A 72,089-nucleotide genomic window follows, 5' to 3' on the forward strand; every position below is an offset into this window, starting at 1 on the left:
TAATGACCAAAAATGCCGCCGACTTTCAACATCGTTAAGGTGAACATTGTGCACGATTGTATTAATTTAATCAGTATTTTTTTCAGCTACGGATAACTAAATGACTTGTAGTTCACAGGTTTGATTGATTAAACCCTATATCAATTACCTACATAAACTGCCTATTTTTTCATAAGCAGAAAAATTACATTCGAACTATTAGTTCGAAGTTCCATCTTTCATGAAATTTGTATTCTATATTTTGCCGAATATCGAAATCGAATATTGAACGATTGAAATATTTGACATTTCTAGTTTGTTGAACAATAAGGCCTATAGCAAAGTATCATGTACTTCTCATTACTCTGCTGTAGAGAAACAATAATAAAAAAAGAAGTTTCTCAACCTGGGGGGCGAGACTCAGGGTGGTCGCTGCGAAGGTAGGTGAAAAAGATAACTGTAGTTAAAATCAAGTAGCGGAAAAGTGTATTTTTTAAAAATTGTTTCGAATGTCTTATTTTGGTAGGAATGATCCTAGTGAAGAAGTTCATATTAAAACGAAAGACAAATGCAAACAAAGCTACTGCACATTCAAATACAATTAAGCGTTAAGCTGCAATAGTCGAAAAGCTTGTTACAAACTTCAAACTACGTATCTGAGTTGCTGACAAAAAGATGTAATAAGAGGGTGGTCGTGATATAAAATAGGTTGAGGAACCCTACAATTATCTATTTTGTTCTATTTCTTGTATTAGCTTAAGTATAGGCTTCATCCTTTTTTGTTTTCTAAGTGTTCAAATTTCAGGGAATTGAGAAATAGTTTTATAGTTATATATATATATATATATATATATATATATATATATATATATATATATATATATATATATATATATATATATATATATATATATATATATATATATATACTAATGCAAATTATTTTCATTTCTTAAGCATTAGTTGTTCCCTCTTCTGTCGAGGTGGAGCCGGTGTCAACAGATGATGAATCCTTTTTCTCTGCAGTTTCAACTGTTGGGACAACCACTTTCACTGAAGCTGGACCCAACAACCCACTGCCTGCTTTGGAAATTCTCTCACCAATGATATTTATTGGATTGGCCATCAAGTTAGCAACAGCCTTCAATGTCTGGATAGGAATCTGTAACAATAGAAACAATTATATTTTAAATTGTAAATGTTTACCTCGTTTTGTTGGAAAGGTAAATTGAATTGTAAATTTAATTATAATTCATTATAATTACAATTATCGCTCGCGGTTAGCCATCTCTGATATAACGTCTTTGCACGATATTAAATAAAAATTATACCGGTAATTGAGGAGTTAAGCCTAATTTTGGACTATATCTCATTTAACCAAACAGTGTCATATGTCATAATATAGTATTAGTTTCGTCTTAATTCAGGGTGTCCCATACAAATTGTACTCACACTTTAACTGGCTATTACACACATATTTAACTTTGATTAAGGTATTCACTGACATGTTTGCAGGACTAGTAGAATAAGCTAACAAAAGCTAATGGCAATATGGAGTAGATTAGTCTTTTCTGCAAATCTTTTACACATTTTGTGACAAAACAAAATGCATCTGAATGTTAGGTCAATAAAAGTCCCGAGTTCGATTTCCGGTGGGGAAGCACTCGGTCGAAAAGGTGTAACAGCTTTTTCAGACCAGCCATCCTGAGAGAGGTTTCTCCTAGGTTTTCCCCATTTACACCAGGCAAATGCCGGGATGGTACCCAACATAATAGTTCCAGACCGCTTCCATCCTTTCCCATTCCTTTTTTCCTCCCCGATTTCCCGGACAGTGTGCTCGCCGAGAGACGTTATCCCTCATATGTGTGTCAGGCCAACATGGCCATAGATACCGAAAGCCCAGAAATCTAATTTCTAAATCCTAATCCTAATGATAGCACAATAAAGACTGGGCACATTTCTATGGGACATCCTGTAAGTGATGTGTGATTAATGTGCAGCATCAATTGTTACTGTAGGTTTACTAAATTTCGTTTTCTTCTGTATTCTCGAAAACCGCGCATGAGGATTTACAATCACCATATTATTTAGTGCAGTTTAATAAGATCTGCCGATTCCCATACATTTCATCCTCGTATTTTTTTTACGCCATACTCTAATAAGATTTTGAATTTAAATGTTAAGATTATATTTTGTTTCGTTTAGGTTAAGTACCAGAGTTTTGTGACTATTTTATACTTAAGTGTATTTTGTTATTTAATTTCAGTGTATACATATCTAAATGGGTTCTGAAGTCACACTGATTATTGACTAGAATGTTATATAGCTGATTATGGACAGCTGGCCAAGAACTCAGTCATATACAGTATATGTTACTGAAATAATAATGTTTTTAAAGTAATTAAAACGGCATATTGCATTTCCATGTAGCCACAAGGAGAAATAATTAGTATTACTTTTCCTGTTAGCTGTTGCAATTAAGTTATTAAAAGAAACAAAGAAAAAAACACGGATGCAAGAAAATTATTATTATGTAGGTCAGACAAATAATTAAAAGCTGTTGCATGGTTTATTATTCATTAAAATTATCATAATTTGTTTCACACGTCTTTCATAATTTCGTCGTTTGGTGGATATTATTTTTAAAAAAAAAAAAAATTAAGCCTGCAACTCCTATTGTTACGTATCTTATTGAGAGATGTCCTCAAAAAGGTGGTATAATTACTCAAAATGTGTCTTGAAATGTTAAGTGGGGTCAATGAGGAAGTAGTTAGTAAGTACTGTATAAACAATTGTCCAAGAAATGCGGAATTTATACAAGTATATACGAGGCATGTCACGGAAGTAAGTACCGTTTTGAAAAAAAAATGCTAAAACAGGTTTGTTCAAGCCAAACTGATTTTTACATGAAAGAACACAACCTTAAGAGTCTTCATCCCGGCGAAATTAAAATACCGCTAACTTTACAGTAATTATGTGATATCTTCAAATAGATAAAATATAATCGAAATGTGGAACAAGTGCGCCCTAGACAATATTATTTTACATGAGAAACCGTTATCATGACTCAGTTATCTGCTTTCGATTTCGAGCCATTTTGAAAATCGGCATTGATTTTCGCGTTCCTAAACAGCTGAAAACGGACTAGGTGACTTGTGCTAACGGTACCTCACGCAAAATAATATTGTCTAGGGCGCTCTTGTTCCATATTTCAATTATCTTTTATCTATTTGAAGATATCACATAATTACTGTAAAATTAGCGGTATTTTAATTTCGCCGGGATGAAGACTCTTAAACTATTTTTCGACATAGTTTCCACCAATGTTCAAACACTTGTCATAGCGGGAGACCAACTTCTTCAAACCTTCCTCAAAGAAACATTCCGCCAGGGAAGACAACCATAACTCCACAGCGTTTTTTCCCACTCTACACAAGATAACCACAACTCAACCATACTGGCATCAGTGGAGAGGCAATAAACCAGTGAAATATGCGCGGAGCGCCGACACTAGCGCGGCGGTGGCATTCAAACGAAACGGCGCGTACTTGCCGGACACTGGCGGGGATGTTACTTTGAGGGAGGTTTCGAACAAGTTGGTCACTTTTTATGACAAGTGTTTGAACATTGATGGAAACTATGTCCAAAAATAGTTTAAGGTATGCTCTGTCATGTAAAAATAAATTTGGCTTCAACAAATCTGTTTTAGTATATTTATTTTCAAAACGGTACTTACTTTTCAAACACGCTCCTACAAAAGCAAAGCCGATGACGTGGTCCTGTGGTACCGCTGTCTTCGAAGCAATAATGTGTAGCAGAGAACAGCTTATACTAAAAGTTTTGTTTTTGTTTGATTATTTACGTACCCGCTAACTGCCTAGATTGAAGCAAGGTCGTGATTTGGAGCCCATGTTAATAGAATGTCTTGTCTTTGATGACCTTGGTGTTGGTTTAACTACGTTAAAACACAAAAATAAATTCAAAATCAAAATGAACAATACTTGTAATAAGGATGCAACGTTAGGATTCATTATTGTCTGTTCGGTCTTACCGCGATAAATAACGGCGCGTGAAAGTTGACCTACCGACTCGCATTCCTCCGCAAAATGCTGTACTTCACCACTTTCAACGAACTTAAGAAGGTCGTTACTGAATTCTTTATGTCTGTGTGTATGTGTCTGTTATTTGCGAATTTTTCAAATTTTGAGCCCTCCATTAGATAGAGCATCAAAAACTATGTGAAAGAAGTGTTTGAATTTTCTGCGTCACTCTTACTGTTCCCGAGATATTGGCCAAAAAAACTTTCGATTTCGAGAGATTTAAGGAACCATATCTCGGGTACCGTAAGCCATAGAGAGATAGTACTGATGTTGATCAATACCTAAGAGGATGGTGAATATTTTCGTACCAAATACCGGTAGTAACCGGTGATTACTGGGCAACTGGCCACCGTTCCCCAGATATTGGCCAAAAAAAGTTCTGATTTCGAGAGATTTAATGAGCCATATCTCGAGAACCGTAAGTAATAGAGAGATATTTTACGAATATTTCTATTTTGAGCCCTTCATTTTGGAACACGTGTATTCGTAAAACAACATATCGTAGAACGTTTTAACAGAACTGTTAAACAAAACATATAGAAAAAATTTAGTACTCAAAGAAATTATAAATGGGTAATATTAAAAGAATTGTTAAATGAGCATAAAAATTAATTCCTTTTAAGTTCGTTCTGGCAATTCTCTAGGAGCATTCACAACTGGTTATTTATTACTGTTATTGAGGAGCGAGAATATAGAACTGCATCATTATTATAAGAGTTAAAAATGTAACACAGATTATCTAATAAGATTGCAATCGAGTATATTACATTTATTATTACAGTGATTACAGTGATTATGGCACCAGTTCAGTAGTATGTTTGTGTCCTGCTTTCACGTCTGATAGATGGCTGGAATTAATCCTGGTTATGCTAGTGTTGTGGTAAAACACAAGTGAAACTTTTACGTAGTGGTGAAAAGCAGCTCATTCTCAATGTTTAATAAGTTTTTTGTTATTAACGAAATTCAATGGATAGGCCTCTTTCTCTTGTCTCTCTCGCTTTCTCCATTCGAATTTTTTTCTGCTGAAAGTTCTCCGTACGACACAAATTGTCAAAATGCACGTGTATAAATTGTCCTCCTCGAGCAACTGTGGAAAATGCAACACTTGCCAATTATAGATTTGAAAAGCACACGAATGCTAGTAATTTTGTTCATCTCAGTTTAGAGGTAAACCGGAACAGGCAATGGATATCTGAACCTACTGTTTCTGTGAGAACACGTGACACTAGAATTTATGGGAATGTAAATAAACACCTCTGCCTCATCTGTGTTAATCCAATTCCCACAAATAGTACACGAGGACAATACAAGCTTGCTAGGCAACGTTATGAGATCACTGCTGGAAAACGAAGATATATATCATCTTAGCCTCGTGTAGGTCTGAAAATTAATGTATGAAGCTTGGGTAAAAAAAAAATAACAGGACTGGCAACTCGTCAGTAGTATACGTGGAGCAATGGGGAGCGCATGCACTCAGAGCAACCTTGAACCTTTGAGAAGAGAATGATATACATGAGTTGACGCATTCAGTCGGTTTAGTCTGTGAGCAGCAATTGAAGAGAAGTGTGCAATTGTGTTGTCGGAAGAATACGGTAGCAAATGTGAAAATTGAGCAGTGCATTAACTGGAAATTCCTTGTGAAATTAAAGAAATAACCGAGTTAGTGTGTGGAACTCTTGCAGGAAGTGTATGGTTATAATAAAATGTCACGTACGCGAGTGTTTGATTAGCACAAATGCTTCAGCGAGTGATGTGAGAACGTTGATGATGATGTTGAAAGACCGTGATGATGTGAAAGACCGTGTCGTCACAGCAACAGCAGAGACCAATGTGACAAAAGTGACTGACATTGTACGTAAAGCTTGCAGGGTCAGCATTCGAATGATACCACACATGGTGAACATCGATAAAGAGTCTGTTTGCGAAACTCTGCACGACCATCTGAACATGCGCTTCGGAGGAGAAATTTGTTTCGAATGTAAAATAATTTATGTAAGTAATAGTTAGTGCTGAAATTGTGAGACTAAATGTACATATCGGAGGAGGCCTCTCACGCAATTACAGTAGTACTTTTTAGAGTATGAATTGGCAACACTACTTGCAATTGGATTGGAAAGAAAAACTGTTGGACAGGTTCACAAAAGATCTTCTCAGCTGAAAGAAAACTTCAGTGTTGCAACATCAACCTTATTCGCCAGGCTTGCACCGTGTGATTTTTTTCTTTCTCCCAAAGTGAAATCCGCCGTCGAGGGAACTTAATTTCAGACTGTGGAAAAGATGAAGCAGAAAATGGCAGCGGTACTCCAGACGGTAACACCCGAAGATTTCCACAACTGCTTCCAGTAATGGAAACTTCGTATGCAAATGTGTACAGAGAGGGGAGGGAATATCTTGAAGAAAATCAACTTTAATTTGTAAGTTTGTGATTTGGCACGTCCGTCATTTTTAGACATACCTCGTATATAAGCCGAGGTATACTTACCAACCAAACATTATGATCATCTGCTACTTTTGAATGAAATCCTTGAGCTGGCCTACGAGACAGGGAGCATAACAGAACCGTTCGCCAGACGGTGACAGAGATCTCAATCGATCAGCCAGTGCGATGCTTGTATATTGGAGAAAGCCGACGATATATCAGAGTTTGGTTGGGTCCAGATTGTGATGGCCATATGGCTTTGAACCAGCATCTCGGTAATAGCGCTACTTGTCGGATGTTCGCTTGTTGCCGTAGTTAGTGTCTTCCAAAGGTAGGGAAAAGAAGGTGAAATCAGCAACAAACCACAAGGCATGACGTGGCCACACTTCATTAAAGATGTCGGACGCCGTTGACTATCGACATTAGTACAAGATAGGGTGCAAACTGTGACACAATTAACAGAAGACTTTAACAGTGGACAAAGCATGAGTGTGGCCGACCACACTGTTCACTGTACATTGTTAGATATGGACTTCCGTAGCCGACATCCTGCACGGTATCATCAATTACGATTAAAAGGGGCACGTGCAATCGGCACTGAACCGCCGAGCAATGGTATTACTTAGTATTGCATGGTCCAATGGATCATGATACTGCCCTCATCACATCGATGGTCGGACCAGGATCCGTCGTCTTCCAGGGAACAACCGCTCGAGATGTGACAGTAGACAGACGTCATGCTGGTTGTGGCTCGGATTTGAGAAACCTTCACATGGTCATCCATGAGCTCGATAGTGCATGTGGAGGGCTTAATGACTGCTCCTATCAGTAGGTCATTCCTAATCATGTACACACATTCAAATGAGCTATCTCCCAAGCTCTGAATTACATATTTCAGCAGGATTAACACTCCTTGTCACAAGGCCAATGTTGTGATGTAGCGACTCAGGGAACAGTTGTGAATTTTGATTGTTGTAATAGCCCCCAAATTCACCCAATCTTAACCTAATTGAACACCTTTGGGACATCGTTGAACATCAGATTTAAGCTCATCACTCCCCTCCGTTGGACTCGAACCGAAAGCTCATGTGGTGCATGACAACAACAGAGCTGAAAAAGGGGTTTAAACTTAAATCAAGTAGAGAAAAATATAAACAAACCGGGAGATTAAATGCTAGTTAGTACATCATAATTGAGGTCTGGACAATGTATATGTTCATCATCATCGTAGGTATTCTGCCATTATTAGCAGGTTACTTGCCGCAACTGAGAAGCTTCTATATAAGGTAAGAGCTAAAACTGAAGAAGTTAAGCTTATGAAATTTTAATAATCTATCGACCTACTTAACCCATAAATGAATGCAAAACTACAAAGCCCTCTGATCAAATATGAACTCAATTCTAACATCAATGGTATCATACAATCGAACACGGGTATGATTATGATTTTTCAGTGATTATTTCTTTCATTGCCACGTACAAACTCACGCTCTAAACTTCATCTCCACATCATGCTCACTCGAATATTCACAAAATAATCTTCTTTTCACGGTTACAACGTCCTTTCAACATTGCACTTACTTGACCTCATACTCACAACACAATTTTTTACGTTATGCTGAGAGTGAGCTTGAGGTCAAGTGAATGTGATTTTCGAACTCACGAGTTCGGACTCCTTCGGTTTCGAATGATAACATATGAGCCACTGTAATACGAATTTAGGGTCAAGAGATATCCTCATGCTGTGAGATGCATGAGACGAGCCTTGCTTGTATCGGCCTTCAAAGGATAGCATGGTCTCTCTACACGCAGTTGCGGTTAAGACATCACATTGATCTTATTTAAGAACTCGTATCTGAATGGCGGAAACGAATGCTAAATTTCAAATCAAGAAAAATAAAGACTTTTTTTTACCTGAAAAATATCGTCGAACAGTCTGGAAAGAGCTTCCTGATTGCCCACCCCGTCCCTGGCTTGTCGTAACCTAGAGGCTATTCTCTCCCGCGCCATATCAGCAACTGTCTCCAAACCCTGCAAGAAAAAGAAATTAACTGGACACAAATATATTGACTACCTCTTCGGAAAACTGAATTAGAGTAATTAAAACTAGATAATCTAATTTTCTTTCCGGGTTTTAGTGGAGCTATGGAGTTTTCTATTATGAAGAAAATCACAATCACAACTTAAATTTAAGTTTAGATTCAATAAAATCTTGAGAACAGGTTCCTTTACAGACAAATTTCATGGTACTAGTTGTTCCTATACATACTTTTATTTTAAAATTCTCAGACTTCTGGTACTTAAAAAGTATGAGATAAAACCTCGAACGTAGATTCTCAACTTATGCTGGGTCCTGAAGGTGCGTGTGTATATGTTTTGGCTCTTGAAGCTCTCATATTAGACTAAGCTTCTTACATTTAGCAAACATATTATCACTATTGCAGAATCTTATAGCATATAAGTGTACCCTGCTAATACAAAAGAAATAAAGAAAAAAAAAGAAAAGAAAAAGCGGAAAGGTATAAAGAAAACAGAAGAAAATGTCTAGAATTCTGGACCATGCAAACTTTAATATCCTTTCTGGACTGGTCCCAAACTGAAAAGACTGAGAAAAAACCAGAAGTACTGTACCAACTCCGGCCTCCTAGGGAGACCACAACGGTATAGGGAAGACAAGATTCTTTTGCGGGAGGGGAGGCTAAGTTGAGTAGGCTATATCTTACATTCTTAACTGTTTAATTTTTGAGCATTTATATATGTGTATACAATTGAAAGTTTCAGGAAGGCTGAAGGTGATCGTATTGGAGCTGAGCCCCTCCTGACAACTCCCTAGGCACAGATATGACAAACTTCAACTATATGTTAGTTAGTACTACCCTGCGGCGTCAATTTCTGTATAATTTTAAGGGAGACCGTTCGTTTATTGTAGGTTTCGTTGTCAGATATCAAGCAAAAATCCAAATAAAGATATCCAGATCTTGGGAGGTCCAACTTAAGTTTGGGGGGAAGCGAATCTTTTCTGGTTCCACTAGATTTGGTGCCCATCAGGGCCGGATTTAGGGGGTGGTGGAAAGATGCACGTGCACCCGTAAATATACACTACCTAAAGTGAGAAGCTAGCAGTGAGTTTTGCCAAATCAGTAGTTTAAGTCAATTTTCTGAAGGTTGAAGGAACACTTAGCATTTCCAAAGGAATTCTCATTCACATCATAGATGCCTAAAAGCATTTAAGAAAACTCAAATTTAATTCAAATGTACTGGTAAGTTATTGGTGCACCCCCTCAGAGAATACTGGATCCGGCCCTGGTGCTCATAGTACTATCTATTAGTAGCTAGTTAGACTTGGTTATGCAGGCATTTCTTATAACGCCGTTTTCCTAAAGCTGTAGTCTATTAAACATTGAGAAACATACAAAAATTTAATGTAACTTTTTGTTCAAGTCAATTGGTTATTTTAAATTGTTATGCCTCTAGAGATATGAGTAAATCTATGAAAAGTTGTTGACCTTTCGCATCCACTTCATAGGACTACTGTTATAACCTTAACCTAATCTCGCATTGAAATCACTCATGTACGTATAGCTACTACATCAATAATAAAACGTGTTATTTGGTTTTGTTGTGTTATTCATGCTTCCATGTGCGTAAGCAAAGACTAAAGGAGGGAATCAAATGCTCCCTCAAAAGTGGAATTATTTTTTTTAAAAATGGAATTACATAATTATAATGGATTTGTCCCCCTCCTCGCACTCTTCAATAATCTATATTTACAATCTTATTCAATTTTCCACACTAGGTAATTCGTAAACCTAAAACTTTTTTTACTTTGTTTCGAAATTATAATAACAGATGGTAGAAAGGTAATGTGCAATTTGTGATATGTAATATTATTATTTCTTTCAGCAATAAGGTTAGTGGCTTTTTCAAAATACATACAAATAGCACATTGTAGGAGAATAATAACGTAGTTGATCTCATTTTGTGATACTTTTGACTAGAGTAGGATTTGATTGCTAACACTAGCTGACTGAAAATAAATATTTTATTTTATTACTTGACTGCTCTTTTTTGTATAACAAAATTGTAATGAGCCTTCAAAAACAAGTCTGTCCATCAGTATCTACGGCCAGGTATTTCGGGGTTGTTTTTCCCTCTATAAACTAAATCGGGCACTGTTGCCACACTTGGTACAATTGTACCAAATTCAGCCCTTTTTCTCAATCATCGGCCCGTTGTACCACGCTGGCATTTTCAGCCCCGTTTTTGAAAAAGTTGGTACAATTCTGCCCAATTCAGCACTACTTAACGAATACAAATTCACATTTTCAGAAGTGTCAGTAAGACTTTTCCTATATCTCACGTTACTCATACTGTGTGTTGGACTCTTTAAAAAATGATGAACATTTATTCTGTGACGTTGCATCGCATAACGCCGTGAACTCTGTGTGGAAAATTCTTAATTCAAACTATACCGGGAAACAAATGACGCTAAATTGCGCATCCTGATAATTTATATTTTAATATTTTATTATAACGTACTGTTTACACGCGAACTCGGAGATGATTGATTTGTTCCTCGTTTTATGTGTTTTCATGTATAGCCATAATACCGTTAAGGTTTATTGGTCACTTTGAAATAGAGGCGCGTTTGGTTTCCTTACAATATATACCGAAGATGATAACTGTTTTCCCTTTTAATTTGCGGACTCTGTTTTACTTCCTATGTATGAGAAAAGCTTCATATACTTCCATGGTTGTTTGGGATCCTCCTATTTGGATATTTTTTTAAAAGTAATTTTTAAAAAGAGCACTTCCTTTACTTAGATTCCTGGAAGAGGGGAGGAGTATTCTAGAACTTTACTCTTTTAGAGCCATGCATTACAACTAGTATAATGTAATGAATTCAGCCCTTTTTGTTTCAATTTGGTACTATTTTTCAGCCCACTCCAGGGCTAGGATTGTGGCAACACTGAAATTGGGAAACCTACGTAGCGAAAATATCACAGAAGGCTCAATTGGAGTTTAAACGCTTCATTGCAACTGAATACATATAAAATGCTCCTTAACCCTATCTTAACTTTGGAGATATCGCTTGGTGCAAGTCTTTCCACGAAATTCTATGACCGTTTAATGATAATCGAACATCATGACAGTCCCGTTAAGGTTGCCATTTCCGAACTTTCTGATATATGAATATGTTGGTTTTCCTCATCTTAACATCTCCCCGATACCCGCTTAAAATATTGTATATGCTCTCTCATCTGGTAGTCTCAGGTCCATTATACTCTTCTCGATACTCTACAAGCTGATGCTAAGACTAACGTTCTTTAAGTACTTGTATACACTGTTAAATGTTCTCCTCGCGCTACATCTCGAAACTGATGAGCATCCTACTGATGTCGAACGCAATATCTTTCATACATATCACATGCCTGACCATCTTCCTCATTTGATTCCATTTTAGCGCTATGTCTGACTTCAGCACTAACACTGGATTTTCACTATGTAACCATCAGTTTCGAGTCGCCCCAAAACAGAACTAACCTGCATTTTATTTATTTATTTTAATTTCATGACTGAATATGGCGTACACGCACTGTATTTCATCTTTCATCTTCATCATGTTTATCTCATTCCACCAAAAACATAAATGTGAAAAATAGTGTCAAGTTCTTGTACATTTATCACTTTGTTAAATTGAAATCCGAAACAATGCCAAGTTCTGGACATTCGTAAATGGGAAGGAATCTGAAATCTGCTACTTGCCAGACAAAAGCCTCTCGAGGTGATACTGTGTAGAACTTATATTTTGCACTAAAGTTACAAATTTAATTTTTCAATTTTCGGACTTCAATAAAACTTGGTACAGTCTCAGATATCTATTCTTTTTCTGGTGCAACAAAGTGATAAATATGCGAGAACTTGACTCTCTTTTTCACATTTATGTTTTTTTTAGTGGGATATCGCTACTATTTGAAAAGCATTTACAATGATTTACCCTGTATTTAAAGCGACAGGTAGACCATTAGTTAGTGTACTAAATAGTGATAGTGATGAATATTCAATTCTTATTTTATCCCTGTCAAGTACAGAATTTTTTCGTTTATGGGAAGTACCTTATAGGCCTAAGTCTTTTGTTGGTTTTCAACTACAGCAACTCAACGACCCAATATGCAATTTTAATGTATCTTAATGTATCCTATTATTCTCCATGAACAAGTAAAGCTGACTTTTATACGTTTTTATCTTTAATTATACCAAATACTTACATTTGTGTAGAATTTCAAACTCTTTGTTTACTGGAAATATCCTACTGTGTTTGAATTAGTATTTCTGAGTGACTCACAAGGAGAAGGCAGACTTTGGTAAGTGAACTTCGGGGCCATTTTTTTTGCGAGGAGGTAGTGGACATTTAAAGAGTTAATATTACAAACTGGGAGAGCACAATGGGCAAAAATTAGGGAGAAAAACCGTCTTCAAAAGTCTTCTACTCGCCACATATACTGTTCGACGCGCAAATTTATCAAATGATGGCGTAGCAGAATGAGTAAAGTGTGCAACTCATATGCAAAGGGTCCAAGGTTCGATTTCCGTTCTAATCAATCCTTGTTTTCTTTTTTGCTTCAACTAATAAAGTAACCATTTGTAACTATAAATAAAATATTAATTTACCATATGTTTATAATGAATAAAACAATAGAAATTTTAAAATCACTTGTAAAATCTTTCAATGTTCCATACTAACTAGCAAGAAAATTTAATCTATTCCATAAATATACTGATATCATGAGTTGTATTATGGTTACCACAGTCAACGGCGCAGATTTCTCTGTAAATTTGGGAGGCCCATTCATAAAAAATACATACGTACAACAATATATGTAACAATAAAAAATACATATGAAAATACATATTCATAAAAATACATGGGGCCCGCATGAGCTTGGAGGGGATAGACCCTCCGGCCCCCCATGATCGGCGCCCTTGACGACAGTCGCTGTGTAATAAATGTTCTTGACGCTTTGTGTCTACATCTGTTGACAGCGTGCGATTTACAAAGGAGGTGAGGGGGGAAATCCCCTTTGCTAATACTGAATGTTGGTACTTGAGTCGCTGATTCTTCTCACTCTGCCACACCATAACTTGATAAGTTTGCGCGTCGTACGATATATGCGTTGAGTAGAAAACTTTAAGACGGTTTTGCTCCGTCACTTTAGTCCATTGCGCTCTTCCAGTTTGTAATATTAACTCTTTAAATGTGCACTACCACCTCGCAAGAAATGGCCCCGAAGTTCATTTACCAAAGTGTGTCTTCTCCTTGTCAGACATGAAAGTTTTCATATTTACAGGAAGGATGCTGAAAGTTTATAATCGTCTTCAGAACTTAATGAATATATAATTTTAATAGTAATAAGTTAATATGTAATTTTACCTTTTTCCCTTAATCCCTTGCCTCGGGGGTGGGGGATTCGGTGTTTTTGGATATTTGTACTTCACTTACAGTTAAATTTCATTCATTTGTGCTAAATTTCAAGCGTCTATGTTTGCAAGAAGTATCCTATAGGTTTTGAATCGTTTTCAAAGGTGAATTAATCACATTTCTGACGAAATTGAGATAGAATGACTTTGAATCGCTGATTAGAGAAATGTCATAAGTCAGTCATATGCCAAAAATGAGTTTACATGCAGCTTTGATTCTTGAAGGGTACCTACACCGTTGGGTTGTGATATGTCAGAAGTCACGCTAGTAGTTCGTGCAATATCGAGCTGCAACAAGTGTCCCTGAGTCGAGAAACGTCACAAATCATTGACTTATGGCGTTATTGACATTATTGACTTACGACGTTTTTCAAATCAGCGATTCATTTGTGATGTGAACTGAAATATTTATCGTGCCAGAATGAACCAAGCCTGTAGTTTCTTCAGTTTATGAACTGTTGGAGTAAGTTGTTGTGTGGGTGCATTCTGGTATGATAAAAAAAATTCAGTTTTACCCAACACAAACACCACTCTATCTCAATTTTGTTAAAATGTAATTAGTCCCTTTTGGCACGGGATTTCCCATTCATGGGCAAATTTAGAGCAGTGATTCCGGAGCAGGTTCTCTCTTTCATTACCGCAGACCTTACTGACAAGGGACATCATCGAATTGTCCGACTCCGATTTCAATGATTTTTTTTCCTGATAGAGGACATATATACATTATTTGTGATATCCGAAAATTTTTCCATGGTGCATGTTTTCTATTTTTTATAATTTTTAAGAGTTGGGATGTAGGTATTAAAGATTACTTCAGAAGTCCCTTACTTCCTTTTGTAAACGGAGTGTTAATGAAAGAACAACAATGTAGATACATATAAGGCCTAGGGAAAAGATGTATGGTAGGTATGATCTTGACGGCAGCCATCTTGAAATCCGCCATTTTGAATTAAGGTCAAGTTTTTAAAATGGGAATAGGGTAATATGATACATAATTTCGAGCTAGAATTTAATCGGGAAGACAGTAGTGCAGTTAGTTTTAAGATACGCCCATTTGAAGAAAAGTTACAGGCATATTAATTGCTTATACTTACTATGTGCGTAAGTCTCTTACCTCCACTTCTAACCCGCGTATTAATGATAATAAGTGGATAAAAGCTTCGGTAATATAGTCTTCAAAATTCAGAAAGATTGCTGGATGCTTATTCCAACACTATTCATGAACTGACAAATCGCAACTCTTAAAAAATGTAATAAATTTAGAAAACATGAGCCATGGCAACAATTGCAAAGTGCCAGTTGGAATTTTAAAACATGCGGTGAAAATTGGGAGTTTTTCCAATTTGAAAGATCGAATAATGGACGTTTGATGCACATTAGAAGCAGTCTTAAATTCATACTGGTTAACTATAGAACAAAAATAAGCATACCATTGACTTTTTTGGGAAAATTTGCTATTAAAATGAGGTATTACATGCTATGCTTTTCATTTTTCAAAACTTCACTTTAATTCAAAATAGCGGATTTCAAGACGGCTGAAGTCAAGGTTACCCTTACCGTACCACTTGCCTCTAGGTATAATAGGTATTACCGAAGCTTTTATGCACTTATTATCATTAATACGCGGGTTAGAAGTGGAGGTAAGAGACTTACGCACATAGTAAGTATAAGCAATTAATATGCCTGTAACTTTTCTTCAAATGGGCGTATCTTAAAGCTAACTCCACCATTGTCTTCCCGATTAAATTCTAGCCCGAAATTATGTATCATATTACCCTATTCACATTTTAAAAACTTGACCTTAATTCAAAATGGCGGATTTCAAGATGGCTGCCGTCAAGATCATAGCTACCATACGACTTCCCCTTAGACTTTACATGTATCTACATTGTTGTTCTTTCATTAACACTCCGTTTACAACGGGTAGTAATGAACTTCTGCAGTAATTTCTAATAACTACATCACAACTCTTAGAAATTATATATATATAATAGAAAACTTGCGCCATGGCAAAAATTTGTGTCATCACAAATAATGTATACATTGTCCTCTATCAGGAAAAAAAATCATTGAAATCGGAGCCGGACACCTGGGTGATGTCCCTTGTGAGTGGTACACTGCATGAAAAAAGATCTACTCTTCCTCATATAATGATTCTTCAGTTATATTCCGCAGTTTTGTGACAAATACAAGCTGTATTACACAGCAAAAACGATTATATTAACACAACTCAATTTTAACACTAACGTTTGAAAATTGACCTGTATTACACAGCAAAACACGATGGTATTAACACAATTCAATTTTAATACCATCGTTTTAAAAATTGATCTGGATTAAATTGGTAGCAGTGGTCCCAGCATGACTACCAATAACAGTATGTTATTTTGACATCAAGGGTCCGGTTTTGCGATTAGCATATGTTTCGTATAACCGGTTTGTCATAGAGTCGAGGATGAGCAGTGACATAATAGCATCGCGGCAGTGTTAACATATTCAGCGTCGTGTGTATCTAAATTGATACACCCAGGGCTTCCTTCTGGGGCCGCGTGTATCATTTTACATACACAGTCGGGACTCCATTGAGGGCCAAAGCAAAATCATCATGTTTACCCTTTAGGGCCAACTTGACCTTGAGAAAGGTAGTCTATTGTTGTGTCTGTTGACAATTTCCTTTTGTCTCAAACTTTACAGAGACCAGGAAGGAAAACCAATGTGTATCAATTCCGATACACACGGCCTGAACGTGTTACCGTTTGAAAGTACATATTGGCCCGGAAGGGGAAACCAGCAGAATTTTCCTTGGCGCTCAAACTAAGTGGATGAACGAAGGAATGTTGAAGTCGGAACGCATTCCCTGTATTGTTGGTATTATCTCAACTCGCATGGTAAACCTAAGCCACTAAGGTATTAGTATTGGTAACTGTATTAGGAGGCACGGTGGCTCAGTGGTAGAGTGATTATTTCTGGTGTGTGGACTCCCTAGTTCAATTCCCGGCCAAATAAGTTTGTAATGGACAACGTTGTGTCCGTGGGTTTTCTCGGTGTACTCTCGTTTCCTCCCACATTCGCATCCCATCAATTCTTCCATCAACATTCACTTGCCTTAATTGTCACCTCCTTTAGCCTAAAGGGCATAATCGCGGGACGTATACTTAATGATTTCATTTTAATGATAATTATATTATTCGTAGACAATTATTCAAACTTTAAATTGCAAAGAACAATGATTTAGCAAAAGTGTCAAAGCGACCACAAAATCTGCGCATCTGATTAGCCATAGTAATACTGTAATTTCTAGTTTACATTTTTTGTTTTATGCTCAAAGCTAGCCGAAAGATAGCAGCATTGGAGGTTACGCCGTCCGGTGGGAACAGAGTTTCATTTTTTTTAGCGTGCACGTTTCCTTGGGTAACATTCCAATGCTCTAAATATCTAACAAAATGACATTGAAAATTTTTTATTTTTTAAATTATTTGTAGCAGTAATTTAAAGCTTTAAGTGGTATATTTGGCACTTATACTAACCTTTCAGATAGATGATTTGTGAACCTGTGATATATATATATATATATATATATATATATATATATATAATTTACATGAGTAGAAGTGATGTCACCTGTTTACAATGTTCTTACACTACATTTGTTCTCGGTATATTTCAAACTAAAAAGAACATGTCAGGTGATTGATTTAACCGTTACCAGTTTAACAATTTACATCACTCCAAGTGTCAAACTTTAGCACAGGTAGGATAATGTAGTCATTGTGTTAAATTAACATATCCACTTTCTTCAATCCTATAACCTAAAGCTGGCCCAAAGCGGGTTAATCTCATAATGGTATTTATTTATTACCATTATTTTGATATATATATATATATGTGTGTGCATTTTATTAGCAAATTCCTGATTATTTTTATTATTAATAAGAGTATGTATAGTTGGGTATACCAAGGAGAAAGAATTGATAATACTACCTGAAGATTGCTATTACGCATGAATGAATTGAAATAAATTGAGAATCACTGCAAATTGCACTCCCATCTATTGCAGTTTCTGCAATAATTTTTACACTAAGTAAACTAAATATTTACAAACTCCTACAATTTACGATTCCTCAGCTAGTTTGGGTATTTTTCATGATCACCTTTGTAGAATTTTTCTGCTTTCTAAAAAAAAAAAAAATCGAAGAAGCGGTATATTTGCAAAACTTTAATTTCAGAGGCAAAAATTAAATTAAAAATTTGAAAAATGTACAATGTTAAAACGAATATAATGATTTTCACTTTCTTTTTTCTTTTGTTTGATTTTCGTTCTTAAATAAAATTAGAACGGTTTGTCCATTTATGGTTCAATATATTATACATTATAACTTGAATTATCAGTATTCCAGTCATCCGTATCACCAATAAAAAGTTACATTTAAAAAAGTAACTTATTGAATTGTGAACTGGTCGTATTATTTCTTAAAATATAATTTTCCTTCAAATTTCTATTTAAACCACAATTAAAATTGCTTTTAATTGGAATTCTCGAAGTTTATATTGACGTAATTCTAAGTTGGTATTTCACGAATTTCAGAGACTGTATGTATGACTTTATTCTCATGTTATAAGGAAATCCGAAAAGTTCACTTGTAGTTCAGAAATTGCGAGAAGCACTGAAATTTTTGGTGAGAAGCAGTTATCGATGAATATTAGGCAAATACCTTTTTTTATTAAACAAAAGCATACTTAGAGAAATGTTTATTTCACGACACATTAGGCCGTATTCATAAAGTTGAAGGATATCCTTCCAAATATAAGGTTGAAGTAAAAGGCTGTGCTTAAGAGTATAAGGTAGAGGTATAGGCATATCTTTTTTTCCGTATTCATAATGACTGCCTTATGCTTGCAAAGATATCCTTCATTGTTTAAAGTAAATGGTATTAAAACAATTGAGCATCTACATACACAAATAGCTCGCTTATTTAAAAAAATACTACGAAAAAAAACTGAAAATGATACAGCATAAGAAATTTTCCTCATAAACTATATAGTAACTGATGAAAATAATTTGCTTGTGAAGTTAAAGTGTATAAACTACTTGTTAATAGATTTACTGCTTGAAAAGTTAAACTTCATGTGCACGTGTGATTAGTTATACCATAGTAATCATTACATGTTGTTTACAATAACACTTAAGTTCCTTCTTATTTCTTGTCTTTGACAACGAAGAGCAAGTTCATCACGATCATCGAGTTGATGATGATCATCATCATCTTCCGGTACTTCCTCATCTGGCTCGAAATCAGGATCGCCTAAAGTTTTTGCAATATTATGGAGCACGAAACACGCAATAATTATTTGTGGAACATTTTCCAACTTTGCACGGCAAACGTACTGTAAGATCGGAAATCGACGTTACACTTGGCCAAAACATCGTTCGATTATTACTCTCTCTTTTTCCAAAGTTTGTTATATTTCAGTTCAGCACTAGAAATAGGATTTGTGGAGGCGTGGTTCCATCCCATATTCATTATCACCATATGTAGTAACATTCGCTTTGTTTCTTAATAGTAACCTAACCTGTGAATTTTTCCATATCCTTGAATCATGCACAGATCCAGGGCCAGCTAACATCAACATTCGTGAACCTTTCTCTAGCGTCACAAGTTGCTTGTACATTCAGACTAGGTTTACCTTTCCGGATTATGTACTCATCTCCATGGAATTTTGGTTTCAGTATTCCTACGTGGGTACTGTCAACTACACCAATTGCTGTGTGAAGCCTAATTTTGGTTTGCCGTAACTGTTTAGCCTCCATTATTTCACTGTTGGTAGAAGGGAACTTCATCCATTCATGTGCTTGCGCAATGATGTCAACTACTGCGTTTACAGTCCGAGATACAGTAGCCTGACTAACATAAAGCTCCTCTCCGATTCCTTTTTGATAGCCGAGATCAGCGAGATAGCGTAAACATATTTTCATTTTTTGTACGGAGTATAGCGCACCCGCCCGAGTTTCTGGATTTTCACCAATAAATATATATGTAAGCCTCAGTAAGTTGTCTTCTTCAAAACGGTACAGTTGTTTAAAATCACGAACAAGTGTAGGTAACCGGAGTTTGTAATGTTTAACATCCGCCATCACACCCCAAAACATTTAACTGCAACGATGAGTTTGCTACTAACCAGACTCATAATTTTTCAAGGATATGCTTTTCAATTAAAGTAAAAGGTAAAGGTTATGAATACCCTTTTACTTCGATGGGAGATACAAGGATCAATCTAATAGGATATGCTTATTCTCTAAAAGTAAAAGGTTGTACTTGAATCTTTATGAATACAGATTGAAGGATTTCCTTCATAGTTTACACCAAGGGCGCCGATTTCTCTGTAAATTTTGTTGGGCCCATCCAGATGCAGAAGGGATATATGAGGATTTTAAGACAAATTGCATTAAAATTATACCAAATATTGTATATTCATAAATACAATGTGAGGGGTCTACATGAGCTTTGGGGGGCCCTCATCCCCCCAGAATCGGCTCCTTTGATTTACTCGTATAAGCTTATCCTTCTTTTTATGAATACGAACTACTACTACAGTTATTCGGATTTCTTTATGTCCAGATTACGTTCAGAACTCATTAGTTCGGATAAATGGATATACTGTATTACGAATGTAGATCAAGTTCTGTGATTTTTTTGTTTTATTTGAACAGGATAAAATTATAGTGGTGAAAGACACATTTTATTTATTTCCCAGAAATTAAAGCAAACTATTTGTATTGTAAGAAATTCAGGAACAAAACACAGCTGTTTCGTTTATCGCTCGAACTTCCACTCCCATCTGCTGACAGTTCAATGAAGTTCTGACTTACATTTTCTGTTAACAGTTTGTCTTATGTACACTCATATCCAAAATGATTGTCGCATATCTATAACTGTCTTCTTGTAAGAATATAATTTGATAATAATTTTGCAGGGTATTTTAAATACTTATACTATGTGTATAATCGGGAAATGTATATTTGTGGTAAATTTCATAGGAAAAGAATTATAAATACGAAAATTAGAATGAGTAAAACAAAATGTTCCTAATTGGACAAGAAAGTTTTATTTTCGTTTTATTGTTCTTATTTACTGCTCTTTTGACATGAAATTTGCCACATACATGTCTTTGCCGATTATACACATACTAACCTTATAAGAAATACCGGACAAATTCATTATAAAATTATATTCCTACAACAACATATTTATAGACATGCGACAATAATTTTGGACATGAGTGTATATCTGGTTTCTGTGCCTATCTTTTTTTGTTTTCGGAAAGTGACTTACACTACTATAGCTTTAATCCGTCCATTTAATTCCAAAAAGAAAAAAGAAAGAAAAAGAAAAAGAAAGAAAAAGAAAAGGGAAAAAGAAAGAAAAAGAAAAAAGAAAAAAGAAAAAAGAAAAAAGAAAAAAAAAGAAGATATGAAATATTTCATTTTAATGTCTCACGATTATGCCGTTTAAGCTAAGGGAGACGGATGATTAAGGCAAGTGAATTATAGTGGATGAATTGGTGGAGTGAAAATGTGGAAGGAACCGAAAATACTTCGAGAAATCCCACAGACACGATGCTGTCCACCACAAACTTACTTGGCCGGGGATCGAAGCAAGGTCCTCACACATCACAGGTAAGCACTCTAACACCGAATTAATTACAATATGTGTTTGTTATGACTAGGTAATGCAATAATTGTTCTGCTATTTCAACTGTGTGTTAATTAAATATGACTATAAATGGAAAGAGCACGTTCTCTCATAATTTCAAAATAATGACAGACATGTCTGGCCAACATGGTTATTCAACTAACAGGCTTCGGGGGAAGGAGAACACTCGACAAGTTTCTATTTTATATTGCTATTTCTAAGAATGAATCCATTTATTTTAGAAAAAAAAAAGAGAGAAATACCTTATGGCTAAATTCTTAACATTCCAATTTCTTGTATAATGTATTGAGCTCGGATTCCACTTAATGTTATGGGTTTTATGCCTTATGCACTTTTGGGGCTAAAGGGAGATATTCAAGTCCAAAGAATGTTAATAATTAAGCACGTGAGTGAGAATCATGCTAAAAAAGAAAAAATATCTGAATACTGTGGTTTACCGTCACAAAGCATACATTTAGTGAGATCAGACTTGTGACGTCAGCCATACAAACAAAAAAAAAAAAGAAAAAAGAAAAAGAAAACATTACCTAGTCTTTTAATTTTAATTTGTATTGCTAACCTTAGCATCATAGTTATTAGATCAGCCATGGCAAGTCACGAACGAGAAATAATTATCTGTAAAATTTATCGCCAGGTCTCGATTATTCATTTTCTGTCCGCAGGAAATAAATTCCAGTAGTAAACATATTAGACATAATAATAAACAAAGAACTACGTAACTCACAACTTGTTTTTTAAAACTTCGCTCTTAAGAACCTGACATACTGAAAACAATACAAAATTTACCTTTCTTCTTTTGGTTGTTTTTCATAAGTGAAAGGAGATAATGAAATGCAACTTACCACAATCATAGATAATGTTATTCTACAACATAAAATATGAACCTGAAGAATTTTCAGTGTTCCATCCATAAAAATCACAGTGTTGCCAGAATAATATTTTCCCCAAAATCTAAGTTAAGGCAGTGACTAGAGGAACGAACTCAACTGCATTTGATTACATATTATGTTGTTTTCGTCTGCTGTGAACTACTTTTTAAATAACATTAATATTTAATTTTAATAACTGTATGTTAAAATTATTTTGTTTATTACAAACTAAATACAACTATTATTTAAAATGTAATTCACAGGATTGCAAGATAACATTATACGTAATCAATTGCAGTTGAGTTCGTTCCTCTAGTCGCTACCTTGACTTAGATTTTGGGAGAAATGTTATTCTGGCAACACTGTAATTTCTATGGATGGCAACACTGAAAACTCTTCAGGTTCATATTTGATGTTGTAGAATAGCATTATCTATGATTGTCGTAAGTTGCATTCAATTATCTCCTTTCATTTATCAATAAAAGAGCAAAAGAAAAATGGTATATTTTGTATTATTTTTAGTATGTCAGGCTCTTAAGAGAGAAACCAAGTTTTGATTCTCTGCCAGTGCAACTACTACCAATTTTACAGTTCTTTTCATTACAATACAAGCTGTAAGCGAGCATCGTAGCTAGGTCTTAATTCATGATTTGCGTTAAAAAAAAAAAAAAAAAAAAAAAAAAAAAAAAAAAAAAAGAGAGAGAGAAGAATGCCCTTAAAAGAATGTTCTCAAAATCATTTCATTCTCCCGGTATTTATCCTCTCCTTTTATGTAATCCCGCGTCAATATAGAAAAACAAGAAAGAACATCATCTTTATTCTGTCCAGTTATGTAGGCCCGCATATCAAGGTTTGTCGTGTTGGTTGCATACATACAAGGCTTTCTGTAACAGTTTAACTCCACACATTTTCCATGCTTGACTTATGACTACCTTAATCCCTACTCAGAGCCCAAAATCGTAAATGCTGCTTCATATGAATTAGATCTACTAATGACGTATCTGTATACAAAATTTGATGGCTCTAAAATAACTTTTTTGTTCGAAAAGCTGATGAAACATACATATACAGACACGCACACTGTTATTATTATTATTAGTATTAGTATTATTATTATTATTATTATTATTATTAGTAGTAGTAGTAGTAGTAGTAGTAGTAGTAGTAGTAGTAGTAGTAGTAGTAGTAGTAGTAGTAGTAGTATATACACGTTTAAAATAATACAGGCATGTACAATGACGGGTAAAGGAGGGAAATTGCTCCCTAAATTTCTGCTACTTACACAACAATTATTAAAACTCACAATTTTAAACGTATTTTATTGATTTTTTTTATTGTAATAACTCATCTGCAAGATTTAACCCACCTAACCAGTCGATTACACATACGCTTTAGATTGGTAATATACTCGTATGAAAATAAATAAATTTGAAAATATTAAATTTTCACCACTTTTTTATTTCTACGCGCTACTTGACTATTTTTTTTTCATTTCTTCATACGAAATTGTCTAAAACATTCTTTTTAAACTAAGTGATGTGTTATAGGTCTACATTCTACATATTAATAAGAATAAAACAATATAGATATTATTATATATGTATAGCTTACCGAGCGCTCTTTTTTATCGTCATCATCAGGTATCGGTAGCCGACATCACTGTGCTCATAAGAAGCATGGAGATCAAAATTGCGGCACGAGACATGATGATTGACCTGCAAGAAATCCACAGAAAGTAAGTGATAAGTATTAATAAGTACGTGTGCCAAGCTTAAATCAGAATTGTATCAAGGTATACATTTATTTTTACTTGGAGGAAAATAAATATATTATTAAAATAGCTTTGTTTAAATCAATACAATGTAGGCATGTATCAGTTTTGTTATAGGCTACAAATGAATTTGGTATCCTAAATTCCTTTAACAGAAACATATCGATGTAAACAAACACCATGCAATGTCCGCGTCACACGATTACTCGTTTTAAAAATTGCAAAACTAATTTCTTTATTATTCGAATCTTTAGCTATCAAACTTTAATAATTGACGTAAAAAATGCAAAAATTTAAAACGACACTTTTTTCCTATCTTAGCCTTTAAACGGGTCAAGATGAGGTTTAGAATTACAATAATATAATGTTTAATTCAAAACTAATAAAAAACACACTTTGCTAAAACTACATATACCATTTGTGTCGTCATATTTGCCAGAGTTTTGGGTAAGTCCCGTTCAGTACCTAGGTTATATGGACCCACAGGTTAAGGTAAAAATCCGTACTACATGACCTCTAACTGAGAATCGAAACCGGACATACTGCACTCAAGCTCCGTACAATTTTTATTCCGGAATTCACAGATATGTAATGCGCCATCATCCTAATCTTCAAAAAATAAATGAAATCTTTCGTTTTACGTTCCACGATTATGTCCAGCAAGCTAAAGTAGGTGGACTATAAACGAAAGTGAAATATTTTAAAACAAACTGATGGTTAAGAATGTGGGAGGAAACTGACAAATCACAAGAAAACCCACAGAAAGATAAGATCTTGTTCACAGTAAACTCATAGTGTTTGCAGTTGATTCAGGGATTCATCACATCTACGATTCATTTTGCCCAGCTGTCAACAGAGCATTGAATGTCAGTATCAATAATAATAATAATAATAATAATAATAATAATAATAATAATAATAATAATAATAATAATAATAATAATAATAATAATAATAATAATAATAATAATAATAATGTGCTATATATCTGTTTACATCCTAGTGGTTTTGGGTTTGAGAACCGATAGAAGCGAAGAGATTTTGTTATTGATGTTGCATCGTTAAGTAGTAACTGAAGAATAGTTTATTATTGAAATGTCTTAACAGTAAAATCTGACTGGCTGCAAATAGTAGCCTACTTCCCTGCTGTAAAATCAAGATCTCTGTGTTTATATCCAGTGGGTATTCAACTGGTTCACATCGGTTCGCTAGAACCGATTTTCAAAATATTTCGGGTCTGCAAAACCGTTTGTTATACCCAAAGATAACAGTAAATTTTACCCAGCTATATCCAGAAACAGTAAATTTTAGTTTAACTATCTTTGTTTTTAGAAGTTCATACATTTACAGAATATATATATATAGAACCGGTTGTTAAAAAATAGAATAATATCAGTGTGTATATTTATTAATCATGCCGTATCTTTCACCTTATTCTGCTGGGAAAGGAGAGGTTTGTCCTACTTCAAATCGGTCTGGTAGTGCATGTGATACCCCAGTCATAATCTACGGTAGGAGGACTGATATTGCATCCAGAAGATATCACTAAGAATAGGTTGGTCTTCATTGAGCAGTGGTCATACCGTGGAATGTGGCATCTGGTGGCATTAGGATGCCTCCTGGTACCATTGCAGAAAGTGAGTTTGCCTTAGGTGCTCTGGCGATGACAACGGAAATGTTGGTATATTCATATTTTCTAAGGAAGTTCCCTCCACCAGTAGATATACTGTATTTGCGAGATAGACTTTGGTCTATCGTGTAATGGACATGTTTCATTCATTGCCATTGCTCATGGTGGGGTATCAGCAACCGCCGTAGAAACGGGGTGAGTTTCTGGTAGGACCTCACTGTTCATCGTTCCAACTAATGATTGGTTGGGAGAAATTATGGGATCCTTCGCATATCAGGCGTACCCATATTCTTCACTCTATCACTGGACTACCCAATGCGTTGAGTTTCCATGTGAAAAATTCAAATAAGCACGGTAATGAAGGATAAGCAGCTTGCTCATCATCTCAAACCACACCATACATATATGCACGATTTCTCCATGGTCAGTGGCTAATGTGCGTTCCTTCGGTGCACGAGATACCGAGTTTGATTCCTGGTTGAAGAACTTCGAACAATATAAAGTGATTCAGGTCATACTTTTGTCTTACGTGGCCTCCCTGCTGATAATGGAAGTTTAAACAACTCATTCAGTTTATTGAAACTACAAGGCAAGGGTAAGTGAACTAAAATGGCTGCAAGATTAGCGTGCGCATCTTTGACGCGGTAGCCCCGGGTTTGATTCCTGCTGAGAGTTTGTGTGGTTCGAATCCCATATTAAGTTGTATGTCCATGTATCATATCGCCTTGGTGCTGAACTTAGTATTAAATTCCAAATTAATCAAGAAACCAACTGTGTATGGGCAGCGGCGCAAATTTGTCTTCAACATTGGGGGGGGGACGGGTATGACCGTTCATATATATATATATATATATATATATATATATATATATATATATATATATATATATATATATATATATATATATATATATATATATATATATATATACAGGGTGTTAATGAACTATACCAACAACCTGTAAGAGCTGATTCCTTACATCAAAATGAGAGAAAAAGTCCATATGGACCTATGGCGAAAAGTGCGTAGTTTCAGAGCTAGAGCTGTCCAAAATCGCGAAAAAGCCAAATTTCAATAGGCCCTATTTTGGATTACAGAAACTGTGGATGGTGATCCATATCAGCGTAAAGGAAGCCACACATACACAATCCAATCCAAAAGTGTATATTTCGTCAATTTTCAATAGGTGTACAGGGCATTTACTACAGGGTGAAATTCTCAGATATGCTGTTAATGGAGTTTTCAGATATACCCTGATTTCAAGGAGGGTCCAAAGTAGGCAAGAAGTAAGCTTTGACAACAATGGACATCCAATGCTTCGGAGGGAAGTTGGAAGTGTTAGGAACCGGAACCTCCATGATTTTTGTGTTCGGAATAATGTGTGATGTGATGTATTTCGTCACGGTATATTTCACGTTTTTTCATTTATAAGCGTGAAAGAAAACATCGCAACATGCGTTTTGCCGAGCACGAGAGACCGTGTTGCTGACGATCATTAACACTTCCGACATCGTGCCAAAAGATTCCATGTTCACTGTTATCAAGGCTTATCTTTTGCCTACTTTGGACCAATCATTAAGTCAGAGCATATCTCAAAATTAGGTTGATAGCATGTTTGGGAATTTCACCCTGCATGGAATACTCTGTACACCCATTGAACATTAATGAAATATGGATTTTTGGATTGCGTATGCGTGTCTTCGTTTACTCTGATAATGACCACCATCCATAGTTTCTGGAATTCGAAATAGGGCCTCTTGAAATTTGGCTTTTTCGCGAATTTGGACAGCTATAGCTCTGAAACTATCCACTTTTCCCCATAGGTTCATATGAACTTTTTCTCTTATTTTGATGTGAGGAGTCATCTTCTACAGTTTGTCGGTAAAGTTCATTAACACCCTGTATATATATATATATATATATATATATATATATATATATATATATATATATATATATATATATATATATATATATATATATATATATAGCTAGATAGATACATAGAATAAGCAATGTTCAAAATATTTATGAAGTTGAAAATCAAATGCTGTGGAGGATCAAGGGAGCAGAGTTGTCTTCAACATTGGGAGGCGGGCTGATTGGGGGCTTATTCTGGGAAGGGAGGAGATGAGACTCATGTTACGGTAGATGAATCTGATTTCTGAGGTGAACCTGTTGTATATATCAGGCGATGTACGCATAGGAATGACTAATATTAGATTTTTGAAAAGAAATCTTGAAATTTGGATGGGCTTCAGTCTGAAAGCCCCAAACCCAGTAAATCTTCCACTGGTTACGGTTGGGATGATGTTCTTGGACATAAAGAGCAACCAAGGCAAATCAGTTCACGGGGATTTTTTTTCTCTGTTCCTGAGTCGGCATATTTATGGGACATGTGATAAACTATCAGAATGTAGTTCCTGTGCCGGTAGCAGAAAATACACAGACCTAATTTTCTTTACAAATATCGGTAATTCATACTAAGTACCGATGCAAGTACCATCATTCTAATATCAATATTTGTAGACTGCGTGCAGTTTTGTGAAGGAAGTGAAATGTACAAACACTGGAAGGAAGGAAGGAAGAAGGAAGAATTTAAATTTCTGGGCTCTCGGCATCAAAGACCATTTAGCCCGTCACGTTTTTGAGGGATGACGTCCCTTAGCGAGCACCCAATCCGGGGAAAGGTAAGGAAGAAAGGATTGGGGAAGGAAGGAAGCGGCCTGGAACCTATAAGTTAGGTACCACCCGGCATTTGCTTGGTATGAATGAGGAAAACCCAGGAAAACCTCATTCAGGGCGGCTGGCCTGGAAAAGCGTTTTACACTTTTCCGACCAAGTGCCCCCACCGGGAATAGAACCCGGGACCGAAACACTGGAGGGAAAACATTGCACAGAAACATTATGGTCTTACGTTGAACATACATGCGGTACAAAGTATCCTCACCTATGGGGTTTTTTGCACCAAAATTTATATTTCAATAACCATGGTCATACTGAATGTTTACTAACGCACTTGCGTGATTGTTTTCCTTAACTATTATATGTTTAAAATGCAGTGTCCTAAATCATTACGTTTGTAAGTTACATGCGATTTTCTTTAAAATTTCTTACATCTGGTGCAAAGTACGGTATGCTTCTATTTAGGCATCCACAATGTTCCACATTAGGCCTAGCACAATTGTTTTATAATAATCTAAATGCTGACTTCCCCAAAACTATGAAGAAAGAAAATCAATGTATGACGCAAAAATACTCTTATTTGTGCAAAATGATGAGGCTCAATAGCATTATAGGAATTAAATAGTTGAAAATAGACTAACAATAATTAATGACAGATTTAATGTAATGAAGTTTCAAACCTTTACATCATTAAGGTGAAATGGACAAGCCAAGAGAAACCAATTTCATCTCACTTTTGTGGCAATCGGACGCAAATCATCACACTTATCCCCAGAAAGCACTTTTCAAATCGGATTATTGGGGGGACAGTCCCCCCCCCCCAGTTCCAAGATTGGTGGGGACATGTCCCCTTCATCCCCCCCACCCGGGATTTGCACCAATGTGTATGCGATTATTAATGTTCCTTCTTTAATTCAGGAAAACGCATAGATTTTATTAAACGTTACACTTAGGATTTTAGTTCCTGCTGACTGTAAGTAAAGTGATGACAATATGGTAATATAGCATTTCCCAGGAAAACTATTTAATATTACGTATTCTTATGCAAGATCATATTATATTCACAACACTCATCTACAAACTTTTGTTTGAGGTTGTATGAGACCACATTGAGGTCATGCTTCCGGTTAACTTTCTCAACTAATCCTTCTGTCCATTGCTTTGGGACGAATGAAGAAAAAAAAATAGAAAGGAAGACAGGAGAGAAGATATGTGAGTAACCGGTATGTTCGTGTGTAGAATAGCAGTTAGATACAATTAATTCTGTAAGTGAAAGAAAAAGTACATACTGTGTGTGTGAATTAGTTTTTGAATAAACTGTATAAACCTAAGTTAAATCTTTGTCATTTCCGGAAATTTTCTTTTATTATGAGTTTTTTTTTATTTTTCTGATGTGTAAATTGCAAATTAACAACAGAGTCGTATCTTTAATGTTTTTCGTAGCATCCAGGTGTTTCTTACAGTGATTCATAAAGTAGGAAAGAAGAATATCTTTTAATAAGCTATGTGCATAAATTCACAGTAAAGAAAATTTCTTTACATTTCCCAGTATTGTTGCACCATATCCTACCTACGTGGAACGGACTCTTTTAATTATTACGATGTTTTTTTTAGTGTGCTACATCTTTGTTTGTTTGTTTGTTAATGTCAAATTTTCAAACTTAAATTTGAAGCACTTCCATTAGGGATGGTACCGAGACCGAGACCGAGATGGACTTTTATATACCGAGACGAGACCGAGACCGAGACGGACTTCTAAATACCGAGACGAGACCGAGACCGAGACAGACCTCTATAAATCGAGACGAGACCGAGACGATACTTAGGTCAGTCTCGAAAGTCTCGGTCTCGTCTCGAATATTGATATTGATATATACTAAAATGCCTTCACTCAAAATTTGTTTCGTTGCTGTGTTAGATAATATGAGAACGGTTGACTGATGTACAGTGACGTATTTAGGGGGTGGTTATCAGGCTCAAACCCCTCCCGAAATAAATTTCTGATAATTTTTTTGCATTGCACGTACAACGCAAATGTTTCTTACTCGTTCCTCAAGCCTCTCTCGAAACAAAATCCATTGCTGATGCAAATAGAATTCTCTCTCTCTCTCTCTCTCTCTCTCTCTCTCTCTCTCTCTCTCTCTCTCTCTCTCTCTCTCTCTCTATACAATTGAATGTATGGTCGCGGTGCCATCCAGGGCCGCCCTGCATGGGTTCCCGGGGCCCAACTTTAATTTTCAATGGAAGCAAGGGGTGAGTGGTACCTCGTTCGATACATCTTTAAAAACTAAAAAGCGTTCTGGCAAAAGATCTCTCATATCGGGCACTGTATTTAAAATGGCCGCCAAGACATGTTGCCTCTACCAGATACAGTAAAACATGCAGTACCACTAATACGAAAACGATTGAACATAAATGAACCGAACAACAACTCAAATAGAAAATGTCATGTGGCACATCGATTGATATTGTCGCGGAGGCTCCCAGGGCCACCCTTCATGGGGGCCAAGGGCTCAACTTCAAAATTGTAAATGGAAACATGGGGTGAATGATACCTCGTCCGACATATCTTTAAAAACTAAAGAGTGCTGTTACAAAGGATTGTTCATATGGGTCACCGTTTTCAAAATGACCAAGACATGGTACCTGCATCAGATAAAACGTCCAGTATCACTAATATGAAAACACCAGAACAAATATTCGAATAGGAAATCACATAGGGTATTTATCATTCTATATCTCGGGAATGTTGCAACAATCAAAAAAATGATTAGAGTGAAAGTACCATAATGGAAAGGAAGAAATCTAACTCCTAGAAAATTATTGCTCCAACCTCACTCTGTAAGTGAGTGAAGCGGGAAGGATCCGTAGAATTGCAGATGAGAGCCTTAGTTTTTGCAAATTGTATCTACGAAACAAAGTTATTTGAAATATGCTTTTATAAGAAATAAATATGTCTGTAATGCGATAAAGTATGTAAAATTCTTGTTAAATGGTACCTTCCATTTTGATTGCAGGCAAAGGTTTGATGCAAAAATGAATCAACTGAAATGCGAAAAAAATTTGTCGAACAATACAATTTTAGAACAATATTTACAAACGTTGGTTTTGTTCAACAGTCGTCTGCATGATATGGTTCGCTTCTTTTCCTTCTATGTCTTCTTGCATGTGATAGAATATGAGTTTCATTGAGATGTTGTCCACAGTTACATTCCGAATAACTTGGTAATTTCAGTTGTGATCCTTAGTAACGACAAAAATCTTGCACGCATTGCGTTAAATTATCAGGGGCGGGCAAAATGTTGTTAAACTTGAATTTCACCTTATTTTTATTCACCTTATTTCACTTTATTTTTATTCATTATAGTACCAGTCATTTGTAGTCACTTTATTTTCATTCATTATAGTACCAGTCATTTGTATACACAAGTGTTTCAGACAAACCATATCTATTGCAAATAAAAGTGAGGTTCTCATTTGAGATTTTACCATTCATTCCCGCTTCACCTACTTACGGACAGAGATCGGAAAGATAATTTTCTATCATTTCCTCTTTTGCATCATGTCAATTATACTTTAATAATCTTTTTCTCCGTTGCATTTAACTTGAGCTGTGGAATGATAAATACACTTTGTGCTTTCCTATACGAATTTTATTCTGTTCATTTATCTCCAACTATTTTCATATTAGGGGTCTAGTGGTACTGGACAGAGATGGAGTGTGTCAATGGGTCAAGTGGGTCAAGTTTTCTGAGTGGGTCAGTGGGTCGTGGGTCAACAGCATGTGACCCACTGTGACCCACCACCCACCGTGACCCACTGCGACCCACCACCCACCATGACCAACTGCGACCCACCGACTCATTGTGATCTACAAACCCACTCTGCTCACTGCATTGTAGACAGTATCTTCTGAAGACTGGTAAATTTGTCTTCGTTTTACTTTCAAGACCTTCATTTCCTTTTCTTTTCCACTTGTTTCTGTCTACATACCTGAGGTGAGTATATCTAACCAAGTGAAAAAAAGAACTTCAGGCACTTTTGGATATTGATATTTGTAATTATAATAATAGCATAGGACTTATACTACTACTTGGCTTTCGAGACCTGTGAGTTTTTAGAGGAGCTAACTACTGGAAAAAATACATTTTTGAATCACTATAATATATAAATTATTATATAAAAATTGAATGTAACTATGTGAATGTATCAGCACGGTCAAATTGCAAAGTCAAATGAAATTACTTTTGGTATATAGTTAGGCCTTAATCCAAACTGGGATGTTATATTGCTTTCATTATAATACATAATATCCTAAGGATGTAGTGAGGATCCGAATTATTGCGAAAAAAAAATAGTATCTCGCACGCCGTTAAACTTACGGAGCTGAAATTCAGTGTATTAACTCTTTATTGAAAATAAACAGAATGTGTCCTAGCATTTTTAAAATTCTCCTTTAAGGGGGGCTGGGGGGCACTTTCTATATATGGAAAATTGGTAGTAAGTTGGTTTGTAGAAATGATCGAAAACGATCGATGTTATTTAAGAAAAAAATCAGAAACAAAAAATACAGTGCTTGGCTTCATATATCCATTGCTTTCTACTATAATAATTGCTGAAGCTTATGTTTATTATATGGAGCGCTTACAGCACAGAACAATCTACCCATAAAGTTGTGAGAAAAATAGGCATAAAATTTGTACTGTAAGTTTAATTACACGGAAATTTTAAGTTTGGATTGTAGGCATAATTATATGGAAAATTTTATACTTTTTTCCCTTTATGTTGGACTACTTACCTTGATTTGGAACTTTCAAATTTCGTCCTTTTTCCACCGAAAAGTATCGATAATGGAACAAGGAAATAATTATACTATGATATTTAGTTGAAATTCATCGTAATTTGGCACATGGCAAACATCAGTGTGGTAATTGAAGGGGAAGAAGGAGGGAAATTCCCATTCACCTCTGAACACTTTCCAGGAACCTCGTTCCCTTTCGCTTTCTAGACGGGGAGGGAACTTGGTAATGGCATCAAACCTTCATGTGTAATTATAAAAATTAAATTTATAAACAAATAAGAAATCATCAGTTTATCAGGCTTTAATTGATTATTTATTCACAAGATTCCCTATCGAGGGCGTGGTAGATGAAGTTTCTGTTCTCCATGAGTTGACATTGCCAACTGATATGGTCAATATGGAAAAGATGTTGTATGGTGATAGAGAGATTATACTTCTTGCTGAGTATTTCAAAACTGACCAAGAAAACTCGTTGTCAGACTTAAGTCTAACAAGCAGATTGTCGATGAGGAGTTGCAGAAATCGGGTAGAAGTATTATCAATTTCCACGACAGAGTGCGAACGGGGATTTCCCCTTATGAATTTACAGATGACTGCAATTAGAAATACACTAAGTGCTCAAACATTGTCTAACTTGTTGTTCATCAATGTTAATGGCTTGCCGCTAGACAAGCTCAAAGTAGACGAGCTAGTTATTTCTTGGCTGAAGGATGGACATCATTTTGCTACAGATGATTTACCACGAAAAAGTTACCAACAGGAAATAAACCCGATTTCAGATTGGTTTTAAGGAGGATAATTACGAGTTATGGAATATGTATACTTGTATTACTAATGGCTTATTTGTGTTATTCACCTTTGTACCTAATTTTTAGTAAGTCTCTTCTTTGCTTTAGGTAAACTACTTTGAATAAATATTCATAATAATTGGAATTATGCATATTTGTTAAATTTAACGTGGTGTTTTAATGATTACACAAATTACAATTATGAGTATACTTTATGGAGATGCTCTCACAGAGGGTACCCGAACACCTTTATACACTATGAAAAACTGATTTTTCAAGTCTTTTGTGAGAAAAATACTGTGAACTGAAAAACCATAACCTTTTCCATATTGTACACTGGTATTTTCCTGCGAATAGAAGTTTCTTTTGGAACGTGTTCAGAAATTAACAATTGCAAGAATACTCTCTTAGTACAAGTATATTTTAGGCACACACTAATTTCCCTTCATCTCGAAGTGCTTCAATTTCCTCACTGACAAACAATTTACCATTTGATATTGTAAAGATTAGATCCACCGTTATTGTAGCAAAGTGGTGCTTGAGTGATTGACTAGAAATTCAAAGTCTGATTAGTGATAATTTCACATTCTTGTTTTATTACAAGTGTAAACTCTTTAGTCAGTACAGAAGAGGCCGTGGGTCGTGTTCAGAGTTGATGACGATGGATTTTGGTGAGTCAGAGTAGGTCACAGTGGATGATAGTGGTTCATAGTGGGTGGTGTGTCACGGTGAGTCAGAGTGTGTCACGGTGGGTGGTGGGTCAGAGTGTGTCACGGTTGGTGGTGGGTCACAGTGGATCATGGTGGATGGTGGGTCAGAGCGGGTGGTGGGTCATGGTGGGTCGTGGGTCAGAGTAGGCCACGGTGGGTGGTGGGTCAGTGGGTCGTGGGTCAAGTTTTCGCTGACCCACGCCAACTCTGGTACTGGACTTTTATCTGATACAGGCACCATGTCTTGGCGCCCATTTTGAAAACGATGACCCATATGAAAAATCTTTTGCAACAACACTGTTTAGTGTTTCAAGATTTATTAAAGACGTATGATTTAACCCATATTTCGGTTTCAAATTTCTAAGTCTGGCCCCCTTGAAAGTCATCCCTGGGAGCACTGCGAGAACATTACTAGACGCGCCCCATGCCTTTCCTGTTTCACTTTTTGATTGTTCGTTTATCTCCAACTGCTTTCATATTAGTGGTACTGGACGTTTTATCAGATACGGGCACCACGTCTCGGCGGCCATCTTGAATACGGTGACCGATATGAAAAATCTTTTGCCACAACGCTTTTTACTTTTTAAAGATCTATGGAACGAGGTACTACTCGCCCCATGTTTCCATTTAAAATTTTAAAGTTTGGTCCTGGGACCCCATGAAGGGCGGCCCCGAGAGGCACCGCGACAACACCGTTCGGTGTGCCCCATGGCATTTTCTATTTGAGTTTTTGTTCGGTTCATTAGTGTTCAATCGTTTTCGAGATATGTTCGTGGAAAGATTAAAATGGGCCATCCTCTCTCTCTATATATATACAGCCACGGATCCAGTATATGATCAAGGGAGGAGCTAAACCATGGTTTACCACTTTATTCAGTGTAAAGAAAGTAGTAGGATTGAAGCCCATTTTATCCAGTGTATACCTAAGCGTTAAGGGGGACTATAGTCCCTATAACCCTCCCCTAGGATCTGCGATATATATATATATATATATATATATATATATATATATACAGTGACGGATCCAAGGGGGGCAATAGGGGCTATAGCCCCCCTTTGACGCTCAGATATACACGGGATAAAATGGGCTTCAATCCTGCTTTACACTGGATAAAACGGCAAAATATGGTTCAGCCCCTCCCTTGATCATATCCTGGATCCGCCCCTGTATATCTATCTATCTATCTATCTATCTATACTATATATATAACTTTTACTAGGTAAAGTAGGGTAAAAATGGATCCAAAATTTAATGGAAGTCGTATAGGCAGTATTGAGGCTATCTGAGACAAAGTATATTGCTGAAAGTGAAATATGGGTTACTATTAGGGTTTTAGGGTGATATACCCATTGATCATTGAACCTGGAATACACGCATGGAAAACATTAGCACTAGAAAATTAGCTACGAAGAGGTACACCATACCATAATTCTAAGTCAAAAATGAAAGGAAAAATAAGCGGAAACGACAGACTGTACGAGAATAATACTTTCACTATTTTAATTTCACACCATTTATTTCGAGACTTTCGAGACTTTCGAGACGAGACCGAGACCGAGATCGAGACAAGCATCTGTTGACCGAGACGAGACCGAGACCGACACGGTGATTTTTTACTCGAGACGAGACCGAGATCGAGACCGCTATTTATCAACCGAGACGAGACCGAGACTGTACAGAGTCTCGTCTCGTCTCGTCTCGATACCATCCCTAACTTCCATGTTAATAGAAGTTCTGAAAATTTTGTACAGATAAGTAAACTCGATAACAATATAATCTTTTCACATCAGTTTGTTGTCAGTTTGTCTGTAAAACTAATTGGGTTATTACAAATGTACGTATTTAGTTTATGAATATGAGTAGACAACACACATTTAACTAAACTTTACTTCAAATACACGGCTCACAATGGTTCAGTGCTGGTTCGAGACCTTTATGTGGCGCCCTCGATGGAAAAGTTAGGAACTATTTGCGAGAAATTTTTGAATGAAATGTTGTCTTCCAAATTGTGCTTTTATAAGATCAACTATTATGTAACTTAAGTCCACACATTGAAATCTTGTAGTATTTTGAAGTTTAAAAGAGTTAAAAGTAAAGAATTGGTTGCAGGATATTAATTGAATATTAAAAAAGTACTTGCTGCAACCAGTGGTGTCCCCCCCCTTATGTCCATGACGCACACCCCAGTTGTCTATCAATAAGTGTTCTTCCATGAAAAACATCTTTTTGATTAATTTTACACCACCTCAAGCATATTTATATAGATTTTTAACCCCCCAAATATTTCAATGACGCAGTTTGCGTCATAGTCCCCCCTTTGTGGGCTCCCCTGCTGCAACTGAGAAGCCTCCATGCTACAAGGTCTTCCTCTAACCTCTTAGTCTTCACGTACGATTTTTCTTTTTTAATATTGTCCATTAATTGTAGTCTTCTTTGCCCCCTCCATCTATTACCTGCCACAATACCCTCTAGCACATCCCTCATGATACAGTTCCTTCTTATCCAATGTCCCGACCAGTTTCTCTTCCTATTCTTAACAATATGTAAAATTCTTCTTTCCACCCCCCACACACCATTTCTCTCTCTTTTGTTTTTCGCCCAACCAAGCTAATTCTCTCCATTCTTCTCCACACCTACATTTCGAAAGCTTCCAGTCGCTTTCCACCATTTTTGTGTAATGTCCATATTTCTAACCCATACATACAATACTCCACACGAAGCATTTTATGAGTCTTTTTAGTATCTCTTTCTTCAAGGTCCCACAAAATAATATTTTCTTCCTCCTAAAGGCTTATTTCGCTATTCCTATTCTTGCTTTTATATGAGGTTCACATTTCATATCATTACTAATGATACTACCCAGGTATCGGAAACTAATCACCTGTTCTGTTTTCTCTCCTACTTCTATAGTTAACATGTCGTAAATAATAATCGTAAAAAAACAACCTAAGAAAACAATACTTTTACAAAATGCATTGAATAGCAGAAAATCGTTCTTTTAGTGGAATAAAAATGTAGAAATGGATTGCATTAGACCCAATTTGAATATTTAGGTTACGTTTCTGTTATCGATCATCATAAGTATCTAATTGTGAACATTGTAATAAGTACACTCCATTAAGTATGGGAGCTAATGATTATAATGCCTTATACAGAGCAAACCATTTCCCTAATATCCATAAAAAGGGAAAGAAAAAACTTTAGTTCTCAACGTTAAGAAGACTGTCCTATGCTTTTAGTCCTCTTTCTACAATTTACCCCACTAAAATATTTATTTTCTGTTTTTCAGTGAATTTTATAAAAGCTTTGTTTTAAACGTTTTTAAACACTTATTTCTTTTAGTATAAACTAGTAGAATGCATTTCTTCGCACGGGAAGAATATTTATTTATTTATTTATTTATTGTCAACACAACTGGCTATAGCCCACTTACAGTGTTGACAATTACATAATTACATATTCATAACGGCATTTCTAAGTTTCTTAGGCGACATATTACATATATAAAATTCATTTTTATTTGTACACATTCTATTATCCAAAGCTGTTGTTCTCCAAATTGGTGATTTCATCAATATATTGCTGTTTGATTTTTTACAGTAATAGAGGCAGGGGCGGATCAAGAGCCAGTCAGAGGGGCGCCAAAACGAGCCTCAAAAAGTAAATTTTATAATGTGTTTTCTACTGACTTTTTTGGTTTATATTCTTGTAAAGTAGCAGCAATTACATAATCTTTTTCCATTTCACGATCGAAGATGAGAGTTTCATAGTACTAAGGGGGCTGTATCGACAAATGGAGAGATGGCATGTAGAATAAAGAGTAAGTATTGTTTGTTTGTTTGCTTGACTTTAGCGTTCCACGATTATGCCTTAATGGCCAAAGGAGATGTGGATACTGATTATAGTGGAATCCCAAACCACTTTTATCGTTCAACAGTAACCCACCGGAAATTGAACCCGGGACCACAGAAGGCAGGCGTGCTAACCACTAGACCAAGCGGGGGGAGGGCGGAGTTGGTATTGTTTATATCGGGCCACATTCTTTGTGAAGTTTTCCTAGGTAATGAATGTCTTTTTGAAAAATGGGTTTAACATATTAAAAACACTATGATAAACTGTAAAATTCAGGCTAGTACTAGAGGGAGGGCGCCAAAAAGTCACTTTGCCCGGGTGAAAATTTGGCCTGGTCCACCCCTGAATAGAGGATGGTATTTTTACGTGTTTTTAATGAAGGAACATGAATGTTCAATGAAGAAACTAAGTCGGTACAGTCCAAAATATTTTGAGATTCTTTCTGAATAAATAATAAATCAATCATATGACGTCTTTGTTGTAGTGTTGGACGACGAAAGGTCTCAAGGATGGTTTTATAGCTGTTGTAAGTGGGATAAATGTGAATTTCTTTGTAAGTTAGAAATTTCAAAAATTTTCCTTGTATTCTTTTTAATTGCTTACGATTTTTTAATTGAGATGGATTCCAAATAGTAGAAGCATACACTAACTTTGAACGTACATATGCATTGTACAACTTCTGTAATGTTGAAGAGTTCTTAAAATTCTTTTCCTGTTCTCGTATTTGCAATGTGACTGTCAAACGTTAACTTAGCATCAAACTTTAACACCAAAATCCTTAACTGAATCATGTCTATTTACTACATATTCATTAATTACATAATAAAAGTGACAAGGTGATGATTTGCTCCTAGTGAACGATAACACTTTGCACTTGCTTGCATTGACTCCAAGGTGATTAGAATAGCACCAGTTACTAATATGATCTAGACCTTCCTACAGTTTTATGTTATCATTTAGAGAATTGATTTTAGCATATATTTTTAGATCATCCACATACGTTTTATTTTGGACATAAAAGGGTGAATTTGGATTTAAATAACATCGAAAGTATCACTGTTCATCTCAGCGACCCTGAAAACTATAGATTCGACACAAAGTTTTGGTCATTTTCAATATTTTTTAAAATCTCCCCCTCCCCTAAATTGCACCGTCCAAGTGAAATGATAAAAAAAAACATTCCAGGTCCGAACCTCATCTAAGTTGAAAATTTGATCGAGATCGATCGGGTGGTTCAATAGGTATAAATTTTCAAACATGGTCATTTTCATTTTTATATATAATTGATAAAGAACTTTAATGATAACTTAAGCTACAATCCATCAAGATTTTCTAATCAAAATACCGTACATCAAACAGGGTCTTAGTTGATAATACAGTATTTTGTGAACACTGTAGGTTTCAATTGTTGTTATATCTAACCCCTGGATTAGATTGCGTTAACTTTTAACTTAGTTGCTTCTAATGGATATGCCTTTCTGTAATCCAGCTTCTTGGAGGCGAGATATTGTGGTGGGAAATTACCTATACTGTCCGGTATGCTCCGACATCATGGTTGTGCATCGGATTCATATCCCGGTCGTGTTTAGGACCTGGCCCCGTTCTTCATAACCTTGCTGTTAAAAAGAGCGCAAAATACAAAAACTCTAATTTAACTATCTCTCAGATGAATATATTCGTCTTTCTCAGATGAATATATTATTCAATAAATTAACACACCAGCACTTGTTTTCCTTCCACATATCTTAAGAAAACTTGATGCAGTATGGTGGATCGTTTCCCCTTCACACATCTTAAGAAAACTTATTATGGTATGGTGGATCCTTTTTTCTTCACACATCTTAAGAACATTTAATATGGTATGGTGGATCGTTTTCCCTACACACATCTTAAGAACACTTCATACGGTATGGTGGATCAATGCTAGAGTAATTAACCACAAAGTAGGACCGTCTTACTGCATAAGTCCAATGGGCAATTGCCCCAAGATCCCACTAGCATAGAAGCCTATGCTAATCTGTGTATCCCAAGTGACTTGTCATAAATAAATACTACGACACAGTAATTCTAGGCTACTAAAATATAGCTCTTTAGTGTTACAAACAGATATTTTGGTTTGTTTCTGATCTAGTCTCAATACTGCCACCTCATATATATATATATATATATATATATATATATATATATATATATATATATATATATATATATATATATATATATATATGTCATATTTTCTATAAGTAGAAGCTTTGCTTTGTATATAGTTAAACAGAAACAAACTATTTGCTGAGCAAAACAATATATTCACATAGTGTCTGATAGTGTCTGATGAACCCAAAGTGTTAGTTGGCGAAACTGTAACACGTATGTAGTTTTTAAATAAGAATATATTGTTTTGCTCAGCAAATAGTTTGTTTGTGTTCAATTTATATTTTATTCCTGTGAGTAGTCGTGCGGCCAAGCACACTGACTTACTCAGGGGCCCATAGTGCGGACACCGGAATGCCACAAAGCGAAGATTCGTAAGATCAAGCCCAAGTTACGTGTGTTTTTGGTAGACAGAAAATTGTGTCCGTATATTTTTTCGGAGTTTTCTTGCTTTCATTCATTGTAGCATCTCTCCAGTATACGATGTATTATTATTATTATTTACTAGTATGTATCTCCTGTCACTTTTAGCCTACAGTGCGTCAGATGCGGTTCCAGGGGGGTGATCGGGGCAATTGCCCCCCCCCCCTTCGAGAAGAGGAAGTTTTCTTATTTTATAGTTTTTTGAGCTCTTAAAAGTAACAGTATTACAATCCACCGCCCCCCCCCCCCAGAAATCCGTGCTGGATCCGCCCCTGCAGTGCGTTAGTATGGTTCTCAAGCCGAAAATTTCAATCCTTAAGAATATATTAGTTACAGGTTTTGTAATCATGACACAAAACCTAACTTAAAGACAAGTAAGGTGTATAGTCTTCAGCGTTTGAAGGTCTAATATTTAGATAATTTTCGAATTAAATTGATCATCTGCTGAGACTAAACCGCGAAAGAAAGGCTGGGTCACGATAAGGGTCATTTTCTGCCTATCAATAGATTGTTATGAAAGTTGGTACCTGTAATCTACACCATATTCCGCGTGAAAGGTTGTTCAAATTATGTTGAGATCATTTCCGGTTGTCCCTGTAGAGCGTCCGGAAGTTACTTCTGACTTCAACCTTCGAAAAGTAGAGGTGGGTGCGTGATAAACGGATTTCCGTGGAAAGCGGCAACATGATGGGAAAATCCGTAATAATGTTTTGTTCTACTGATAAAAATACATAAAATAACCAAATTGCAAGACCACAGGTTTATTTCTTACATTATGAAAGCAATTTGTTTAGGAAAACTCGTGTTCGTTGAACCTCTATTTTGCCATCAATATTCGTTTTCGGAGTTGTATTAACAATAGAGCGGACACTCAGAACAACACCAAAACTATGCCAAACTGTAGTTTGATATATCTGCTTGAACATACTATAAACGCAGGTTGTTCTGGAAATCTGCTATATATTTTTGTTAAAAAAAAAAAAAAACTTTACACTTTAAGTCGCAGGTATGATATTAATCCATAGTGAAGCAAAAGTAGTCAATTGTACAAAAACTAAACTATCAAAGGAAAATATGTGAAGACATCGAGGGTAAATATCGTCCTGAAGAATGCTTAATCGTCAGTCCCATCATCATTCACCTTAGTCTGGGCATCTTCGACTTAATCCTCATACGATGCAGGGTCATGGAATGTGGTTGGGTCGTGCCTGCGAAACGCAAGGTACCACAAAACCGAAGCTACATGAGCACAGCAACCTGGCACCGGGCTTGCACTGAATACTATTCCAGGATATCAGCACCATCGTACTTTATCCACCGAGTGTAGGTGCGGGAATCCGTGTGGCGATACTGGATTTTAACACGAATGACATCATAGTCTTGCTGATTAAGAAAGGATTCATAGGCGCCTCCAGTGTTCACACCTCTCTAGTAGAGCTCTTCACTTGTTTGAGCTGGTATTCGCCGCGAGTTAGTTCACGCAGCATCTCTTCGGACAATACAGAAAAGTTCGGGAGATCTGCCGCATCAATCGGTCCCGACCTTTATTGTTTACCGTTGTTTGGAGCTCGTTTTCTTTGTGAAGAAGAGCCCGCATCTTTCATGCAATATACTCGTCGTGTGAGGTGTCAAGTATGAGTGGAGGCCGAACTGTATTGCAAAGGGCACAAACAATTCGAACACAGTCCCCAATAAATGAAATCTGGGTATTAGGCATAATGTGTTCCAGGGTCTTCCGTCTCTTCATTCTGGAATTGGCGGATTCGATAACTCATTTTATTTTTGTTAACCTACAAGACTGGTTGGCTTCCATTGTTGTATGGTGCTTCTGCGTCTTTGAAAAGAACCACGGCACTTGACTATGAAATTCGAGGTCCTCCAGTACTTGAAGTGAGTCGCTGAAACCCCGGTCTACGACGAATACATCGTCTTCTTTTAACCAGGCACACATCTCTTCAACATCAACACAGGGCATTTTGTCCGTAATCACTGCAACGGAATCAACACAGTACATACTCGTCACTGCCGACGACCATCATACGTCGCTTTTGCCTGAGCGGGAAGTACAATCAAATGTGAACTGTTTAGGCAGACAATGCATTTGTTGTGAGCAGAAGAGGCTATCTTCAGGGGAAATGTTATCGTTTTTCGGCTTTTTACATACTTCTGATTTGCTCCTGGAACAAATTCTGGATGCTGATCCGTGCCATTTATGAAACGTCGTTTGGTAAACAGTTTATTGTAACCTTCCGCTAGTTTGCCTGATCGCTGTTGAGGGTGGATCTGATGGTTGGTCATGGGTTGACGTTGAGGGCTGGCATAACGGTTTGTCTTTGGGGTTGCGGTACAGACTGATGGCCGAGGCTACAAGCTAGTCGGACGTTGTATTCTGTGCAGCAGTTTTAGTCGTTTTGGGTTTCTTTGGTATCTCCTTGTAACAGCGAAGGCACACGAATTCTTCCGTTCCACATCCCGCTGTATATGTTCTTGTAATATGTCCCCTTATTGTCGCGTTCTTCAAATGCTTACACTGCACTGTACACATTTCACTGTCTTCGATGGCTTCTTTTGAGGGCATTGTACCTAACAGTATTATACCCACACACTTTGTATGACAACGTTAATGCTAGTTCCAGTATCCACACTTTTACACTCAACACAAATTGTCTTCGAAGGGGGCCTTTTGTTGACTACTAGTCTATACAAAACAGAAATGAACAATTTAATTGCTATTTACACTATCCACACTATATAATTAACTCTAGCACACACTAGGCTATATTCTTATACAGCACACTGACATTATTCCTATCGTCCTTCTGACTCCTGGTTTGGACTAAGACTAACCGACCACAACAGCACCTAACTCTGTTCAACACTCTCTGTTATCTACCTCACGGGCACAAGTGAAGTAACATTTTTCACATCACAATATTCTTAACAACAGAAACTGCCCATTTGTCGAATGTGCCCTATTTGCGATATTTATACTACTACTTTGTGTGCTTATCAGAAAGAACGTCTCCCTCCTCCCAAACAGCACGAGCAGAAGAAAATATCAAAGCGGCGTTATGGGTGGATGGCGTCACGTAGAAGATGCCCAGAATAAGATGAATGATGGCTAGAATGACGATGCAGAAGACGACTAAGAATTCTTCCGGATGATATTTAACTCCGATGTCTTAACATATTTTCCTTTGATAGTTTGTTGTTTGCACAAACGATTTTTTATTGATTCACTGTGGATTAGTATCATACATGCGATTTAAAGTGCAAAGTTTTTTTTATATACATAGCGGAAACAATGAGTTTGTAGTATGTTCAAGTATATATATCAAACTACAGTTTGACATAGTTTTGATGTTGTTCTGACTGTCCGCTCTATTGTTAATACAACTCCGAAAACGAATATTGATGGCAAAATACAAGTTCAACGAACACGCTTTTTCCTAAACAAATTGCTCTCATAATGCAACAAATAAACCTGTGGTCTTGCAATTTGGTTATTTTATATATTTTTATCAGTGGTACAAAACATTATTATGGATTTTCCCGTCATGTTGCCGCATTCCACGCAAATTCGTTTATCTTCCACCCACCTCGACTTTTCGAAGGTTGGAGTCAGAGGTAACTTCCGGACGCTCTACAGGGACAACCGGAAATGATCTCAACATAATTTAAACGACTTTTCACGCGCAATATGGTGTAGATTACAGGAATCAACTTTCATAACAATCTATTGATAGGCAGAAAATGGCCCTTATCATGTCCCATCCTTTCTTGCGTACCCTGGCAACACGCTTGCCATGTGGTAAAGCAGGGCAGACTTTGTCTATCAGTACTTTTTCAATGATGTGATATTTATTCTTACATCACTATCTAGCTCAGTAGATCACTTGATAGCAGATGTGCACCCAGAAGCTTTTGTAGAGAGGGATCCAATCTTTAGAACGGTTGAACGGGTATTATTCTGCATCCGAAAATACGGTAGGTAATAATAAAATACTTTCACCTATATTTATAGAAAAAATGATAGAGCTAGATTGTTTTTTAGAAGAGATGAAGTACAGATGAAGTGTAAAATCAAATTTTCATGTTAGAAATACATCAATTATTACCTTATTTTTTAAAAAATATATAGTTTTATGGAGAAATTGTTCAAATGTATGTTGAGTTAGGAAGTTTTGGGGGGAAAACCGGACCCGGGGGACCCCTGTGGATACGCCTCTGCTTGGCAAACCGTACATAGAGATGCCCCCAGGCGGTTTTTAGGGCTCAGGTTGCGTAGGTGAGATTTTTGGAAGGAGAACATAATTTTCCACTGAAAATAGTACAATCAAACTGAAGAATGATAAATTTTGAGCATGAAAAAATAAATTTGGGAAGAGGATAGTACATTTTGCGATGAGAATAGTAAATATTTGGAAGAATTGTAAATTTTTGGGTGAAAATAATAAATTTGGGGGAAACTGTAAAGTATGGAGCAAGTATAGTAAATTTGTAGGAAAACTGTAAAGTTTGGAGTGATTATAGTAAATCTGGAGGAGAATTGTAAATTTTAGGGCAAGAATAGTAAATTTGGAGAAAGAAATGGTAAATTTTTAGGAGTAGGAAAATGGTTAATTTGAGTATTTTCTCCCAAGCCCTGGGGAGGATTTGGCATTCCTGGTTTTATCGTCCTTGGCACTGGGGTTAATGATTGGCATCGTTAGGAGTTGGAAATTTAAAAAAATTAAGTTGAAAAATACGTTGACCTAACGTCGTTTAAAGTATATGTTGGACCTCATACTTCCACATCACAATTATACTTCTTTCGTAGGAAATTACGTTGGCATTTGAATAAGTAGGCAAATCTTTGGTAAAGCGTGCGATTACAACGTAAGGCCAACGTCAATACTTATCTGGCCTACCATTCCCCACTGTTGGGCTTACCCTCTGTGTTCTTAGCGTAAGACTTCGTTGATATTGAACATTAAACATCCCAATTCAGCACCAAGACTATAGACCTACTAAAGTAATAGTGACAAGTCGTGAAACTTGACCTAGATTTACCAATTTCACCACCTAATAGAACACGAGGGTATTCCGCGGTCGTCAACTCCACACACACAATTTTGCCAGTGTCGTCTCTCCGGCTATATGGAGAACATTTCCAGAGGGCACAGTGATGTCGGATTGCCGCTAAGTTTCGTTTTGTTTATTTTTGTTGTTGTTCTTGTTTTATATTTTTATTATTATTATTGTTACTGTTTAATTCAAATATGGTATTTTTCGTGTTATAATTCTTTAAGTGCTGTTTTTCTGTCACTTTTTCGCCATGTCTTCTAAGTTTGGTAACGTTATTGGTGCACTTCTTTCACTTTTTCTCAAATGTGCGTTCGGATAGCAGCTCCACGAATCGTCCCGAATTCTTCCTATGCATCACACGTGAAGCAAATAAGTTCTATGATTCGTGTAGAGGCCAGGCTTCACGAGTCATCGCGGTTGCTATAGTTAAACTTGGATCCGAACCACTACTCAAGTTTGTATCCGAAGCGTCGAGAATCGAACCCAGGATCATGCTCATAGAAACTACACGTGCTAACTGTTCGATCATAAAGACCCATTAAGTATGCTTCGTAAGTACTTGTTGCATTTCATTGGTGTTGAAAGTTGTTATGCATTCAGTAGCTGAATTTCTATTCTATATTATTTCTCAAGGGAGCCTGGTGTAGGGAGTGACATCCAAGAAGTCTTAACAGAAATAAAGAGTTTTGTACGTATTTGTTAAATGAATGTTATGTAAGTTACACTTGAGCGAAACAGCTTCCAAGAGAAAGTGTTTCATAGGAGGAAAGATAAAGAGAAATAAAAGAGAATAATGATCGAAAGTGGTGGTTGTTGTGGTAAATAATTATATATCTTAGAATATTTAAGGCCTAAATTTGAGGATAAGTAGCGGTCGTTTGGCTGTGAGTGAGGAAATTGACGTTTAGGCAAATTGAGCTTGTAACCGTTTAGATGAAAGTTTATTTATTAGACTAGAGGTTCTCAATAGTCTTGTCGCGACGCACTGATGTGTCGCGCAGTCTCATAAAGTGTAGTAGTAATTGCATGATTTGGTCTAACTTTTAGCACCCCCTAGTGGCGCCGACGCCCCACCAAAATTTAGGTGTTGGGCCAAGATACCCCTGCCAAAATCTAGAGGGGGTAGTCCTAAGTACCCCTAGGTCATTGACCCCGGGCCAAAGGCATTGACCTTTGACCTATGACGTCACAAAATTTTTTGCTGACTCAGCGAGCCATACGTCCGGGCCTACTACTAGTGTGTCGTGAAATTTGGGAATTTAATAAGTCAATTAGTCAGAATCAAGACAAACTGTAACAGTCAGCGCCTCCAACAGCAGTAACAATGCTCATTACTATAAAGACTCGTTACTTTTTAGAAACTTATAGTTTCCCACTATTATCAGTGGCGTACACCACAAGAAGAGTTTCGGGATTTTAACCCTTTTGAGCAAGATATTATGGAATTTATATAATTTTAATATATCAAACAAGTGTGTCGCGATGTCCTAAGTGTACAGTAAAGTGTATGGCCTGTGAGAAAATGTTGAGAACCACTGTATTAGACTATCAATATTCAACATGGCAACAGGAGTCAGATACTTAGAAAAGTAGTCAGCTGTAGCCAAAATGGATACGATACAAAGAAAAGGAAGACATATTCTTATTGCTTTTGTTATTAAGGAACTGTCTGTACCAAAGAAATTTCGCCCATATTATTGTGTTATTATTATTACTTAATTGACTTGAAGTTTAGCGTTCCTCTCAGCACCGAGGCTATACGAGACATAAAACTAAATTTCAGCGTGGACTCCCAACTACATAAGCCCCACCGAGAATCGAACACGGAGTATTATTATTGCATTGTATGTTCTAGTAATAGTATTATCAGGACCAAATTAACCCATCTGAAGGCCCGGGGCTATAAAAAAATATGTGGCCCCTGCTGACTTCGCCTAATACTTTTCTGTTTAAGTACAATAGGAAAGTTAAGGGAATATGTGTAATATTTTTGGTTATATTTTATTTTATGATGATAATTCTATCTTTATGATTCTTTCTAAAATGAAAATGAAATGAAATCTTTGAGTTTTACGTCCCACGGTTATGCCGGTTAGGCTAAAGGAGACGGTGATGATGAGTAATGAATGAAATGGTGGAATGAAGAAAGTGGGAGGAAACGGGAGAACCCCGAGAAAACCCACGCACACGGTGTTTGTCCACCACAAAGTTGACTTGGCGGGGGCTGGGATCGAACACGGGACTCCAAGCACCAGAGGTGAACGCTCTACCACTGAGCCACCGCGGCCCCTATGATTCTTTCTAGATAGCCAGTTGAGATTTTGATCAGAGTAGAGATCCCTGTCCACCTGGAGGCCCGGAGCAACAGTGTCCATGGGCGCCCATCAGGGGGGCAGGGTGGGGCGCTAGCCTCCCCCTAAAGGAGATTGTACTTCAGAATATCGAAAACCCAATAGAATTTTTACAGCAAAATTTGAAACTATATTTAAAACGTCGCTTATACTTGCTCCCCCTTGGAAACCACAACATGGGCGCCCTTGACAGTCTCCCTAAACTGTCCCTTTAATCCGGCCCTGAGTATTATACAGCCTATTGCTATTGTTAAATTTGTTAAGAGTTGAGACTTTAAACAGACCTGTTGTGTTAGAGACATTTTCAGAACCTAAAAACAGGTACAATTGTAGTTTATTAACTCTTAACGCACCAAGCCTAAATCGTCAACGTTGTTTACCAAGCTGGAGTCTCCCAGGGTCCCCAAGTATTATTTTAATTTCTCAACTTATTTTTTTCACTTTTTTAACGAACGAATCATTGATCTAATTATGTAGCAGATATACAAAAAGGATCCAGGGCATATATAAAAATCGATAATTAATTGGTTCTTATAGTTGCAGCAGTATTACCAAATATCATCTTCTGGGATCCCTAGAGGACCCCGCTTGGTGTGTTAAGGGTTTTAAAGTTGAGTAGTAAGACCCGAGTACTGTTTAGTGTCACATATATTGTGAATTTAAAGGTAAAAGCGTTCGAGAAAAATATTATTTCGTTAACTGTCCGTTCATCGTCCTGTCTTGTCCAACTCTCAGTTTCTTCCATCTTAACTTTTGAGATATGTTGTATCATAATCAGACTGTTACATATTTCTAGTTATATATATATATATATATATAAAATTATCTATTTTACATTGTACAACTTCTCGACAGGAGACACGAAATAAAGCAGTATTTTCTCGAAACGGGACGAGATAGCTTTTTAAAATTCATCTCGTGCGCATTCCTAGCCCACTGAACATCAAAGTGTTGTCTCAAATCAGGAGCGCACTTACGGGGGTCTACAGGGTCTGGACTTCTCCCAAAAAACTTCCTAACTCAACATACACTCAATACACTCTCACAATGAAACTATACTTGTTTAACTGGGAAATGATTGATGTAGCATGAAAATTTAATCTTACATTTAGTCTGTACTCTTTCTCTTATAAAAACAGTCTAGTTCTATAATTTAAAAAAAAAATATATAGGTGGAAGTATTTTACAATTACTTATCATCTTTTCAAGTATAGGGTAATACCCGTTCAATACTTCACAGACGTAGTGGTTTGTAGTTTTGATTCCTCCAGATCATGGACTCCTCCCAACAAAAAGTTCTGGGTGCGTGCCTGTCTGAAATTGATTTTCTCGCAACGTCTGCATTAATTAGATGCTACGGCACCTTTAGTTTGCAGTGGAACCTGAATTACTGTAAATAAGTTCGATGCTCTCTTACCGGGAATACAACCCGGGTCCACGTGCACCAAAGTCACTCGAGCTAGCCACTAAAACAGCAAGGACAATAGATGCAACATTGTGCAAAGACGTCAATTTGAATTTTTTTTAAAAAAAATCTTAATGATATCGAAACAGTAATGTAATTTCTGTACTCTGAATATACTGATGAATGTTATTAACCTTTGCGGTGTTTTCATATTCAATGAGACTTAAGTGGCTGACACTGATTTCAAGTTGCTGACCTTCTGGAACTTGAATATTGCCCTTCGGAATTTTATAAGACTCCCTCATGTTCTTCAATGTCATTCCTTGACCTTAACATCCATATATACAATAGGTACGTAACAAATGGCGAAAGATAGTACAGCATAGTGCCTATAAAAGGTAATGATGTCTATGCAAAGAATTTATGTTTGGAGTCCGTGATAAATAAATCATTTTTCAAGAAGACAACTATGGAAACTTGCAATTTCGTAAAGTGTTTGGATTGTAACAAATAATTCCTATTGTTGATGGAATTTCAAGGTCTATGTAACATTTCAATTTTTGTAATGTAATCATATTACAAACTTGCATTTGCGAATGTTAAAACTAAATAGTAACTATAATCTGCTATATCATGACAGAAAGCAAAATCTAAGTTTTAGGAAATTCTTGACAGTTGTCCTTCTTCGGCCCAGGACCATTGCATCGATTTTTGGAACCAGTAATATAGGTGTAAATTCCAGCATAAATAAATGTCCAGCAATATCTAGCGTAAATAAATATTTAGTATCTACCTAGGTAGCATGACCCACCACCACCACCACCACCCACAGACGCGGGTTGGATCCGTCTCTGAGTAAAGTGTTGTTTTGATTCAGCCCTCAACCTCAGCACGTAATGTGTGCAATTGATCAAAGTATTTTGAATGTTCCGTCACGAGGTACGGACGCAGGAATTTATTCCCGAAGTTACCAAGTTCTTTTTTGGTCTAATTATGCTAATTTTCTTTAATGTTAAGAAATCTAATAGAAAATGGAGAAATTTCCCAGCGTTGAAAGCGAAATGTTATTTTCAGTTTTTGACACACGTGTTTCAGCTAGGACTTGTTATTTTAATAAATCACGGACTGGATACCTGGCCACTGTAGCATATCAGTAATAGCCTTACTGCCTTGTGTACTGAAACGTTCTTCTTATAACTTTTCACATTATTCTATAATTAAAAATAAAAAAAACACGCCCATCAGTGAATGTTATGAAAATTTAGGGCAGTGATGCAATGGTGTTCCTATCTACCTTGAAGGCGTCGAAACTAAGAAGAAACCAGTTTCCTGTTTTAAAAGGTACGTAATATTTTCCGACATTGAGTCACTTTAATTGACTAACAGTAAGTAGTGTTTAGTCTTACGGAAGCATTCAGTAAAGTAATTGTAAATGTAAATATCCCTCAAGACAGAGCAAAATGTGATACTTCCATACCCTTGTACTTCAAACCTTTAAAAAAAAATACCGGAAGCAATCAAATATATAGTTCCGAGGAAATTTCGTCATAGATTATGTAAACGCTTGGTACCTATGATGAAACGTAAATATTTTATTACAGTTTGATGTTCAAAACGACCTTTTCAACCTCGAGTCTATATTGGACAAATTAAATTTACTAGCTAATCCAAATTAATTAATTATTTACAATAATTCAATTGATTTACAACAAGTCAATTGACTACTTACACAAAGTCAATTGATTATTTATACATAATCAATTTGACTACCTATACTTATTCAATTGACTAGCTATACAAATTCAATTGACTACTTATATAGATTCAATTCACTAGCTGTATAAATTCAATTGACTAGCTATATAAATGCAATTAACTAGCTATATACAAATTCAATTGCCCTAGCTACCCAAATTTGGTTGACTACCTATATAAATTCAATTCATTAATTGTATAAATTCTATTGACTAGCTATACAAATGCAATTAACTAGCTATATAAATTGAATTTACTAGCTAACTTAAATTAACTGACTCGTTACACTAATTCAATTGACTATTTACACAAATTCAATTGACTAGCTATACAAATTCAATTTGACTACCTACACTTATTCAATTTACTAGCTATACACATTCAATTGACTACCTAGGTAAATTCAATTCATTAGCTGTATAAATTCAATTGACTAGCTATAAAAATGCAATTAACTAGCTATATGAATTCAATTACAGTAACTACACAAATTTAATCGACTAGATATCCAAATTCAATTGACTAGCTATACAAATTCAATTAAGTACCCACACAAATTAAAGTGAATTCCGAATGCATGCTCTCCGCCCATGAATCGAAGCCACAATGTTTGTGAGAGTTATTTGGGTCATGATTTTGGTCCAGGTCTTGCTCCTCAGACCCAGTGACCCGCAAGGAGCCGAAATAATATCAACTGTACAGAATTACTTTAGATTAATGTTATTCATACTCGAACTCAAAAATTCATGTGTTCCCCGATATGACATTATTACTCAATTGCCTTGCTCGCTGGTGTAGTGGTTTCAGGTTCGATTCGTGGTGAGAGAGCATAAAAATTTAATCTCACAATAGTTCACTTTCGTTACCTCTTCTTTAGCTTCGAGGGCATAATTATGGAATATTAAACTAAACATCAATTGATTTCACTATTTCTCAATTGAGTCGTCCGTTTTAAGAAGAGAATGATGACCAACAACATGGCAAAATGACTTTTTGTACTGCACATTATTCATTTCAGTGTCGTTCAACTTGCGACTGTCCGATTTCCGACCGAATCCTATTTTTGACTAAATGACCTTTGCATTTAGATGGCAATTTGTGTAAACGCTTGGCCACATTTGCGCTTATTTTATTTTCAAAGTTTGATCTTCCTAACTAGACGGGCTGGTAAAATAGCTTTTTAGCTTTTCAGCTTAAATTTCAACTCCCCTTTCCCTCTTTTGGAATAGGCATTTAGCCAAAACACAATAAAAACCCAGCACGAGATAGGTGATAACTATATTCAAAAGATTATTTCAATATATTTTTAGCCATTTTCCCGAGATGCAATCACGAAAAAGATGGTCTTTTTATTTTTATTTATACTGGCTGAACCTGCGTTCTCTACACAGCGCAGCATTCACATATGAGCATGGATCTTCTTGTCATTCCTCACAACATCTGTACATGTCTCTTTACAGACACAAGTGAGGGATGTCTTGATAAAAATCGGAAAGGGGTATCATAAAGGGGAGATTTTTTTTAATATCTCGCACCGTTTGCAAAATTTGAGCCTACATCCGATTGGAGTTTCTATTTCACGTATGATCAGTATTTTCTTTCTTCTTGGATGCAATACATAATAAGCAAATACATTACACACACAATTAACTATAATGTCAGTGACATATGGTGTTCATTGGGCAAAACAGTCCAAACAATAAAGATTCGTTTAAGTTTGGAGAAATAGTTACCCTTCGTTTTCATTATCGTTTGGCCATGAAACTAGGGATGCGCACGAGACAAGATTTGTGGCTGTCTCGTCTCGAAAATGTGCTGTAAAAGTGATGTCTCGACTCCAAAAACGTATATTTCTCTATTGGAAGAGCCGTGTCTCGACTCGAATTTTGTTAGGAAAATCCTGTCTCGACTCGTCTCGTACGCATCCCTACATGAAACAAATCCCGGAGAGATATACTAACCCTGTATTCAAATATGTGGTGTTCGAATGTACAACTCGTAGGATATGATGCTTTACTTTTTAAAATTTCAATACTTCCAGTGTATCCTTAAAAGATGTAATAAAGAAATAACGACCATTTTTTAAAGCATTCAATTAGAACTGAACAATCTCCACAAAATTTGCAATCGATCAGTGAAAATGGCATCTTTCTACAGCTCGTGATTTCCAAGATATCATTGTCAAAAAATTGGCCACAAACATAAAAACTTTTCTTGACCACAAAAATATAAACTTAGCATTTTAATATATATATATGTATATATTGTACTGTAATCTGATTGACTTATTGGTGCTTAGAGATTAAAGCCCTTGATCTCTTTCCAGCTCGAAGGCTTATTGAGAGATCTAGTGACTAAGGTTGGGTTTGAATCATTACTGGGATTTAGTCCCCTCCAGTTGGAATAGTGACTAGACTGCGCGCTTTTATTGTACGGGGGTTATGGGTTCCATTCCCACTGGGAGAGCATTGCACGGGGTTCAGATTCCATCTTAAACTGTACGTCCACATCTCGATACCCTTAATGCTAAAACGGGCGCTAAATTTCGATAGAGAACAACTAGTACTAGTCGGATTTGTATCAGGGCCAGTTGCGTCCACCAGGAACCGAACCCTGAACTACACCCATATAAGACATGACCGTTAGCCACTGTACCATAGAGAGGAATTCTACTATGTCCAAGATTTACTTGTATTATTACTCACTGCTTCTATACACAAAACTGCTAAATAATTCGAAATTTTTAAGGCTAACGGCTAACGCTTCAGAAAATAATAAAATTCGTATCCACATTACTTACTTAGCACTTCAGAATCCTCCAATAAGCTGAAGAGGTAAGAGAAATCTACTACTACGTGAACTACTTTGCTCTTTCAGTGACTATAAGTTACGAGTTGGTCATAAAAATGGTCATACATAACATGTGAAATCAAAGAGCCAATCGGCTCCTCCCCCTGGAGGGCCTTTCACTGGAACATAAGAAATAAAAAACTCTTGTTGCAGCACTTTCTCTTCACATGTAGCTTCCGTTCTTTTCTATAAGAGATCTTTCTAAGATGTTCTTGTCAAATCTATTAAACTATTATAATATTTATCTTTAATGAGCATGATAGACATCAGCTTCATGTGATGTGAAAAGAATCCTGGTTATGACATTTATTATGTCATCGTATAGTATTCTCAACTATACGTATTAGTACTTCACCAAAAGTTTTTTTTTTTTTTTAATCGTAAATATAAGTGTTTTGTATGATTCTTAATAGAATTTCCATTAACTATCCTCTCATGAATTTCTCCTACGTTTAAACTTGCAAATTATCTTACCTTATTTCCCAACTATAGTGAATGTAAAAGGAGAATACTGTTTTTTTTTTTTTCTGTACATGTAACCTTGTAATTTACTTTAATTTCCACGTGTAACTTAATGAAACAGCTTCTGGGGACTTGGCGAAACGAGGTGTACATTCTACCATGTTATTAGCGCTTTACTTAAAGTAAAAAGTGTATAAAGACGAGACACACATATCAATCGATACATCTCATCGTGATGAACAAAATGATATAGGTTAATGTAAAATCTTCACGCATAATTTGCGAGAAAATCGTGAAAAAATAATAATTTTGAATCTAAAAATATGAAGCTATATGTTAACCGCGAGACCCATTAACCATTTAACGCCCATTGATGCAACTTCTGCGTCCGAACTTTAAACCTTAATAGCTCAGTCCCTAATTAAGGTAGAAAGATAATTTTGGTACCAATGTATTCCTGAAAGACGCAACTTTTCGCCGACGTGCGAGTACCACAGTATGTGAAGGTACCACAGCGGGAGAAGGAGGGTAAAAATCGTGTTTTCTTTGTCTTTTTTGAACAAGTTTTTTTGGGGGGTATTATTTCCCCCACTGGTGGTACACTCTTAAAAATGGGTGTGTGAGACCACTACATGGCAATATCCTGTATTTGTACTTTCTGCTTACATGCAAGGAGTAGAGAGGGGGCAAAGTTGGCCAACTTTTGGAGTTTCAGTTTTTTTTTATGTAAATTTCATTTATTTTTACGACAAACATCAATAGCTCAGCCCCTAATTAAGCTAGAAAGATGATTTGGTACCAATGCATTCCTGAGGGATGAAGCTTTCTGTCAGTATGCATTTTATGTATGTGGAGGGTACCATGGCTGAGGAAGGAGGGTAATATTTTATATAAAAAAATCTTTTTTTCATCAGGTTTTGGGCGATTATATATATATATTATTGTCACAAGTGTATGAACTACACGTTAGCAACATTTTGTCAGCGTAGAGTGACTGCAAGCGTTGCTAGGGCCCCACAAAATGATTTTTTCATATTTTTTATGATTTTTTTGTGTGGAAATTGCACGAATCCGTGGTCTATAAGCTGTTCAACGATGTATAAATCATGACTCTGTGATAATTAGGAATCACCAGAGCCCCCAACGTGAGAGTCTACTATTTTGTTAAAATCTGTGGCGAATGTCTGAAGGAAAGGTCAAGGTGAAAGTGATACTGAAATGTATATCTTCATCAAAGTTTTCATTATGATAGTAGGAAGATAACAGTATGCGGTAGATTAATGTGATGTAGCCCAAAATCTTGATTAACTTTTAAGAACTTTAATTGTTATTTGCTGTATTATTGTCCTAAAATGAGACATTATGTCAATAGATCACGATTTGATGAACAAGATGAGATACTTTAGGATAAATTTTCAAACGTTGTTATCGAAAAAATAGAGAAAAACTATTTTTTATGGTGCTATAAAGTATGTGTTTCCTTGCCAATAACAATTGATAGTTCCAATTCTGCCAGAATAAATCTTTTATTTATTTACAAAACATGTAAAAAATACTGTTAATTAGCAATTTGTACATATTGTTATATTCTTTTAACGATTATACATATATTCCTAACTATGACAATATTGTTCTAACAGTGACACAAATAATCTTAACAGTGACATACTTACTCCTATCAGTGACATACATACTCCTAACAGTGACAAGAATAGAATAATTCTATACTCCTAACAATGACAGACATACTCTTAACAGTGACACACATAGTCCTAACAGTGACACACATACTTCTAATAATGACACACATACTTCTCATAGGACACGCATAGTTCTAACAGTGACACACATACTCCTAACAGTGACAAACGTAGTCCTAACAGTGACACACATACTCCTAATAGTGAAACACATACTAATAACAGTGATACACATATTCCTAACAGTGACACATTACTCCTGACAATGACACAATACTTCTAATAGTGACACAGAAACTCCTAACAGTGACAGACATACTCCTAACAGTGACACACATACTTCTAATAGTGATACACATACTTCTAATAGGACATCCATAGTCCTAACAGTGACACACATACTCCTAAAGTGACAGATGTAGTCCTAAGAGTGACACGCATAGTCCCAACAGTGACACACATATTCCTAATAGTGAAACGCATCCTACTAACAGTGATACACATACTTCTAACAGTGACACAAATAATTCAACAGTGGCATGCATACTCCTAATAGTGACACAAATAGTTCAACAGTGACATGCATATTCTTAACAGTGAGGCACACATAGTCCGGCACATACAAGGCCAGACTTAGGCCGATTGGACCGAATGCTCCCAATTGGGCCCTGCACCTAAGTGGGCCCCGAGATAGAGTGTAATAAACTCTTGGCTTCTCAAGTACAAACAACACTTTACAAGATGGCTGGGAACCTAGGTCCGACCAAAGTTGTTCCCAATTGAACCCAGCACCTTCTAAGACGGATCCTGTGCACATACAACTTGTGAATTCATCATATTTCAGAAGTGACACTGGGTTTATATAACGTCATATAATATTTAATATGACGGACAATTATTAAAGTGCAAAAGTAAATATTTGTACTGTTGAACAGTTTTGTAGTTGGGAGTAGACATATTGTAGCACAAAGATGTAATAACTTCCATCGAATAAAATAGGTAAAAAATATTTATAGAAAAAGGGAAGAAAGAAAGTTACGTATGTTCCATGATTTGAAAGGGTAGTTAGACCTGGATAGTTCGAATAAAGATACCAATGAAGCCTGGGATGAAAAATCAAAGATTCGGTAGAAATACAACCATTAAAAGCTAGAATACAAGAAATTATGCAAGATTGTGAATTCGCAAGAAATATTCGACAAAAATTTTGCATTTCAATAACGTCATTTACAATCTGGAAGAGTTCAATTAGGAAACAGGTAAGTTTGATAGGATTTAAAAGAACTATTGTTTTCCAGATGATTATTGGTGTGGAATCTAAGTCGAAAATTAACATGATGTCAGAAAATATGAAGAAAGGCTCTGAAAATGATATGAAATGAAAATATATACTAGAAGCAGTGAAAAAAAAAAGTTACCTGAATTTTATTGCAGCTTTTTATTACCACAATATAAGCACACATTTCTTTAATCGCCTTCAAAGTAGGCATCTTCAGAACACACATACCCCACACATATATTTGCTCCACCGTCCCTACCATTGCAGGAAACACCGTCAAAATTCCTCTTTTTGTATCTTCCGAACTTGAGCCATCGCGCTGGTTTTGATTTCTTCTACGGTGGGGAAAGGCAAATGGGGTACCTTTAACGCCTATTTGTAGCTTTGGGAAGCCAAACATTCGATGGTGCTAAAGTGTTTTTTAAGTAGAGATGCAAGGGCTCGGAAAAAAACCGGCTTTTTTGGAAAAAACTCGGTTTTTTCTGCTTTGCTTTTTTGCTTGGGAAATTTTGGGCTTTTTTCAAAATACTGCTTTAAATTGATAAAACAGACTTTGTATCGCTTCTCTATAACACAAAAAATCATTTAATTAGTGGTTGATGCTGATAATAATATAAAACATCGAAAATAAACTATGAATTTTGAAAAAATATTTCAAACAATTTTTCTTCAACATATTTACATTATGAATTCCACAGGATTAACCAATGTATATAATAAGAATTTTTTAACCTCCTATATACAAAAGTAATCAGAGTTGGAAAGAACCGTGGTTGTTTTTGAAAATGACGAAAACCCGTTTTTTGAGGGATGTTTTAAACCAGGCTTTTTTGGTTTAAACCAGGCTTTTTTGACTTAGATTTTTTGCTTTATGTATTTATATTACATATTCACAGAAATAAGTTTGTTTCGCCTTGATGTTATTATGCAACAGCGGGGTTATGCCGGAAGAACTCCCATAAGCTTAAAGAAGTGCGGTCAGTAAATTTCTTAAGTTGAGAATCTCCCGCCCTAGCCATTGGGAAAATCCCGTCATTACTTGAAATGTAAGACAATAACGGGAAAATCCTGTTATTGCTTTGCATGTAAAATTTAAAGGTCAACGTACCATAATCAGTACGCTAAAACTGAGGTATTAAATTACAAATTTAGTACCGGTACGTAGATATCATTGAAAGTCCAATCCAAGCTAATGTTGGAAGCTACGTAGGCAATCGATAAATTATGCCAATTTCTATCAATATATTTAAGCAATATTGGCTTCTTTATAAAACAACACGCATTTAGGCATGCAGAAATATACAATTTGGTTTGTTTCGTATGTTTAGGCTTAACATCCTTACGAAATACCGAGGTTATCAAGGAGAAGACTTTCGCTTAAACTGACATCCGAACCGCTACTTCGGTTACGCATGAAAGAAGGGTTGTGGTTCGACCGAGAATTGAACATGGGACACCTTGATTAAAAGGTGAAAAGGAAATACAACTATTGCAGGTGGTTTGATATCTGAAAACGTCACCATGAATTTCACACGATTCGCATTTTTCATTCTTTTTATTTTTTTTGGTTTAAACCAGTTATTAAAAAAAAGTTGGTGTTAACCAGCTAACCCTAAAAGTAAACACTTCTTTTTAAAGAATACACAAATAACTAGCAAACTAGTATGTAGTATTTTTACTTCAAAATATTCCATACCCTCTTTTTGAAACAAAATAAAATTAAAATAAAACATAAGAGAAATACTTAGATTTATATGATACACTTAAAGGCTGAACATCTAGAGCTTTTGGTTCTGTATATTCTTGAAATTCTACAGTTAAGTTTTATAGAACCACCATCACAGTTTACCCAATCCTCAAGTTTTCTGAATTTTTAACAAGAAGGATTCAACATATCATTACGGAACTCCTCCCCCTCCCCAAAAAAAAGACTACGGAATATATTTAAGTTAAGCTAAATACAACTGCACAACAAACATGACTAAATGATTAGCTTTTGAGCTTCTATCGGAAAGTCCGGGATTCAACCAGCATTCGACCATTCTGACAAAGCTTTTCTTAATTCCATCTGTGAATGTAGAAATAGTGCGTGTACTGTGAGTTGGGCGACTTCCTTCTTTATTGTTTTTAAATCGTTATTATTACTAATTACCAGCAGTGACGGTTTTGCGAAGGTTAGGGGGCGGTCTTTCGGACTGAAGCCCGTTCCCCAAAGTTACGAAATGTCTGCAACAAACGAAATATCTATTATTTATGCCTTTACTCATAAACTTTAAGCTCCCGTCAAATAAAAATTACGAATGTTTAAAAAAAACTAAACATTAGTAAGAAACCCTTCCCAAAATACTTTTCTAAATCCGCCACTGATTCTCAGTATAAAATGATTTTTAAAGTTGTATCCGGAAGATTATTGCTAAACATATAAACGAAACGAAATATTAGTTATGCCTGTACTCATAAATTTCAAGCACTTCCCAAATAAAATTAGAACTTTTTAGGAAACGAAACAATTAGAAAAACCCCTCCTAAAGTACTTTTCTAAATCCGCTACTGATTATTTGTATAAATTGGTATTCAAGGTTGTGTCCGGAAAATTAATGCTAAATCACTTCACAGCTACAGTATAACAGAAATGTGGAAGTACGGTTTGACGGATATATTGAAAAACGTACGCTTTGACGGATAAATAGAAAAACGGGCAAGTTTAACTTTTGTGCTAGAAGCTAGAGTACTAAAAGCTCTTAGAAATGAAACACGGATGACAAACTAGAGAAGAAAAAAGATGTCGATAACTCAAAAGTTAAAATAAAGTTAAATAGCCTCTAAAATTACCCTCAAATACTACATTCTTCATGTTAGCTTTAATTCGTAAAACATGTGCTCCATCCATCTTGATGGTGAATTTCAGAGCGAAATATGACATTCAGGTCATGGAATTCTTATCTAACTATAGAATATACTATAAGAAAGCTATTTAGATAGAAAAATCATGAAGTTGAAAAAAGCCAAAATTTCCAAAATTCTCGTTTTTTTCCCAAAAAAGCCGGCTTTTTATGTGAAAAAAACCATCGATTCAAAAAAGCCGGCTTTTTTGCATCTCTATTTTTAAGGCTATCAAAGTCTCTAAATCAATTTCCTCAATTTGCCCATTAACGTGATGATTGCTTGTTGCTCGAACTGTGACATTGCGTTCTACTGATCACCATACACTTCTTCGTTCAACTAGCTACTCGTACGTTGCCTCTGGGGGCGCGGTGGCTCAGTGGTAGAGCGTTCATCTCCGGTGCTTGGGGTCCCTGGTTCGATCCCAGCTCGCGCCGTGTGGACTTTGTGGTGGACAAACACCGTGCTCGAGGGTTTTCTCGGGGTTCTCCCGTTTCCTCCCACTTCCTTCATTCCACCATTTCACTCATCTCTCATCATCACCGTCTCCTAACCGGCATAAACGTGGGACGTAAAGCTTAAAGATTTCATTTCATTTATTTTCGTACACTGCCTCTTATGACCTGTTCACACTTATCAAATTGATGATCAGGCACCTTAAGAAGTGTACTGTACAAGATCCATTGTGGTTGTATCACAAATGCCAAAAACTACAACATTTCGAGAACTTTTGACTGACCGTATAAATAGATGAAAGCAATGCTGGCTAGGATAATTGAGGCGTATAACTATAGTTGTTTTTTGTTGTTTATTGAAATTCAGGTCCCTGTTCAGCATCGAGGCTAAATGATACATGGATCTTCAGTTTGAAGTGAAGTCTGAACAACGCGTCCCTAAGGCATGCACGTTAGCCGCTAGACCAACCGGAAGGGCTGTAACAAATTACAAATGCTTGAGCAAAAATGTAGAATAATTGGCTATTTTTCAACATCTTGGTGCATCATTAAAGAAAAGACTGTAATGATGGGGAGTATAGGGATGACCACATTTTTAAAAAAAACTACCTTTTCGAAAAAATGAATTTTTCGGAAACGACAAATGAAAAACAATTTTTTTTTTCGAAAAAACGAAAAATGAAAATCCAACAATGAAATTCCTGAAAATCTATTTTTTTTCTCTCGAAAAACGCCGTCCATAGGAGAGAGGCATAACATGTGAATTACTGAGGGAAGAGTTACAGGGACTCAAATTAGAGTATTATATTGCAGTAAAGAGCGGAGATGTAGGTGTTGCGAAAAGATAAAAAAAAAAAAAAAAAAAAAAAAACTAGTTCTCGGAAATCTCTATCTTGAAGAGAACCATAGAAACTTGAAGTGATAAACCAAAGAGGGTGACACTTGGAATAATAGAAATAAAGGAATATGATTGGAAATAATTAAAAAGATATTAGGATATCGTTGGAGAATAAATTATACTCTGAATGACCTGTAGAAAGTATAACGGAAGGCAAACAAGGGAGGTAGGGAATAATAAAGGTATAACAGATAGTATTAAATAGAGATGCGCAAGAAACGATACATGTCTCATCTCGTAAACGACACGAGATTCTAGTCGAGACACGCTTGCTGAATTCGAGACGAGGCGAGACAAATACCTGTCTTTGTTCGAATTTTCGAGACAAAACTCCTCGTAAGAAGTCTCTTCTCCTATCGACATTATTTTTCACCCGTTCTCCGCTCCCTTATTTGAAGTAAGCCTGTATTTAAAATATGGGTTATACACATTTACAGTTTCCTAATGTCTGTAGTATTTGCATGTATATAGGTTTATATAATTGACTTGATAACGATTCCTTACATCACTGCGAGGAGGGATGGATTTAGTTTTTTTTTTTAAAAAAAAAAAAAAAAAGAAAATCAAGTCTAGTTAGAAACAACATTTAATTTATTGTGCTAATCTGGTTGCACTGGTATTTTGTTTTTTCCTCTAAAATTTCCAGATGGTTATGTTTTCTGCAGGTATGCATGCTTTATATCCACCTAATTTTGTAATCAATTTTAAGTTTTCAGAAGCTGTTAAAATCGCGTTAAGCATTGCTAATTATTCAATGTATTTTAGCTATTTTTATTTCTGTGTAGCTTATTGGGGGAAAGTCCTCTTTCATAACACGGTGAAACCTGCCTATGTTGGACATCTCGGTTGTATTAAAAAAGTGAACAAGTTGCAGAAAATAAGCCGGGTCAACTTGTTTCAGACTCGAACTTCTAATATTGATTGGCAGTAAAGATATTTCCCTACAACTTTTCACTTCTTTGTCCATATAATATTTCTTTTACATATTCGAAGCTAAATTTTACCTTAGTGTGTTTTGAAGCTAATACAGTAGTTTTTTTTTTCTAGTTCTCACATTTTGTATCTGCTTTTTAGCTAAAGTAACCTTAAATCTTTCTAACAATATTTATGATGATTTTTTTTCTATTTTATTATAAATTTCTAATATTTCTTCTTTCTCTTTCTTCTCCAAAATTCTTAATAAATGTACGAGGGTAAGTCAAAAATTATCCGCAATTTTGACATAACTCTTCTCACATTATCCATACTGACCTCTGTTCTCGTGTATTTTATTATTATGCTATTGTGGTTGTGGTATGAAATTTTGATTCTAATTTCTCCATTTGTCTTCCTTTTGTTGAAGATAGGTCATAGCCGCTCCATTAGAAGTTTGCATCGAAGAAGAACAACGAGAAGTGATCCGGTTTCTGTGGTCGGAAGTTGTATCAGGTCCCGCAATCCATCAAATACTTTCGGCATAATATGGGAACAGTGTCTTGCCGCATGTGGAGTGTCTACGAATGGATCTGAAAAATTCAAAAAATGATCGCACAAGTGTTATGCACGAAGAAGTAGCCGAACGACCATCTACAGCCACAAATGATGACAACATTGAGCGTGCACGTAACATAGTTCTGTTAGACAGACGAGTGACTATTGACTATTGTGCCGAAAGGATTTGATGCATTACGGTCCCTGATACACCTTCCGATCACAAAAACCGGATTACTGCTCGTTGTTCCTCTTTGGAACTGGCGCAAATTCCGGGAGAGATGATGGGAACATGTCCCTTCCAATCTTGGAACTGGAGGACTGTCCCCACAAATAATCCGATTTGAAATGTTTTTTTTTGGGGGGGGGGATAAAGTGTGATGATTTGTGTCCGATTGCCACAAAGGAAAGTAAGATGAAATTGATGTCCCCCCAGAATAAGTCTCAAATCTGCCCGCCTCCGAATGTTGAAGACAACTTTGCTCCCTGATCCTCCACAGGAATGTTTTTCAACTTCACAAATATTTTGAGCAACGGTCTTACCTGCCCCCCCCCCCTTAATGTTGAAGACAGATTTGCCCCGTTGCTGTTTGGTGCAAACTTCTAATGGAGCGACCATTGTCTATCTGCAACGAAAGGAAGACAAATGGAAGAACAATCAAATAAACGAGGACAGGGGTCAGTATGAACAATGTAAGAAGAGTTACGTCAAAATTGCAGATAATTTTTGACTTACCCTCGTAATTGCCTTTCTGTTCTTCATTTCGCTAAATTCCAGCGAAAGTATCCCTTGTTGTTGCAAATCTTTTGTCATTCTTCCTTGTTTCATTTTCCTTTTTAAAGTCTAAAACTCATAGTTTATTCATTTACCTCAAACTGTATCTCGCTCATCAAAAGCATTTCTATCCTTTATTTCTACGTTTATTGTCGTTCTTTTTTCCTTCCTTTCTGTTTCCACAAAATGTTGCAATATCCTTTCATATTGGTAAACAAAATCACGTACTTGTACACAAGCACCAGCAAGCAGCCAACGGATGCCGTCACAGAGGGAACACGAAGTGGGCACGAAGAGTTACGAAGAGAATCCATTCAACCCCTCCAAGGCTACCCCTCCGAACACTGACTATAAAAACGGATACCTCGAGGCAAAAGGCATCAGATGTTCCTGTCCTACCTACATATATCCCCAAGCTGCAACGGGCAGGCTAGTTTTTAACCAACAAACCTTAAACCTCCGAGCTGCTACGAGCAGGAGGTCCAATTTATAGAGGAAAGAATTATTACAGAATCACTTATTGGTAATATTAGATATAAACTATATAAGTCCTTAGTGAAATTTTGTTTCCACTCTTTTTTTTTTTATCTCTAAGTTCTCAGTGTTTGTTCTAACATTCAAGCTCCTTTGCTCTGTTTCTTGTATAATACTGTTCTGTTACCTGACGCTCCCTAGTTTCGAAATATTACCATCACAAGTTAATTCTTGTGACTGCTTCTTCTGAAGTTATAACTTACTTTTGCCTGAAGTGCCGAACAAAGGTTTTCACTTTCACACCTTCAAACTTTACGGGGTCCCGAGTTCGATTCCCCGTGGTAGAGTTTTGAACTTTAAAGTCATGAGTGCCGTTCCCATTTTTTCTAACTACTTCAGAAATGAAATAATAATATAATTTATTTGTGGTTTTCTAGAAAACACAAAATACTACTTAGTGAACTAAGCAATGATTTTCAGATGGCCTTATTTCTTGTTTAGTTCGTAATTGAAACAAGCTTTCAGAGGGGAAACATGTTGATAACACAACCTAATCCATGGCCGCGTTGGCTCAGTGGTAGAACGCTTACCTCTGGTGATGGGGTCCGTGGTTCGACTCCAGCTGGCGCCAGGTAGACTTTGTGTTGGACAAACATCCTTGTGTGGGTTTTCTTAGGGTTCTTCCGTTTCCTCCCACTTTCAGCATTCCATCATTTTGTTCGTTATCTTTATCATCATCTTCCTTAGCCTCCGAACATAATCGTTGGACATTTAAGGATTTTTTTTTTTACTGTGTGTGTTTTCTAAGTAATAATTAAGTACAAAAATTTTATTATTAATTTTTTACTTTTTTGATATGTTGAAAATGAAGAAAAAAACATTTCACAGTGAAAAAAAAATGTTGTTGATTTCAAAATTGAGTAGCTGAAAAAGAAAAGTATTGCTTCGTCAACCATCTTTTCATCGTCCTTCTATTATCCGATTATCAGTTTCTTCTGTCATAACTTGTGAGAGAATGATGCAAATTTTCCACATTAAATTTTTAATTTGTGCTTTTCCTTTTTTTTTTTTTTTTTTGTCTTGACTGAAAAACGAGACGAGTAAAGACAGAAGTCCTTGAGACGAAACACGTGTCGAGACAGTATTTTCTCGAGACGATTGGAAACAGCCGTAAATCTCAATTCGGCACATCTCATGCGCATCCGTAGAATTACAAGGATAGTTTCTATGCCAAGATGAAATTCCCTAAGTGTCATATACCGTATAGAATCTTTAATTTATATCAGGTGACCGTGAAGAATAGAAGAAATATGTGATGAATTGCACTGGTTGAGGTAGAAACAGAATTTTGCTATTTCTTAATTCAAGCAGATTCTCATTTACTCATGTTTTTGACGTAAATTTAGTTGGAATTTACAAGCATTCTAGTCTTCCCCTTCAATTTTAACAAGTCAGAGACGCCCGTGCACCAACTCTAATTTACCAACAATTAATCAACGATCGGAGGCATGTCCCAGAAGGAATTCTATACTGACACATCACTGGTTCCAGAAATTCCGATTCTGCAGAAGGACGGAGCTCAAGATCTATTGCCGCCACTGACAATGGACTAAAGATAATAAGTTTAATCATAACAGGGAGATTCGTCTCGGTGTTGATGTCTATCTTTTAACTATGTTACATGAAACTCCAAGATTCTGAAATTTTGTAATTATGACATTAAGGAATTCTAAAATTAAAAACTCCTAAATTTCTTAGTTTTGCCATTTGAATGGCCACGATTCCGAAACACCATTATTCTGAGAATCTGATTTGAGAGATCAACACATTATTGTTGCGCATTCTAAAATTTTGGGCTGAATTTTCCAGATTCCGGAATTCCTCCTTCATAAGTTCCGAGATTTCGAAGTGCGGTGCTAAAATATAGAGATTACGGAATTCCTTGTTAAAGGTACTACCCATTTCAGATAGGATTGCCGTTGTTTATGGTGGCAAAACACAGAACTAAGATGTAAACAGAACGCAGCTAAGACGTGACAGCCCACTCGTGATTCAGTAATCTGCAGTGTTGAAAACTCAGTACGTTTCTGCAGAAAACATGGTACGTTCTTTGTGGAAACAAGCATGGTTTAAGTTAGCGTAGGAGTATATGTATGGGCATGTGAGTGACAAGGATTGTTTGCTTCAACTACTCTCCCTCCCTCTCTCTCTAAGCCTATCTCTATCCATCTATCTATCTCCCGCCCTCTCTCTCTCTCTCTCTCTCTCTCTCTCTATTTCTCTGTCATAGTCACAGAACTCGCAAGCCGAGGCTTGCTGCCAGTGTTCGAATTAACACTTTCGATCCTGGACAATTTCAGCCCTCATTTTCCCCTTGTCCTGGGTTTTTTTGAGAGTTAGAAAAAAATTACTGAAATCTTAATTATGCACATAGAAAGATAAAATTTGGTTTCCTGAAAGAAGAATAACCATTTGTCATGTAGAAACAGATTTAAATGCCTTGTGCACAGGAAGGTGGGTGTGATGACGTCATACTTTTAAAGAACATTTTGCTGATATTCTAATAAACGTGTAACGTGGAATAAAATCATTTCTTTTAAACCATACATAAAAGTACCCAAATGGAACTAGGTTTAGATAGCGGCATGCTGAATAGGTGCTAACAAAATAACATTCTACTCGGGAAGAGTGATGTCTCTCCACAGAGAAAATATAGAGTATTTTTTCAAAGCACCTTCGGGATGCTTCTTTGCAATTTATTGAGATTCGTACCTGTTCATTTCATTTACGATAGCTAGCATCATAGTCAAGAAATAAAGAAAATAAATCAAAGATAGATAGGGATATCAGTAAATACTTGGGAGGGATTGAAACCGGAAATTCTGCAAAATTCAGGTTTTTGAGATGGTTGCAAATTTTCAGTCCATCCTAATTCTTCATCTGTATTACGAGTCTTTTTCCTTTCTTTACTGGAGGCAAAAGCGATTCTCCCATTCGCTTATCAATAACAAATTTCGTCAGAAAAATAATCTGCTTGTATTTCGTATGCATCAGTGTCCGAATCATTTGTTATCTCAACAATTTCCCCTTTCGACAGGCGAGACGGTTGCGAACGCAATGTACTAGAAAACCTGTAACTCCATTGAATACGAAAGAACAAAATGCTCACGATAAAACCTCGAAGAAAAGCGATCCTTCCTTCTTTAGCTTAGTGAGAATGAGGAGCAAAATACATCGCACTTGTTACGAAAAAAAAGAAAACCCAGCGGGTTCCTAAAATTATTTATTTATTTCGTTCTGCATCCAAGATAGGGTTATGACATATTTTCCTAGACACATGATATAATAAATTTTACACGCCAATAGGAGTCATATAAACAAGAGAAATAAAGTGTGCATAAAACACTGAAACATAAACAAGAAAATAGAGTACACGTCACAATAACTCTTCCTCTAATTTCCTTCTCTTGCCCGAGCGAAAATAAAACAACACGGGACACTATAAGGTGTTGATCAGATATTACAGTTCTCATAAACCACGTGCTTATGTGCAACCACGTGACCTCTGCAGATCATGATATACGAGACCTCACGTTACAGGGTTGTCAGGCTTACGCCTGATTTTCCGGGGCGGATCCAGGACGGACTTGTGGGGGGGGGGTTGTAATACTGCTAGTTAGAGCTATTTTTAAGAGCTTCAAACTCTGGGATGGGTTTTACTTATGTATAAAATAAAAAAAGTGTCCTCTTCTGGGGGAAGGGCAATCGCCCTGATCGACCCCCTGGATCCGCCCCTGCAAGAGATTGTTGTTTCTTTTGCTAATCTGCAGAAAATTAGCAACAGATCTGATCGTTGGGACATACATTTCACATTAGGAAGTATGCAATGCTTCTGTATGCGAGTTATTTTACTATTTTAGCTTAGGTTTACCTGTTCACTTCTTTGAACACTGTCCCTCTGTCTCTTGCTTAGCTAGCACTAAAGCCTAGAGGGGGCTAGGGTCCCGCCGTGGTGTAGTGTATGGAACACCACCTATTAAAGAAGCGACGGGGAATATCGGGAGGATAGGAGCCTACTGGAATATAGACGGGGGTCGTGGGCCCCGGGTAAGGTACAAACTCACGAGAGGGTTGGAGGAATCTCGCCCATTAAAACTTCATAAAATGTTATTTCTACTTTATTTCCATTTGAGAAGAAACATTCCCCCCATTTCCCCGTCACCCAGGTTGGGACAATTTCGTACCCTAATCCCTGGTCCAGCATACTAACAATAACCAGAAAACAGCAATAAATAAAGACTGAAATATGAAATGTAAGGTTTCACATTTCTGTTTTTAGTATAGATGAAATTATTTGTCGAACGGTATGCAATTTGTATTGGGTAAAACTTCAATAATCTTTGGCAGTTCTTTCCATGAGTTCTTTTTTCTTAACTTTTGATTTTTCTACGTGGGATTAGACTTGGATTTATGTGGGGCTTAGCCACCTCTAGAACCCCCTTAGCTACGCCACTAATGAGGATAAATCCTTCACAATTCTACATTTTCTTACTATGCTGTTCTTATAACAGGATTAACAAAGGGGTGCATTAGGATGCCTAAGTGCTTACAGCAGGATTCCTAAAAACCATCAAGACAAATTCTTATAAACTTTTTAATTTTTCATGTTTTTAGGAGTATGTTATTAAGTTTCAAAATGTAGCATGTTTCATAACATGTTCCGGACCTTTTGTTGGAACGTGACGCTTTGTTCAGTTCGTTTTCGATATTGTGCGTTAGCAACACTCGCCAAGGGCAGCGCATGACTAAATGTTGACTACATCAGCGCCCCCAAATAAACAACGGCACTCCTGGGTGAAATGGGTAGTACGTGAGCCCGAAATTCCGTAATTCCGAGATTCCGAAGTTCGGAACTTCCGTAATTCCGTAACACCGAAGTCTCAGAATTCCGGAATGAGTATATATTTTTAATTACGATTCCGGAATGATTTTCATTCCAAAGTATTCTGGAATTCCGGTCACCACCAATGTGCACCGTTCAGTCTGCCGTGTCGTGACAAAACGCTGTAACTTTGGCGAAGAAGTTTTGCGAAAATGAGCCTTAAAGTTTTCATCCGAAAATGTGATCTGTATCGTGTAGAACCAGTGTATCTTGACTTTGGAAACACGTGGTTACATGTAATGTTACGTAAATGCATGTTGTGTGGTTAAATTTGGTGAAAATTGATTGGTTGACCATTATTGCCTAGTTACACTGGTTCTACACGAAACAGATCACATTTTCGGATGAAAACTTTAAGGCTCATTTTCGCAAAACTTCTTCGCCAAAGTTACAGCGTTTTGTCACGACACGGCAGCAGTGCCCCTTTGAGTTCTTATTTTTCTGAAAGCGTCAAAATGAAGCTCGTAGTTTCAGATACTGTCACCAGGGGCGCTGAGTTCAGTGAATGTTCCTACTCCATCTTTGCTTGTGCTGCCTCTATCGGAATATTTTATAACAAAATGAAAACAAGGTGAAAATAAAGATACACGAATGACGACAGTAAATCGTCGTATTAAATTATAGGTATCTTTAGATTTTTATGAAAATCTCAAACACTAGAAATAAATGTGGAGTAAATATGTAAGATATTAAAGAAATATTATGACATGTCGCAAAATGAAAGTAGAATAAAAATTGAGTTCCTTACGGATACATTCAGAATTTCACTCATACACGTTTCTTACGGCAAATAAGTTTTCTGACAATGATTGAAATTATTTGTCATCGAGAACTACTTTTGTATGAGGAAGAATCTACGGACCACATGGCATAATATGAAGAGACAGGAATATGCTTGGATTGCACTACATTCTATAGTTACGTGATTGTGATCACATTCCAGTCGAACTTCCACCAGAAGTCACAAACTCATATAGGGCAGGTTCAACTACTTGTGGGTATTATATTTTACTTTATGATACTTTACACTTTTCTGTAGGAAAAAAAAAAAAAAGAAGAAGTGTGCTCACCATAACTTACAAAGCATATTCATGAGTGATTGGTTCTCCTTTGTGAGCTCGTTCGTGGCTTGACTAAGCGGTTAGCTTACGCACTTTTGGTGTGAGAGCCTCGGATTCGATTCCCGGCAGGAGCTCATGTAGTTTGGATCCCACGTTAAGCCTCGTCTCGTAGCTGAAAGCGACACTAAAACTGAAAGCAAAATAAAAATAAAATTGGTTCTCCTTCGTAAAAGCAACTGCTTTCCGTAAGTGAGTTTGGTGGACGCAATTCCCGATTTTGGTCACTTTGTACCGACTGAGCACAATATGATTTATCTAAACAGTGGCATATTTAGGGGAAGGGCTTCCGGGCTTAAGCCCCCCCCGAAATCTTACTTAGTATAGTAAAGTATATGAAATATCTTGCAGAATTTTCACATTTTCAGGCAAAGCCTCCCCCCGAAAGTTAGCAAAGCCCTCCCGAAACAAAATCTTAAATACACAACTGGATCTGAAACTAAAATTATAAGTAAATTTTAGTCGGGACAGTCTTGAATTTGAATTATCTTCCTCACCCTCCCTAAAAACTCCTCAGAACTCCAAATGTACCAGTTTTTCTCTAAAACTGTACTAACACGGTATCGTTCATGCGATATGGGTATTTAAAATATATCACTTTTAGTAGTAATAGATACTCAACTAAAAGGAATAATTTATTCTCTGTTACTCACTTTTGGTGACTTAAACCATTTCTTAATTAATTCAGATATTTTAGCAAAAAGAAAGTTTAGATTTTTTTTTAAGTTTAAAAAAACTGGAAGCCCTAAACTATGAGGCGATTGGAAAGTCACTTTGGAAATTTGGAAATTCAAATTATGAGACAATTAAAGAAGTGACTTAAGTATCAAACAG

The 72,089-nt window shown here is 36.3% G+C and overlaps 1 protein-coding gene across 1 annotated transcript; it reads right to left on the bottom strand.

The window, feature by feature from the left end:
* Positions 1-912: 912 nt before the first annotated feature.
* LOC145681450 (uncharacterized) lies at positions 913-54,841 on the bottom strand. Its single transcript, XM_081753093.1, has 4 exons — positions 54,750-54,841; positions 24,170-24,273; positions 8,413-8,529; positions 913-1,141 (listed from the first exon to the last, which is right to left on the bottom strand). The coding sequence occupies exons 3-4, from the start codon at positions 8,506-8,508 to the stop codon at positions 932-934; spliced, it is 306 nt and encodes a 101-aa protein (XP_081609219.1). The 5' UTR covers positions 8,509-8,529; positions 24,170-24,273; positions 54,750-54,841; the 3' UTR covers positions 913-931.
* Between the last annotated feature and the right edge of the window lie 17,248 nt (positions 54,842-72,089).

Source organism: Thermobia domestica, chromosome 3 (genome assembly GCF_964235325.1).
Source record: "Thermobia domestica chromosome 3, izTheDome1.hap1.1, whole genome shotgun sequence".
Taxonomy (NCBI): domain Eukaryota; kingdom Metazoa; phylum Arthropoda; class Insecta; order Zygentoma; family Lepismatidae; genus Thermobia; species Thermobia domestica.

Coding starts and splice junctions, on each gene's coding strand:
- LOC145681450 (XM_081753093.1), bottom strand. CDS start 8,508: ATGGCGCGGGAGAGAATAGCCTCTAGGTTACGACAAGCCAGGGACGGG. Junction 1,142..8,412: donor TGTTCGACGATATTTTTCAG/GTAAAAAAAAGT, acceptor CTATTGTTACAG/ATTCCTATCCAGACATTGAA.